Source organism: Mustela nigripes, chromosome 5 (genome assembly GCF_022355385.1).
Source record: "Mustela nigripes isolate SB6536 chromosome 5, MUSNIG.SB6536, whole genome shotgun sequence".
NCBI lineage: Eukaryota > Metazoa > Chordata > Mammalia > Carnivora > Mustelidae > Mustela > Mustela nigripes.
In genome coordinates, this window is record NC_081561.1 from 16,490,316 (window position 1) to 16,562,404 (window position 72,089).

The 72,089-nt window shown below is 42.1% G+C and overlaps 1 protein-coding gene and 1 non-coding gene across 3 annotated transcripts; one reads left to right on the plus strand and one right to left on the minus strand.

Moving 5' to 3' along the window:
- Positions 1–5,191: 5,191 nt before the first annotated feature.
- RBM24 (RNA binding motif protein 24) lies at positions 5,192–17,771 on the plus strand. Of its 2 annotated transcripts, none has more exons than XM_059399503.1 (4): positions 5,192–5,497; positions 6,652–6,775; positions 8,252–8,306; positions 15,546–17,771. In XM_059399503.1, the coding sequence occupies exons 1-4, from the start codon at positions 5,330–5,332 to the stop codon at positions 15,907–15,909; spliced, it is 711 nt and encodes a 236-aa protein (XP_059255486.1). In that variant the 5' UTR covers positions 5,192–5,329; the 3' UTR covers positions 15,910–17,771. The 2 variants fall into 2 exon arrangements, with proteins under 2 accessions (XP_059255486.1, XP_059255488.1); XM_059399505.1 differs by lacking the exon at positions 5,192–5,497 and adding an exon at positions 5,562–5,851.
- A 17,016-nt stretch (positions 17,772–34,787) lies between these two features.
- Positions 34,788–34,978, minus strand: LOC132018907 (U2 spliceosomal RNA). Its single transcript, XR_009404681.1, has one exon. It is a non-coding gene; the product is annotated as a U2 spliceosomal RNA (small nuclear RNA).
- Between the last annotated feature and the right edge of the window lie 37,111 nt (positions 34,979–72,089).

Consider the following 72,089-nt stretch of genomic DNA (forward strand, 5'->3'; position numbering starts at 1 on the left):
AGAATGCCTGGGCTAGCCTCTAGGTCTGGGGACTCAGGGCTATTTCCACCACATTGTGTCCTCTGCTCAGCACACAGGCAACATCATTAGAATGAATCTGTCATCAAGAGAGAGTCATTCAATACATTTGGAGAGTATCATCCACTCCGTAAAAATAACTTGGCAATTCAGAGGCTCACTGTTTAAAGACTTAAAGCCAAAGTACTCCCTGAATTTAAAATGGGAAGAAGCACCGAGCGGGTTTTAAATGTTTGCGTTCTCTGCCTTGCCTTTCAGACTTCTATAATAGGATTTTCAAGGGTGCATACACTTAATGCCACTTCTCCGGAGGGCAGGGGCCACTGTTGGTCGTGAGAAGTTGGCAGTGAGCTCCTTCTGTCCCTCTGACTTTGATGTTTGCCTTTCCCTTGTTCTCCGAGGAACCCTGTCCTGCTTCCTGTTTTCTGGATGTTGATGTGAAAGGAGCATGAGTGAATAAAAGTTACAAATTTCCATTTCACTTTACTTACCAGCTTAGATGTGGTTTAATGCAGCATGAATAGAATTTGCCCAGAGGTGGATGTGAGCTGAACTGACTGGGTTTCTGACTGCCAATTCTTCCACACACTAAAATAGCAGCATAACCTATTACCACATTTGTTATCTGTTACTAAGACAAAATTACCAACCCACCCAGAGAGAAACAGAAATACAGATGATCGTGGGACTTCTCAAAGGGGCAGGAAACCTGTTAGTTTTATATCAGAACGCACACACAGGCTCTCAAATGAAGAGAGATGTTTCCAAAGGACCAAAACACAAAAATCTCACTGAAGCCGTATTCTTGTTTTTCCAAAACAACAAAACAAAAATGAAATGAAACAACCAGTAATCTGACCTAACTACAAGGCACGTGGTCAGTTCTAATCCAGAATGTATTTCGGTGACAGATGCTGGCGAGGATGTGGAGAAAGGGGAATCCTCCTACACTATTGGTGGGAATGCAAGCTGGTGCAACCACTCTGGAAAACAGCTTGGAGGTTCCTCAAAATGTTGAAAATAGAACTACCCTACGACCCAGCAATTGTACTACTGGGTATTTACCCTAAAGATACAAACGTAGTGATCTGAGTGATCTGAGTCTAAGTGACTCTTAATCTCACAAAACAAACTGAGAGTTGCTGGGGGGAGGGGTTTTGGGGGGGGGTTATGGACATTGGGGAGGGTATGTGCTATGGTAAGTGCTGTGAAGTGTGTAAACCTGGCGATTCACAGACCTGTACCTCTGGGGATAAAAATACATGTTTATAAAAAAATTAAAAATTTAAAAATTAAAAAAAAAAAGAATGTATTTCAGGATGCCTGGGTAGTTCAGTTGGTGAAGCATCTGCAGTCAGTTTGGGTCATGATCTCGGGGTTCCGGGATGGGGCCCACTGGGGAGCCTGCTTTTCCCTCTGCCCCTTCACCCCTGTTCATGCTCACGCACGCACGTGCTCTCTCTTTCAAGTAAATAAAATCTTTTAAAGAAGTATTTTCCCCCATCAAGTTTGCTGGTAAATAGATTTAACATACCAATATGCAAGTAAATACTTCTTCAGTGTTTGTATGGGTAGAACTATGTGGAGGATCTCACTGACCTGCAGGAAATACAGTGACATCCGAGAGCCCAACCCTGCCTGCAGGTGACTTACTATCCAAAGCGTGCTATTCCTGGAGCAGACACCTCCATGCGTGGAAAGAGTGCTTCTCTACCTTCATAAAACAGTACTCTCTATTCTCAAAAGTCTTCATAAGTCTTGGCCCTGGAGATGATTTCCAGGATTAGTTTAAGGGGATGGGGAGCAGAAAGTGGATAAAAGAATGTAAAACTTGTCCATTTGGTTCTGTCCCTTAATAGCCAAATAAAGAGTCTGAACAGAGTGGATAATAATTTACTGTGAGTAATAAAATAATATCGATCTTGCCATGGAGTAGGAAAAGATTCAGGCCATCCATATGTACTAATTTGGATATGACAAGCTTGGAACCTATTTATAACTTTTAAAGTATTTTATGGTTCTTTCTTTCCAAAGAAGTACACATCAGATTGCACAAGGTCTGTGAATATACAAGTGTTCTTCTCTGCCAAGAGCAGCTGAGAAAGCAAAAGGATTACTCAAGTATTGTTTTTCAAACTTGACTTTGTAATGGGTAATTATACAGAAATATTTGGTACTTAATAACCTTGAACGTTTGAATTCAGGAAGATTTTTACAGCCCCAAGGCTACATGGTCTGATGGCTCAGGTTCACAAATCCACTAAGAATGGTCCTGGCCCTTGTAACTGAACCCACCTTTGTGGGGATGGAGAACAAACACCCAGTTTTCAACAATGCCTCGCTCTAGCCCAGTGCCTGCCTGTGGGGGGCGCTCCGTGGTTTGCCAGGCTGATGGGGGTAGGAATTATGGCTTCTATTTAAATATGGAAAATAAGGAATCTCTCTTCCTCCTCACCTTTGTTCTCCGTCAATCACATAACACCAAATGATTAGTAATGTTTTAATTATCTGTGGAATTCAAAATCGGGACTACTCAGGCATCATTTCATACGGAATGAACAAAGTTTCAAACCAAGCAATCAGATATTTACTGCTCAGTTGGAAGAATAAAAACACACCAGTCAGGGGCTGCAGGGGGTACAGGGAGGAGGTCTGAATTCTTTTCTCTGGGACTACAGCAGGGAAGCATCTTGTTTCCAGAAGCCGAGTTCTATGTCACGGTGATCCCGACCTGGGATCAGAATTTCCTTGTAGATCTCACCACTTTCCTTAGTGAATATCCAAGCTGCTGGCTACATTCCCAGACATCCTTCATCTCTGATATCATCACAGTTCCCTCCGGGGTGGGCTCCTCATCCAGGTGGGAAGAGAGGTGAAATTGCCAACGTCACTCTTCTCCCCCAGGCTTCTCTGTAATAGCTTCTCCCTCACAAAAGAGTTTTTGCCTGAGCCTCATCCTAACTACAGTAATTCTTCAGTGACCCAGCAAGATGGATGTTGAATATTAAAAAACATGCCTCCTTTGTTTCATAGGCTGCTTTGTTTCTCTAAGTTTTAAAAATTACCTTTCATCACACCAGTACACAGAGTCCCTTTGAAACGTACTCTGCTTAAGCAATAGGAGAGAGTGCTATTTAAAATTTCCCTTTCTGGCTCTCATATGCCTGTAAAGTACCTTGTTTTTCTTCAATTGGATTTTTAAAAAATTCTCCAAAAACCTTTAGATTTTTCATTTCTCCATATCAGCCACTGGGGGTTCAAACTTAAAGGAACTCACGACCCCAAAAGGCCAACTTCATGCAGAAGGCAACAAGGTGAAAAGCTCGAGGATATGTGCGTTCCCGTTCCCTTCGGCAAGTGCAATGTATCTCATCCTTCTGGGCTGACTGCAAAGGTGCCCTGGAAACAGAAACACAAATATGTGCTTCTCTAATAGGTTAACATACTGACCTGCTTTAAAGGGAATAAATGGTGCCGCCCAGGGGCAACTAATGTATGGACTTCAGCAGAGGCTCCTGATGGAAATGACTTAAAAGCAATTCATGCTCCAAAAGGAGGGGGTGGGGGGGGGGACATTCTGCTCACATTAAATACCTTCTTCCAAACCTCAGATAGGACAAGGATTTTATGCTTAATTGAATGTACTCTTGATAAAAAGAAGTTGCAAAAAGCTGATATTAAAAAAAATAAATATATAGGGGTTGCACTCAAGTCTGCATTTTCTACAAAGGCTTTAAAGGTCTGCTAGAAACCAGTGGTTATGTAACAAGTCGATTTCCAAAATCACCCTTTTTACAATTACAGTACATCCTAGTAAAACAGTTGAGGTCGAGTCACTAAACAGTCTTGCAATTCAAAAGAAAGGAAATGCTTCGGGAAAGAAAAAAAAAAAAAAAAAAAGATTTATAATGAGAAATAGGTACCAAATCTCCCCGAATAGTTAGGGAGGAGTGAGTAGGGAGGAAACACAAATTTGGTTAACTGCAGGGGCTAAAGTACTAATTTATGGTCCTCTGAAATAGAAGGCGGTGTCTACGGTTACTTGGCTTGGCTGGGGCCGTGAGCAATTCAAGCTAATGGTTTTCTCCAGCACACCCCAGCCCTAACCTGTATTTTTTACCCCCTTCTGGCTCTGCCTCGCCGGTTCTCTCCAGCACTGGCTCTGTGGGGGACAAGGAAGGTTGGGGACCCTCCTACTCACTCTCCACACCCCAGACTATCAGACCCGGGTTCCGCGGCTCGGCTCTCCCCGCCCGGCAAGGAACTGGCCTTTTCACGAACCGCCCCAGGCCTCCCGGCCCCCAGCTCGTCAGTCCAGGTCGCCGGCCCTGTCACCGTGGCCGCGCGCAAAGAGCTCGCGTCGCCGTTTTGGAAAAGCGACGCAGCTCCCTCCGGACGCAGTGTGTGCGCTCCGGGTCCCGGCTAGGACCGCGCCGAGTCCCCAGGACTTGGACGGGTTAGAAAGCAGGCGACGCCGAGAGCAAGGCCGCCTCGGGCCATCCCCAGCCCTGCCCCAGCGCCGGCTCCAGGGCCCGAGCCCCGCGGCCCAGCGCCGCGCCGGGAGAGAAGCAGCTGTTCCGAACAGCTGGGGGGCGGCGGCGCCGGGCACCCCAGGTGCGGCCGCGGCCAATCGCAGGCGTCCGGCCCGCCCCCTCCCCAGCCGGGCGCCGACCCCCGGCCCGCGGGGGAAGGGAGCAGGGAGGTGGAGAGCCGTCCTAGCCACTTGTCTTCCAGCTTCCGCGGCGGGAGGGACAGAACCGGAGCCCCAGCGGCGCGGAGTCCCCCACCCCCGGCCCCGCCGCCGCGCCCCCCGCCCGCCCACCTCCGCGCCCGGACGCGCTCACCGCCGACCCTACCCACGCCCCACCCAAGACACCTACCTAATTTCCAAGAAAGAAAAAAAAAAATCTACCTCTAAACGCGCCCGCTTCTCCGCTCGAGGACCACCCTCTCTTTTCGTTTTTGGCCTCCCAGCCGGGTGAGTGGAAACCGCTTGCACATTCTATAGAGCAGGATCCTAACCCAGACGATCCGGAGAATTTGTACCGTGACCGGCAGGGGGGGCGGGAGGAGAGAGAGAAGTCAAGTCTCCGGGGCTGCTGGCGACTTCGGAAGCCGCGCGCCCCGCGCCCTCGGCCGCCCCCGGCCGCTCGCCCCCGCCGCGCCGCCGCCCTCGCCCCCGCGCTCGCCCTTGGCCCCCGGCGGCCGCGAAAGGGTGCGGGAGACGCGGAGCCGGAGGAGGAGGCGCAGCCGCTGCCCGAGCCGCAGCCGCAGCCGCAGCCGGAGCCCGAGCCGCGGAGCGGGCGCGAAGATGCACACGACCCAGAAGGACACGACGTACACCAAGATCTTCGTCGGGGGGCTGCCCTACCACACCACCGACGCCAGCCTGCGCAAGTACTTCGAGGTCTTCGGCGAGATCGAGGAGGCGGTGGTCATCACCGACCGGCAGACGGGCAAGTCCCGGGGCTACGGATTTGTAAGTTGCGCGGCGGGGGGCTGGGGTGGGGTTGGGGAGGGGGAGGTGGGGGCGACAAAGGGCGGCGGGGAGACCGAGGACTGCGGGGGGCGGGGAGGCTCGGGGCGGCGCAGGGCCTCGGGGGTCAGGGTTTGCAGTGGGGGGCTCGGCGTGACAATGTGAGGAACCCCGCGGACGGGGGCGGCGCTGCCCCTTTGCTCCCGGCTGAACTGAAAGTTTGCGCGCGGCGGAGCTGGGGAAGGGAGGGCCGGCTGCTCCCTCGCGGGGTTTCGAGGGGTCCCAGCGCCCTGCGGTGTCGGGGGGACAGGCGGAGCGGGGGTGGAAGGAGAGCACTAACCGCTGCTGGATTTGCGGGTGCGCAGGGCTGGGAGGGAGGGGCCGCAGCCCCTCCGAATCGCACTCCGGGGTGGGAGGCCGGTGGTTAAGCGCGCTGTTGCTTTGTAAAAATGCGTGTTGTCTTCAGGCGTTCTGGCTGGGGCGGGGAGGGGACACCCCAGGAGGTCTAGGGCTCTACTCCTTATGCCATCTCCCCACTTTTTTTTTTTTTTTAATTGCAAAGATGGATTCTTTAAAAAAGATGATCTTTGCTGAACTGAAAGAGAGCATATTAAGCCTCCTGGGGATTTAAGCGTGCAAATTCAGCTGCCGGAGAGCCGGGAGCTCCAGAGTAGGACAATAGCTATTGTCGTTAGGGAGTGCTTGCTGGTGGTTGGGAGCACGGGGCGGATGTGAGGCTGGACTTTTCTTTAAAGCAAACGGTGCCTCTTAGGCTGGGTAGGGACCTGGGGGGTGGGAGGCGGTCGGGGGCGGGAGGATCTAGAGTTCCAAGACGGAATTCAGGCTTCCGACTCCCTGCTAGGCCCTACTAGCGCCCTGAAGACTTTTGAAGTATGGGGAGGGGGTTGTTTCTTTCTTCCTCTCTGGGTTTTTTCTTTTCTTTTCTTTTCTTTTTTTTTGGTGGGGGATCCAGGAGTAAGTTCCAGGAAAAAAAAAAAAAAAAAAAAACAAGGAAGAAAGAAAAGGAAAGAGGAAAAGTTTAAGAACCCCCTTAGTTTTCTCGTGAATGACTTCTCCAGGGTGATTCTTGGGTTTCCTTCGGGGGGGTTGACTTAGAGCTTTGTACGTATGTCTGTGTGTGTGTGTATGTTGCTAAGGTCACCATGGCTGACCGAGCTGCTGCTGAGAGAGCCTGCAAGGACCCGAACCCCATCATTGATGGCAGGAAAGCCAATGTGAATCTGGCATACTTGGGCGCAAAACCAAGGATCATGCAACCAGGTGAGAAATGTTCCTCCTACCCACCCACCCCCCAACTTGAGACCCCTCCCCCCACATCCCAGCTTCTGAATAGAAGGAATCCCTGATTCAGAAGACACTGTAGATGTTTAGTAAAGTTGAACCAGGCTGGTTATTCTAACCAACACATTAAATGAGCGTTGTCACCGGCTCTTGCAGGACTTGAAATGTACCTATGTGCAAAAGTAGATCTTGGGGGTCTGGACAGTTTGTACCCACCCAGACTTAGGCTTGACTCATCTGTTTCAGGTATGACATACAGTCACAGTCTACTCTTTTATTGTCCAGTTTTTAGCCACTTGTAGATCATTCACATGTGGATTATGTGGGCTCAATGTGTCACCTCCCACTGGTTATACTTCCCTACATACTGTTGTCTCTCTTTCTACCACCATGGCCCTGTCCTCAGAGCGGCAATCAAACTTGAGCTCTGACCAGGAGAAGCCTGGGGGTAGGGGGTAGGGGGTAGGGGATGGGGTCTGGATGGTAAAGCTTTAATACTAAACCACAGACTACTTAGTAGTTAAAGAAAATGGGGGAGATTTCAGGTATGCCTGGGTCCTCCTGTAACAGATAAAGAAACTGACATGTAGAGATGGGAAATGTTTTACTCCCAAGTAGTCAAAAGGGAAGCAGGCTTTTATCTATGTGAAAATTTGACCTTTTGGATTATTTACAACACTGCCCTTGCCATTAGCACAAATAAGAGTTGACTGTTGAGCAAATGGGAATCTTTTTCTTGGGTGAGCAACTTGGTTTTGTTAAGTTATTTCCCTCTTTACTCAAGGGTTGCCATCTGAAATTTTGGGATGGTTGACACTTCCATCCTAGTAAAATGCATTTACTGGGGAACTCGATTGTCAAGAAAGTGAGCACATATGCCCACATTCATGAACATTAAAACACTTCTGTTAAAAAAAGAAACAAACAGACCAACAACTTGTGTTTGTGTGTGTGCGATCCCAAAAAGGAGACTTTGTTTTTGTGAATTTTTTAATACCATAATCTGTAAAACCCATAATCTTCCAAAGCATTGTCCAGCATGTTCTAAATTACAAAAACTTTTTATAGATCGTGATTCAGAACTGCAGGAATACTTGTGACATGTAACTTCATTATCAAGTCCTGTTGTTCCTGGTTTCATTCCATAAGAATTTTTCCCTGGTCTGATTTTCTAAGGGTCTTCTTGTGGGACTGTCAAACTTTGCAGAATTTTTAGTATCCACCTGTAGCTTATTAAAATTTTTACTTGGGTCCATGATACCATTAGTAAAAAGAACTTTTAAATATATATACATTTGTAATATATATAATATTTTTATATATGATGTTTATAATTATAAGGCCTCAAAAGAATGGTGATCTTCTCTAAGTGAAAGTTGTGATTGCATTTTATATGTAGGAGTAATGCATGCCTAACCATGCACAAATAGAGAATGTGGTATGTTTTATTGCTAGGTTTTGCCTTCGGTGTTCAACAGCTTCATCCAGCCCTCATACAAAGACCTTTTGGGTAAGTCAACTCATCATGCCCTCCTAAGTTTCCATAGGCATCTGTTAACCTGCCTTGTTACATGCAGACAAGATCATCGTGTCACAGAATGTTCCTTGTGATACATATTTATAAACGTTTGTACCTTTTTGATGCTGATAATATAAATATTTTTAGATGAGTCAAGTTTCTGACCAAGTTTGCAGCCTCCAAACCAGACACATTTTGAGCTTATGATTAACAAAACAAAACAAAACAAAACTACCAGGTATGACTTGTGAACGAGACGATTGTGTCCCAGCACCGTGATTACTGTTCAACTTGACTCAATGTTATTTATCTCTTTCTAACCTGACAGGGCTCGTATTCAGTTAAGCTAACTGATCAGAAGGATACGATGTAAGAGGTGGAATAGTTCTGTTTGGAATTAAACTCTGTAACCAGTAGACTCAGACACACAAGCTCAGATGGTGATTAACGATGCATGGATGTGGGTGTTGTTGTTTTATTTTTCACAATAGTCAATAGACCTCCGTGTGCTTTATTTTTATTTATTACAGTAATGAAGTGGTGTTGATAGCTAAACTGTGTGCTTTTTACTTAATTGAAAAGAGCTGTAGTGAAAGTGTTTTCTTTTCCTCGGGGAAGGGGCTCTTTGTGTTTTTGATGTTGGTGGTGGTGTTGAGGAGTGTTGACTTTTGACTTTGCCATGGGAAGCAAAGGGCCTTTTTTTTTTTCCTTGCTTTTAAGCTGTAGCCTGTGACTTCCACTTAACCAAATTTTTGTAGTGAGTGCTAAATGGTGTGATTTCCCTCTGTGAGAATACAGATTTCATTGCTTGCATGTCCTAAGTTTCTGTTTTACTGGGGAGTTTTCTGGGAATGGGGCTCTTTCTTTGGCAATGTGTATCCACTTTTAGGCCTTCTCATTTAAAGATTCAACAAACACTCATCAGATTTCACTGACACTAGCCAGTTTTTGGAGTCGAGTGGTACTAACTTCCACCTTTCAGACCTAACTCAGATGAAAAGGCTGCTCATCTTTTTGTTGCCTTTGGGCTCTGTGATGCCAGCTTTCCTCCTCTGAGTGCCTTTTTTTCCCTTCTGTTTGGACACCGTAAGTGGGTGATCCCTACCACCTAAATTTACTCTGACCCCTTAGAGTCTGTTTGAGCTGCATTCTACCTGAATGACATTGCTAGAACTCCAGTTTTAGAGGTTTCAGCTCCCTTTTTAAATATTCTAATTGTTCAAGAAGTGTTTTTTTTTTAAAGATTTTATGTATTTATTAGATAGAGAGAAATCACAAGTAGATGGAGAGGCAGGCAGAGAGAGGGGGGAAGCAGGCTCCCTGCTGAGCAGAGAGCCCGATGCGGGACTCGATCCCAGGACCCTGAGATCATGACCTGAGCCGAAGGCAGCGGCTTAACCCACTGAGCCACCCAGGTGCCCCGAGAAGTGTTTTATCCTCAGGTATATTTTCTTCTCTAGCTTAGCACCTAAACATCTGTGTAACCTGAGAAGGTCAGATTCTAGATAGACAGACAGACAGACAGATATCCGCCTGATGTGTCTCCAAGGATAGAGTAATAATCATTTGACTTGGAAGGGTCAAGTTGTTTTCCATGAATACCTTCCTTTTTTTTTTTTTTTTAAGATTTTATATAGTTATTTGACACAGAAAGAGAGATCACAAGTAGGCAGAGAGGCAGACGGGGAGAGAGAGAGGGAAGCAGGCTCCCTGCCGAGTGGGGAGCTCGATGTGGGGCTCGATCCCAGGACCTTGAGATCATGACCTGAGCCGAAGGCAGAGGCTCAACCCACTGAGCCACCCAGGCGCCCCCATGGATACCTTCTTAAAACTCTCCCTTTAACATAGGGGTTCCTCACCTTACCACCAACTCTTACTTTTTTAAACCATGGAAGAGTATTCTGTCCAATATGATTAGAAAGGAGCTTCATATCTCCATAGCTATCTCAGCGCCCTATCCCAGCCACCCTGTGTACTCACAACAAATGGTGGGTTGATGGGTCCATTTACGTCTGTAGATCTCTCCTCGTTGGTCTAGACTATGTGGAAAGTGGGATTGGGGAGGAGAACATACATCCTAACAAGTGGTGATGAACTTAGTCATGATCTCACCATAATCTTGAAACAGTTACACAGCTAAATCGATCAACAGGTATTAGCATGTGTTAATGTTCTGCTGTGCTGAGTAGATGATACAAAATAAAGAGACTGCCAAACTAATACACACCAGTCAAGAACGATTAATTGCTAAGATACTTGGTATTTAGGACAAAAAAAAGAATTCAGAATAGCCAGAAAACAGGTGAATTAATTGGAGAGGTTGGACAAGGCTTCATGGAACTTGAACTAGTCTTGGACCAGTGCTATGTCCTGGATAGGTAAGGAGGGCTAAGGGGTGAGTTGAGCATAAGCGAAGACAGAGAAGAGGAAAGGTTTAGGGCATGGAGACACCAGACTGTTTATTGAGGATATGGAGAGCTCGACATAGAAATTTGGACTGGCTGTCGTAGTCTGCATAGATCGTTGAGAAAGAAAGTATCACGAGGAAAATAAGAATGACGAGAATAAAATGTCCTATGGAAATTTTAAATCAAGCATGCTTTGATAGTAACTTTATTGTTCATCCCTGCTAATCTTAAGCTGTCTTTATAAAGGATGGTGATTATTACTGTTTGCCTAAATTGTTTGAACTTGAAATTCTTATGAGAAATAGATAGCATTCCAGGTGGACCAAGTGAACCTTCTCTTTTCTTTTTTTAAGGGGTTTTTAACACTGCTCTAATTCCCAGAGTCTGTACCTAACAGATCACACCTGGTCATCCTCAATTCTGTTGGAATGCCACACATTCTTATTTTAGGCCTGGAAAGAAGCTTGAGAATTTTTAATCTTACTTGATTGGTTTGAAATTGTAGTAACTGAACTAATTTTTTTCTTTTATGTGGTGCTTCATTGGCCCCCAGATGATTCTGGGCTTTTCAAGAGAAATTCTTCGCTTGAAGGAATTTCTGATGTAACACAGTGGGCAGGTGTATAGATACTGGCGCATTTGCTAAGCAAGGTCTTAGAAATATTTTGTTTGCAAGAAGCATTTTCTCATTGAAACCTTAGAGAGGAAAGACTGTGCATCTGTGAGTAGAAAATTCGAGGCTGGTTTAGATCAGGTTGAAATACCCTTAAATGTTTATTCAGTATACCTTTAAGTGGTCAGGGTTTCTGTGGGGGGGAGGGGTTTGAAGATTTTATTTATTTATTTGAGACAGAGAGAGAGAGAGAGCGAGGGGTGGGGAGGGGCAGAACGGGAGGGGGAAGCAGACTCCTGGCCGAGTGTGGAACCCAATGCAGGGCTTGATCTCAGGACCTGTAGATCATGACCTGAGCTGAAGGCAGAAGCCTAACTGACTGAGCCACCCAGATGCCCCTTAAGTGCTCAGTTTTATGCTAGTTCTGTTAATATTGTACTAGATACTCTACTATTCGCTAAGGGGGCAGGAGGGGCAGTAACATTAAGTGAACCTCTCCTACACGCACGGTACTAGTAAGAGATTTACATAAATCATGTAATTCTCACAATACGTCTTTGACTCAGGCTGTTCTTGTCAGCCTGTGAATGTCCTTTCCAGGGGTGACAAAACAGATACAGAGAGGTTAATTAACTTGCCACAGGGCTAGTAAGGAATAGAGTTTAGTGCTAGGTTCAGAATCATGGTTTCCCTGACCTCAAAAGCCATGTTCTTTCCTCCGTCAAGTTATAGCCAGAAAGACACAATTCCGTTCCCCCCTGTTATCTAGTAAGGAAACTGAGGGCCCCCAGAAGGGTTGTGGCTTCAGACAGGGAGAAGAGACATCAGGTTCGTGGGACCCAAGAAGTCTTCCTGAAAGAGGTAGAAGCTGACCTAGATTTTTAAAGGATGGTGGAAGATAAGGTTCTTTTGCATTGAGTGCCTACTTGATTCATCATTGTGGGCTCCGTGCATAGATAATGTTATTTAATGCACAGCAATTCAGGATTGGAAATACTGGGTTCATGTCACATATGAGAAATGTGAAATCAGAATGTGATCCAAACTCCTGAAGCCTCTGTAGATAGTGAGTGCTAGAGCTAGGTGGATAGGATTTGGATTTTAACAAGTATACATGGAATGAGGATTGGCTTCCCTGGCAGAGGACAGCATGAGCAAAAACCTAAAGATCTGGAAACATGTGGCTTGTCCAGGGAGCGCAGAGGAGTCCAGCTGACCTGGGTTCGAGGAAAGGTGGAAAGGTGCTGGAAGGAATGTTTTGGAGCCAGAAGCATTAAAGGCCTAGTATGCCAGTGGGGCCACAGGTTACTAAACAGGCGAACAAAATGAAGACTTTGCCAGCAGTCTGGTGATGGACTGGAAGAGGAAACCAGTTAGGGTGTCAAAAGTCGCAAAGAGACGTCAGAAAAAAGAAAAGGAAAAAATGTAGTCAGTGTTCTTCGACAGTTGCCCAAGGTATCTGCCTTGTTCCTGTGCTTTTGTAACCTCAAGGTATGCCCAGTGTGTGATTGAGGGAGGGGACACTGCTAGGTATCTCATGGGGGGACAGATTCCCAGATTGACTTCAGGGGCTCCTTAAACTAGTCAGAGACCTCCTAATGCAAGAATGCCTTCTGAGGCAACACCCTAGCCTTTGGTCCTTTCCTGCTTTCCTTCCCAAACCGAGGTATTTTAGGTTGTCCGGGGTCTTCTGGACTCTTCCTTTCCCCGAGCCTCTAACGCTGCTGGGGTTTCCTGTGCCTTCCAATCATATTCCTAACCCTTGCCAGACTTCGTGTAGGGTTTTGATATGCCAGGGAACTCTGCACTCTCATTGGTTGGCATTATCAAATGAAAACTATTAATGTAAAATCAGTGCAGAGACAAGAGTCCTATAAGCAGGCCTCCCTATCTTCCAGTGCATTCCACACACACACACACACACACACACACACACACACACACAGACTTCATCCTGCCTTTTTATAGGCTACACTTTCAGTTACCAGCCTTCATTCAAAGATAACCTGGTAACCATCCCATGGTCCTTAGAACTTTGGGAGTACAGGGGTTAACGTTTCCGTATCAGGGAGATTCATTCTGGCTGGACTTCGCAACTGATAGATGTTTTACTTTGGCCTTATAAAGACATTTTGCCCGCTGGAAACCCTTGTCGCATGACAGGATCAAAAATAGCCCAGCTGCAGCCCCTGCTGTCCATCACCACGTGTAAACTGCCTTGAGTGGAGGCTCTCTTGCCGCGTCTGCACATTGCGGACCCGGTGGCCTCCGGGGACCGGGTTTCATAAAGCCACACCTGTCGCTGTGAGTGAGTCAGTCACCTGACCTAGAGAAAAAAGTCTGGAGTGTGTATATGACCGTGCGTCTGGTTTCTGACAAGTAGCTAAGAACATCTCTAAGTGTCCTCAGAAACACTTGATGACGTCTTTTCTCCTGGCACTGGGAAAGATCTACAAGTCTAGTAAAATTGAGTGTATTTTTATCATTGGGGTCAAAGTTCACCACCCTCTGTGATAAATTCATCTTTTCCATGGGTGTTGGTTAATAAGGACTTTCTGTGAAACTCTGAAAAGGCAAAGCAAAAATCTGTGTTTTCAGAAATCTGAATGTGAAGTTTTCGGTCTTGAGTTCTTTAAAATTCTTTAAAATAAGGATCGTTACTTGTTGCTTGTACTTCCTGTTAAGCTGGCTTTGCCAACAACCAGATGGCATTAGAGTGTCATATTTTTAGAAATATAGGGGGTTCTGATGGAGATTGCTTTAAAGAAAGATGAAAATAAATCAGATAGTCATGGTAGCGTTTAAAAGGGGCAGTAATGAATCGCAAGAGTGAGAATTGAAATGCATGGTTTTTATTTAAATACCTCTTGTGGTTTTTATTTTAACAAAATTAACTTTTAAGTAAGGTCCTTGGAATGTGTCTTGTATGTGATCTCTGAATGTGTAATTTATAAAGGTATTTGATGTTGCTTCTTGAACTTTTACAGGATAATACAAAATACAATTGATATGTATTAAAAATCTGTGAGTAGGGCAGATTTAAAACAAACATGCTGATCTGCTTGTTGATTAGGAGGATATAACAAGAGTTAGTATTTGTGCAAAAAAAAAAAATGTTTCCTTACTCATTTTGTTATGTAAACCTTTTAAGTTTATATGAATTTTAGAGCTATTCCTATTCCTACCTTTTCCCTCAACCTCATCATTTCCCCAAAACCCCTTCTGTCTGTCTTGCATAGAGATAAACAAGCTGGCTGACCTTCAGGTGCCTGATAGTCAAACAGGTTTGGTTGACCCTTGTGTCCTTACGAATTTTATGGAGAGAAAGAAAGAAAAGAAAGGCAAAAAGCGTGCTGCACATCTCTTTGGGAATCACTGCCATGAATGTTAATAGCATTTCTGTAGCTTCCCACAACAGCCTCTTGTGATAGAGTGAGCTGCACTACAGTTCGTTTGAGAAGTGTGATTCTGCTGTGTTTACCACACTTGTGAACTTTTAAACTCCTTTTTTTTTTTTTTTTTTGTCGCCTGCTTCTTTTATCATCATTATTTTTAATAAGGGTGACTGAGGTTGCAGAGAGATTAATGTGTGCTGAGTCTGCCAAGCAATTTCAAGTAGGGTTGCCATGATAATAAACATACGGATTTTGTGGGAAAATTTATTTCAGTTTTGGGAAATCGGCCAACCCCCTCCCCTCTGCCCCCACCCCTCCCCGAATTGAATGATCACAGATTACCTTTGGAGTCCTCTCCTATCCTATTCATCGCTGAGCATTTTTTTTTTCCTCTTTGCTGCACAGTTTTACGAACTCGCTGCAGAATTTTCCAAAAGTCTCAAAAATCAATTAAGCATGTATCTATCCACCACCTCTCCGGTGCGCAGCCCTCCCGAACCTGCAACCGGTTCGCCAAACTTCTGCTGAACGATCAGCGCCGGTGCTCTTGACCGATCCTAAATCCGACCTCCAGCAGGGAGGGGCACCCCCGTCCCCCCACCATCCCCCCAGTTTCTGTTCGCTCAGTTCCTTTCGGGGCGCCCCGCGAGGCCGGCTACCGCCGGAGCCCTCGGGCGGACCCCCGGGCCGGGAGATATTGTGGCAACCCTATGCTCGTAATAACCACTAAATTTGAGTCTGTCTGATCTCCGGACGCGCCGCGCTGCGGGCGGGAGGCCGGCGGCGCCTGACCCGCGGTCCCGTTCCTCCGCAGGATCCCCGCCCACTACGTGTACCCGCAGGCGTTCGTGCAGCCCGGCGTGGTCATCCCGCACGTGCAGCCCACGGCCGCCGCCGCCTCCACCACCCCGTACATCGACTACACGGGCGCCGCCTACGCCCAGTACTCGGCGGCCGCCGCCGCCGCCGCCGCCGCCGCCGCCTACGACCAGTACCCGTACGCCGCCTCCCCGGCCGCCGCCGGCTACGTCACCGCGGGGGGCTACGGCTACGCCGTGCAGCAGCCAATCACCGCCGCCGCCCCCGGGACGGCCGCCGCCGCCGCCGCGGCCGCCGCCGCCGCCGCCGCCTTCGGCCAGTACCAGCCGCAGCAGCTGCAGACCGACCGCATGCAGTAGGGCGGCCCCGCGAGCGCGAGCGGGGCCGGCTCGTGTCCCCTCCCCGCCCCCCGCCCCCCACCGTTGCCCGGTGTGTCGTAGGTGAGGCGAGGGAACGTCGACCTCACAGCTTTTCAGGAGGGACTAAAAAAAGCAAAAAAAAAAAAAAAGCAAAGCTATGCTCTCGTGAAGCAGAATTCTTCTTCTTCTTCTTCTTTTTTTTTATACTCCAGTAGTGTCGTAGATGAGAGAGAGAGGGGAGTGGGCGCCGTTTTGGAAATCGATCCCAAAGAGAGCCTGAGTCGAGGAAAGTGGGAGGAAACCGTGGAACTTCACTTTGAACACGGGGTTTTTATTTTTTGCTCTTTTTATAGTATCAGGGAAGCAAACTGCCTTTTACAAGTTAGGGGATGCTCTTTGAATCTAGTCGAACCAGGGAATACAGAGCGAGCAATATGTAGCTTGAATGACTTTAAAAGCAGATTTAAAACACACACATACATACACACACACACACAATGGTGAAAGCACTGATTGTCATTTTTTTAGCAGTCACTACGGCCTCTAGAACTTTTTCAGGTAAGAAGATCACGTTCTTACTCTCTCAAAAAAAAAAAAAAATGGGCATCGAACAATCAAGCTGGGAGCGTGGCAGTGGGTGAAGCGGTGGACAGGCACCAAAGCGATTTTCTCATCTCTCCTGCGGATGAGCGGGACTGTGGAGCAAGTGATGTGGAATTAATGGGTGCAGCAGCTGTACAGACAATCAATAACACACACAGTTCTGGAAAGAACACATCACTTGTGCTTGTTTGATGAGCTTGTCACATTCTAATCCCTCTCCCCATCCTGTTTCAATTTTGGGAAACTTGTATCTGCTGGTGTCAGCAGTTCTGATTCTGAACTAGGATCAGGCTTTTACTACAACAGCCTTCTCTTTCTATTGATTGTGTTGACTCGTGGCTTACGATTAAAGGCAGGCAAAGTTTGCAGACTCTAAACCCTTAAGAACTGTCTTAAGGACGTTTATCCCCCCCCTCCCTTTTTAAATAATTTTACACTTTTTAGTATCTATTTCAGAGTCATATTTAAAACTATTTATTAGTGAACACAGTACACGAGACAACAAGGTGACTGAGATTACAGTTCTTCAAAGGTTAACGATAATGTGGTTTATACTGTGCCTTAATAGTAATGCTATTTAAGATATTTATTTTTAAGTTTTACTATGCTGCACTCTAAAGAAAGGAACTTTAGATGTGACACTGTAAAATTATGTATTCATCTCATGGCATAAATTATTTAGTAGGTCTAGATGTAGCATATTAAATATTAACCTATCCAATGAAAGATGTTGACTTGGATTTATTTAAATTCATATGTGCACTGTATAAGAGAATACTCTTACATTAACACATTTTAATTTATTTTTGTTTTTAGGTTTTGTTTTTTTTTAAACGAGAGATACTGCTAGTTTCATGCTTCCTTCTCTAAGTTTTGCTCGTGTAGATCTCATTTATTGGTATTTCATTAGCGTGACACTATTCTTACGTAGTTTGTGCAGTTTTAAAATGCTGCTTTACTTTTTTCTTCCGAAACTGCAATATTTGCAATTTTTATTCTTAAACTAAATTGAATACTATTTTACACTGTATTGGATTTTTATACTTGAACAATTTCATACAAGGGAAGACAGGTTAGAATTTTTATGGACTTTCTCCATTATCACTGGATTTACTTTAAGTATTCCCGTACTAGACAGTGTTATGTAACGTAGACATGACTCTCCTGTGCAAATTATTTATTCATTGTGTATATTGCTTTATAACATTTCAGATCTTCTAATCTATTCACTTGTATTAAATATAATTTTTAAAAACTTCTGTTGCATTGATTGTTTCTAATTTTGTCGTAAGGGTAGGACGATTTCTCCTTTTAATGACCATGATTTACATGTAACATTTTGGGTGAGCAGAAAGCCTCCCAGATGCCCTGTTTTTATACCTTTTAAGTAAATTTTATTAACCCAGCATCTTTCTTACATTCAACAAATGATCTAGGTCCTCTTCCAACAGTGAACCCTAAAGGACTATTCATGTCACTGGAAATCGCTTAACTAACGGTCGCTCAGAAGAGTGGGCTGCAGAGGGGGCCAGTCCATCCGAAGCTGGAGTTGGGTAAACTGAGGTTTGGTGTTAGAGTCCACCACTTGCCGGCAATACGAATGGAGTAGGTTGATTTTTGTTATCCAGCTTTGGGGTGAGGTTTTCACTGATTTCTATAATATTGGGACAGTAATCCTGGTCTCACATGGTTATTTAGATATTAAAATACATCAACGACTTGGCCCAAAGCCAAATACGGAGTCAGCTCTTGAAATGATCACTGGTGGTACTCATCATACCCTACAGTAAAAGCTAATCAAAAAGGAAGTCACCTTTTGGAATGTGTTCATTTTTAAATTTTTGTGCACATCGATGTGGCAATCTCTGATAACATGGATTAGAACATCAAGTTCATTTTGATGACAAAATTCATTTGACTGATTGTCAAATTCATATTGATTGTCTTAAAGTGTATATGTTACATTAATTACAGAATGGATTGTTAGTCGGTCCCTTAGTCTTAGCATTTACCAAACCTGTGATACAATGTCTTTTATTGAACTCCATCCCTTTGCGAAAATTAGGAGCAGCAGAAAGTTGTGATAACAGACTCTATCATGCTTTCTTCTTTATGATGACCAGTAGTACCCTATTTAGAGCCATCTTAATCTCAAATGCTAATTGTCTCTAATTTTCCAAAGAAAAATAAAGACCAACTTATTCCCAGGCAGGAGTATTACACAACTTCAAGGTACTGTCTTGGGATGTGCAAAATAATTTCTAAGCTACTTAATTCAGTCAGTGCATCACGGGTTATTTTACTCCAAAAGATACATTCTACCTTTAATTTTTCAGATTTGTGAAAGGTCACTTTTGACCTCAATAAGCCATATATTGATTGCTGAATTCTAGAATGAAACTTTAATATATCAGTGAAGAATAGGTCAGAGGGTTCTGGGAAAAGTTTGTCAAAAATAGCCACACTCAGGGAAATGGAAAACCCACCTACCCTTGGCTGTACCTTTCCTGGGGATATTTCTGATCTATGCTAACATCAATATTAGCAATAGGAAAGAGGGCAAGATTTTTACTTTCTAATACTAGGCTATATATCTATAAATAAGTAAAAGTTCTTAATATCTAATTAAAAGGGGAGTGTAACCACGGCCTAATGTCCACAGTGGTCAGGCAGGCCGGTTGTATTTGAGGAGGTACAGAAACCAATGGATCTGAAAAGCAAAGAGCCAATTGAGTCCCGGTTCCTCTGCCTACCAGCAGGGTGATCTTGAAGCAGTTCATGCTGGTAAGATGTGAGTCGATAGTGTCCGACACAGTGGCTCTGTCTACCTCTCACCTTGTTGATTAAATGAATGAATTATATGAGAACATTCTAAAAATTCTGAACTATTAGGCAAATGGAAATTCTAGCGAGGGAATATATACCATATTAATTTGGAAGCTGGTCCTTTGTCATTTTCTCATATGGAGTGACCCTTCCAAAGGAGGACAAAACCGTATCTCAGGATGTTATCTTCATTTGGTCCCAACCAAGTAACAGCTAAAATTGCTGTGCAATAGGAACGGCACAAAAATAACACTGGAAGATGGCAAGATTGCCCAGAGAGGGGAAGGAAGGGGAAAAGAGAAGATTCTGGAATACATTTCTCTCACAGGGGAGTTATATTTAGCTCCTTCCTCACTCCTGTCAAATATTGTTCTTCTTAATTCCCTCTGAGGCTTGAGAACGTTCATTAAGATGACAGCCTGAGGTTTGGAGGGGCAGAGGTGAAGAGGAACCAAAAAATAAATAAATGCATTTTCATGCTTGCTTTTGTCCTCTCTTCTTCAAGAATTCTAGGCTGTTTCCATGGAAATTCTAACTTGTTTTGCTTAAGCACTTTGTACAGAAGAGGTTTCATTTGGGGTACTTGTTCCGAGTTGAGTATCACAAGTTCAATAACGGTTTAAGCCAAGTCTTTTAAATTCCAGGCTTTGAAGCCCCAGTCGTAAATCAAAATGAGAAAAACGTCAGGCAAGACGTGTATAAGCACTTTAGAAATTTTAGATAAGTAATATACATTTATAGCTTTGATAACATAAATTAGTTATGTCTTACTGCACAGTATTTGGTCATTCTTGACTCATGACCAATTTCCAAGGAGAGAAAGTCTATAAAGTCCCCTTTTTTCTAGTTACTCCTTTCCTGAAAGATGGAAGCCATTGCTTTATGTCCACAAGGATCGCACTGAGCTATTAATACCCTGTGAGTTGGAGGGTGTGCTTTCTTTTTCCATTTTGCCACTGTTGGAGATAATTCTGATTGCAGTCCCTACTGCAATCAGAATTTTTCTTTTTTCTCATTTTTCTTTCTTTTTTCTCATTTAATAGCTTAGATAATGTGTTCTTCTCAAAAGGGCAAATACCTGAATCTGACGTCCCAAATGAGTTTGAAATACAAAAATAGTTTTGCCAAGTAGAAAGTGTGTTTTTGCTGTATCTTAAAACCGTGTTGCTCTGACAGCCCCAATCAGGTAAGAACTCGTTTGCAAGTCCTCTGACCCCTGCCCCAGATGAGGTGCGAGAAGTACCGTGGGTGACTTTGGAGAGCCTTGGGGTATGCATTTCCATCCTGCACTCACTTGTGTACATCTGATCGCTGGGGAAAAGAGGGATGTGAAGATGTAGAAGAAAAAAATTGAAGAAAAAAGGCACAAAGGTTGAAAGCATCTCTTAACAGCATCCCTGAAAGAGGATGAGATGGTGGAGTGCGAGTCACGTGGGATGGACACGTGAGGCGAGGGCTGACCACGAAAGGGGCCACGTGCGGGGCCACGTGCGGGAGAGAGGGAGAGCTGGCTTGCTGGGCGTCGGGACACTTCATCTGGGGATGGGGACTGGGGGAATCACTTAAAAGACAGTAATTGGGGGCACCTGGGTGGCTCAGTTGGCTACACACCTGACTCTTGATTTAGACTCTTGTCATGATCTCAGGGTCCTGGGATCAAGCCCCAGGTCGGGCTCCACTCTGGGCACGGAGCCTGCTTAAGATTCTCTCTCTCACTCTTCCTCTGCCCCTTCCCACCCCACTTAAACAAAAATAGACAGTGATTGGATATATGGTTTTCTGTTTTCTAGTTAAATCAAAGACATTTAGGACAACAGCTGAGTTTTTTAATTTGGAAAGGTTTCGATATTTTTTAAAAAATAAGAGTATATTCTTTGTAGTAGAAATATTTTAGAAACAGGCAAAAGTGGTGCCCCTGGGAAGATTCGATGGGGCTTCGCCATGGACCTTGCATGTCCAGAGACATGGAACACTGGTGTTCTTTATCTGTTGTGACTTCCAGTCTTAGGCCGAGAAGCGAGTCAGAAGAGAAAGCAGGAAGATTAGAGAAAGTGTACTTACCTTGCTCTCCAGTATCCTTTCCTCCAACAAATTAAAACGTCATTTGTGGGGCACCAGGGTGACTCCGTCGATAGAGCGTGTGACCCTTGATCTCAGGGTCCTGAGTTCAAGCCCTGCGTTGAGTATAGAGATGACCTAAACATAAAATTAGAAAAATACAAAACATCATCTGCGGCTGAGAGGCTTGCATCATCAGTATTCACTTGTGCTGCGCTGCTTCTGTCCTGCTGCGGGTCCGTGCCTGGTGGTGGTGGACCTTTATAGAAATAATGGCAAGTTTGCAAGGGGAAGCGTGGGAACAGGCTTGCAGCACTAACCACGTGCCACATACCACGTACTTGTATTTAATCCTCGCAGCAATGTGAGGTAGGGGATAGTAAACCCATTTTTCAGAGGAAGAGAAGAGTGCAAAGGCAAGAAGGAGCAGCCTGCCCAAGGTCACGATGTCCACATGGTGCACAACCAGGGTTTCAAGGGGGGATTGGGGGTGCCGAAACTGCGTCCTGTGTGCACGCCACCTCACCCTGCTGCTTCCTGACTTGTCCCTTCCCAGCGAACCCTTTGCCTTAACCCTGGGGCTCCTGAGACAGAGCCGCCCACCACTTCCCTGTCCTCCATCCCCTGTTACCTACGTGCCAGCAACCACTGAATTAGTGGAGAGGAAAATACCTGCACACCAGTAGGAATTATTGGAAACAACAGGGATAGCAGGTTCCAGAGGAGCTGAAAAAGCCATCAGGATTGCCCTGAACCCGTCTTGATTCATTCCCAGTCACAGCTGAATCCACCCTTTGGACCTTTAGCCTGACATCTCACTGTACTTACTGTACCTGCTTATCATCGGGGCACCATATTAAAGAAAAGTGCCATTTTCCACCCTATGCTGACTTCATCAATAATATTTCAAAGTGCTCCCTATGCTCTGTCATTGACCATGAGTGGCCATGGGGGGGGGTGCATAAACCACCACCCAATGGAAACAGAATGTGTTGGGAGTGTGGCTGGCAAATGGAAAGCTAACCTAAGAGTCAGAAGTCCCACAAGGACATAGAGGGGAATTCTCAGTACAAAGCCTTGACCTCATAGATCTTTTGTTTGATCCTTTCCCTGTAGCCCTTGCTTTCTTTTGTAAAGAGGCATTCCATCTCGAAGTTCCATATCTGAGAAGGAAGACTGGTAATAGTCGACGTCAGATGGAACAGTCTTCCCTTTATTCCCGTCATTCGCTCCTTTGCTGTAAATGTCTGCATTTTGGCTGGGCATCCCCTGACCAGACACTGCATTGTCTTAATTCCTCACAACCTCACGGTAGCTTGGCATTACCATTTTCATTTGACAAAGAGGCTAATACAATTTGCCCAAAGTCATAACTGAAGGTGATAGCACTGGGAAAGGAGCCCTGAGTCTGGATGACGCCACAGAAATCACCACCATTGGACTATTTTTGCAACCTCCTGTGTCTGAAGGAATTGTCTCAGAAATTCTCAGGGAGGCTTTATAAATATGCCTTGGGTTCAGTAAACTGTGGGGCTAAAACCAAATTTAAGGACCTCTGAGGCAAATTATACGCATGATTAAAATCCTTCATACAAGTCATAGAACATAAATGTCTCCATGCTTCTATTTTAAGTTTAACTTCTGTGGTCAACATTTGTTTAGTCATAGTGCTAAGGATTGTACTGATTATTTATCATCTTGACCTCCACCCACTTGGGCTTTTATGGGAAGGATATTATACGGTGATTTATCATTATGAGCTACTATAAAACTGAACGAGTCTATGTCAAGGGATGTCAATTAATTATAAACTTTGAACACTGCCAATTTTAACAACCACCACATTGTATTTAAATGCAGAATGTCATTATTAAATGGGTATAGTTCAAGACATGTGCCATTAAAAGCCTGGCTGTCTCCATGAAAACCGAGAAGAGATGAAGGAGAAAAAGAGAACTTGAAGAAGAAATAGTGCCAGAAACAGGAGCCAGGGCATCTTGAAAATGGCTGAGTGAGAGGAACACACGCATCCTCACTTGAAGAGAGTTTGAGAGGGGAAGCTGGCTGGCCAAAGGAGTCATTGGGTTTGTCCCCGAAAGCGCACATGGGGACCTATCTTTACCATCCAGGGCGAACCAAGAATCTGGACAATTCACGCTTTTGTAACAGCTGCATTCCTTATCATCTTTGGCATATTTCTTCGGCTTGCACAAAGCCTCTTATCTCGCAAACAGTCTCTCTCTGGACTGCTGTCTCCTTCAGCTGCTTCGAGGCCACGATCCCTTAAACCTCCCAGGTGTCTTTCTTACCTCTCAGCCCATGCTTCCTTTATCTGTCTCTATTTTTTTAAATCTTTCCCAGCTGCCACTTTGGGCACAGGGGTTGTCCCCTGGTTCTCTGAGAACGAGACATTCCAGCATGCTGATGTGGGGAAGAGATAGAACGGTCAAAACAATGTATTTTTCAAAATTAGCCCCACCATCTATCAGAAAAAAAAACATTTAATCGCAGCTTTCATACAACCTGTGCTCCGTGAATCAACCTGCACATTTCTGAAAGGATGCCAGACACCCCAGAGTCTTGCACAAAGAAAAGCAAGAGAGAACCACTGGGAACCTTAATTGTCCCAAACAGGATATTTCTCCCCCTTAGAAATGCAGATTCTCTGTGGCTGCAGGCTCACCACGTTTATGTAACACCCTCTCAGTTGGATAAAATGTTAACTGGCATCCCCACTGTGTACAGAAATGTAAATGCTACAAGCTGGAGAGAAATTTCATTTCATATTGGAAACTATTTTGTTTCACTTGCCAACTCCCAACACCTCTAGTTGATTCCAAGCTTGTATAATCAATGTAATTGTCTCTGTTCTGGGTAAGTCTTTTTTTTTTTTTTTTTTTTTTTTTTTTAAAACATATAATGTATTATTTGCTTCAGAAGTACAGGTCTGTGAATCATCAGTCTTATGCAATTCATAGCACTCACCATAGCACATACCCTCCTCAATGTCCAATACCCAGCCACCCCATTCCTCCCACCCCACTCCAGCCCCCCAGCAACCCTCAGTTTGTCTCCTGAGATTACAAGTCTCTTGCGGTTTGTCCCCCTCCTGATCCCATCTTGTTTCATTTTTTCCCTCCCTACCCTCCCTGATCCCCCGCCCTGCCTCTCAGATTCCTCATATTGGAGAGAAATCATGTGATAACTGTCTTTCTCTGACTGACTTATTTCACTTAGCATAATACCCTCTAGTTCCGTCCATGTTATTGCAAATGGCAAGATTTCAGGGGGTTTTGATGACTGCATAGTATTCTGTGTGTGTGTGTGTGTGTGTGTGTGTGTGTGTGTGTGTGTGACATATCTTCTTTATCCATTCATCTGTTGATGGACATCTAGGTTCTTTCCATAATTTGGCTATTGTGGACATTGCTGATATAAATATCTGGGTGCATGTGCCCCATTGGGATCATTACATTTGTATCTTTAGGGTAAATACTCAGTAGTGCCATTGCTGGGTCGTAGGGTAGCTCTTCTTTAAACTTTTTGAGGAACCTCCATACTGTTTTCCAGAGTGGCTGCACCAGCTTGCATTCCCACCAACAGCGTAGGAGGGTTTCCCCTTTCTCTGCATCCTTGCCAATATCTGTCATTCCCTGACTTGTTAATTTTAGCCATTCTGACTGGTGTGAGGTGGTAACTCACTGTAGTTTTGATTTTGTATTTCCTTGACGGCAAGTAACGTTGAGCACTTTTTCATGTGTCTCTTGGCCATTTGGATGTCTTCATTGCAGAAATGTCTGTTCATGTCTTCTGCCCATTTCTTGATTGAATTTTTTTTTCTTTGGGTTTTGAGTTTGATAAGTTCCCTATAGATTTTGGATACTAGCCCTTTATCTGATATGTCATTTGCAAATATCTTCTCCCATTTTGTCAGTTGTCTTTTGGTTTTGTTGACTGTTTCCTCTACTGTGCAAAAGCTTTTTATTTTGATGAAGTCCCAATAGTTCATTTTCACCCTTGTTTCCCTTGTCTTTGGCGATGTTTCTAGAAAGAAGTTGCTGTGGCTGAGGTCGAAGAGGTTGCTGCCTGTGTTCTCCTCAAGGATTTTGGTGGATTCCTATCTCACATTTAGGCCTTTCATCCATTTTGAGTCTATTTTGGGGTGTGGTGTGAGGAAATGATCCAGTTTCATTCTTCTGCATATGGCTGTCCAATTTTCCCAGCACCATTTGTTGACGAGACTGTCTTTATTCCATTGGACATTCTTTCCTGCTTTGTGAAAGATTAGTTCACCAAAGAAGTGAGGGTACATTTCTGGGCTCTATTCCATTCCATTGATCTATGTGTCTGTTTTTGTGCCAGTACCATACTGTCTTGATGATGACAGCTTTGTAATAGAGCTTAAAATCTGGAATTGTGATGCTTTCAATTTTCGTGTTCTTTTTCAACATTCCTCTGGCTGTTTGGGGTCTTTTCTGGTTCCATATAAATTTTAGGATTATTTGTTCCATTTCCTTGAAAAATATTGATGGTATTTTGATAGGGATTGCATTAAATGTGTAGAATGCTCTAGGTAGCATAGATATTTTCACAATATTTGTTCTTCCAGTCCATGAGCATGGAACATCCATTTCTTTGTGTTCCTACATTTCTTTCATGAGTACTTTATAAGTTTTCTGAGTACAGATTTTTTGCCTCTTTGGTTAGGTTTATCCCTAAGTATCTTACGGTTTTGGGTGCAATTATAAATGGGATCGACTCCTTAATTTCTCTTTCTTCTATCTTTCTGTTTGTGTATAGAAATACAACTGATTTCTGTGCATTGATTTTATATCCTGACACTTTACTGAATTCCTGTATGGAGTCTTTTGGGTTTTCCACATAAAGTATCATATCTGCAAAGAGCGAGAGTTTGATTTCTTCTTTGCCATTTTGGATGCCTTTTATTTCTTTTTGTTGTCTGATTGTTGAAGCTATACTTTCAGTACTATGTTGAATAGGGGTGATAGTGGACATCCCTGCCATGTTCCTGACCTTAGGGGAAAAGCTCTCAGTTTTTCTCCATTGAGAATGATATTCACTGTGGGTTTTTCATAGACAGCTTTGATGATCTTGAGGTATGTGCCCTCTATCCCTACACTGTGAAGAGTTTTGATCAAGAAAGGTTGCTGTACTTTGTTAAATGCTTTTCAGCCTCTATTGAGAGAATCATATGGTTCTTGTTCTTTCTTTTATTACTGTATTGTATCACACTAATTTGATTTGCAGATGTTGAACCAACCTTGCTGCCCTGGGATAAATCCCACTTGGTCGTGGTGAATAATCCTTTTAATTTACTGTTGGATCCTATTGGCTAGTATTTTGGTGAGAATTTTTGCATTCGTGTTCATCAAGGACATTGGTCTGTAATTCTCCTTTTTGATGGGGTCTCTGTCTGGTTTGGGGATCAAGGTAATCCCTTGATGGGATGGCCTCATTAGATGAGTTTGGAGGTTTTTCTTCCACTTCTATTTTTTGGAACAGTTTCAGGAGAATAGGTAATAATTCTTCTTTAAAGAATTAATTTAAATGTTTTTAAATTATATAAATGGAATATATGTTTGGTAGAATTTTTGGTAGAATTCTTTAATTCTTTAATGTTTGGTAGAATTCCCCTGGGAAGCTGTCTGGCCCTGGGTTGTGTTTGTTGGGATATTTCTGATGACTGCTGCAATCTCCTTACTGGTTATGGGTCTGTTCAGGTTTTCTATTTCTTCCTGGTTCTGTTTTGGTAGTTTATACATCTCTAGGAATGCATCCATTTCTTCCAGATTGTCAGATTCGCTGGTGTATAGTTGCTCATAATATGTTCTTATAATTGTTTGTGTTTCTTTGCTGTTGGTTGTGATCTCTCCTCTTTCAACCATGATTTTATTAATTTGGGTCCTTTCTCTTTTCTTTTGGGTAAGTCTGGCCAGGGGTTCATCTATATATATGTATATATATATATATATTAAAATATATATATATTTTAATATTTAAACGTTATTTTATTTTTTCAGTGTTCCAAGATTCATTGTTAATGCTTCACACCCAGTGCTCCATGCAATATGTGCCCTCCTTAATACCCACCACCAGGCTCACCCAACCCCCCCACCTTCTCCCCACCAAAACCCTCGGTTTGTTTCTCAGAGTTCATAGTCTCTCATGGTTCGTCTCCCCCTTTGATTTTCCCCAACTCCCTTCTCTCCTCCCACTGTCTTCTGTGTTATTCCTTATGCTCCACAAGTAAGTGAAACCATATGATAATTGACTCTCTCTGCCTGACTTATTTCACTTAGCATAATCTCCACCAGTCCCATCCATGTTGATACAGAATTTGAGTATTCATCCTTTCTGATGGAGGCATAATATTCCATTGTATATAAGGACCATATCTTTTTTATCCATTCATCTGTTGAAGGGCATCTTGGTTCTTTCCACAGTTGGGCGACTGTGGCCATTGCTGCTATGAATATTGGGGTACAGATGGCTCTTCTTTTCACTCCATCTGTATCTTTGGGATAAATACCCAGTAGTGCAATTGCAGGGGCATAGGGTAGCTCTATTTTTAATTTCTAAAGAAACCTCCACACCATTTTCCAAAGTTGGCTGCACCAACTTGCATTCCCACCAACAATGTGAGAGGGTTCCCCTTTCTCCACAACCTCTCCAACACTTGTTGTTTACTGTCTTGTTCATTTTGGACATTCTGTGTGGTTTAAGGTGGTATCTCAATGTGGTTTTGATTTGAATTTCCCTGATTGCTAATGAGGTTTATCAATCGTATTAATTCTTTCAAAGAACCAGCTCCTAGTTTCGTTGATCTATTCTACTGTTCTTTTGATTTCTATTTCATTGATTTCTGCTCTGATCTTTATTATTTCTCTTCCCCAGCTGGGTTTAGGCTTTCTTTCCTGTTCTTTCTCCAGCTCCTTTAGGTATAGGGTTAGGTTGGGTACTTGAGAACTTTCTTGTTTCTTGAGAAAGGTTTGCATTGCTATATACTTTCCTCTCAGGACTGCCTTTGCTGTGTCCCAAAGATTTTGAACAGTTGTGTTTTCATTTTCATTTGTTTCCATGAATTTTTAAAATTCTTCTTTAATTTCCTGGTTGACCCATTTATTCTTTAGTAGGATGCTCTTTAGCCTCCATGTATTTGAGTTCTTCCCAACTTTCTTCTTGTGGTTGGGTTCTAGTTTCAAAGCATTGTGGTCTGAAAATCTGCAGGGAATGATTTCATTCTTTTGGTACCAGTTGAGACCTGATTTATGACCCAGGATGTGATCCATTCTGGAGAATGTACCATGTGCACTAGAGAAGAAAGTGTGTTCTGTTGCCTTGGGATGGAATGTTCTAAATATATCTGTGATGTCCATCTGGTCCAGTGTGTCATTTAAAGCCTTTATTTATTTGTTAATTTTTTGCTTGAATGTTCTGTCCATTTCAATGAGGAGGTTGCTAAAGTCCTCTATTATTATTGTATTATTGTCTATGTATTTCTTTGATTTTATTATTAATTGGTTTATATAATTGACTACTACCATGTTAGGGGCATAGACATTTAAAATTGTTAGATTTTCCTGTTGGACTAACCCTTTAAGTATGAGATAGTACCCGTCCTCATCTCTTATTATAGTCTTTGGCTTAAAATCTAATTTATCTGATATAAGGATTGCCACCACAGCTTTCTTTTGCTGTCCATTAGCATGGTAAATTGTTTTCCACCCCCTCATTTTAAATCTGGAGATGACTTTGGGTCTAAAATGAGTTTCTTGTAGACAGCACATAGGTGGGTCTTGTTTTTGTTTTTTTAATCCATTCTGATACCCTTTGTCTTTTGATTGGGCCATTTAGCCCATTTACATTAAGGGTAACTATTGAAAGATATGAATTTAGTGCCATTTTATTGCCTAGAAGGTGACCGTTACTGTATATTGTCTCTGTTCCTTTCTGGTCTGTCACTTTTAGGCTCTTTCTTTGCTTAGAAGACCGCTTTCAATATTTCCTATAGGGCTGGTTTGGTGTTTGCAAATTCTTTTAGTTTTTGTTTGACGTGGAAGCTCTTTATCTCTCCTTCTATTTTCAATGACAGCCTAGCTGGATATAGTATTCTTGGCTGTATATTTTTCTTATTTGGTGCTCTGAATATATCATGCCAGTTCTTTCTGACCTTCCAGTATCTGTGGATAGGTCTGCTGCCAATCTAATATTTCTGCCATTGTATGTTACAGATTCTTACCCTAAGCTGCTTTCAGGATTTTCTCTTTGTCCCTGAGACTTGTAAGCTTTACTATTAGATGATGGGGTGTGGACCTATTTTTATTGATTTAAAGGGGGATTTCTGTGCCTCCTGGACTTTGACGCTGTTTCCTTCACCAGATTAGGGAAATTCTCGCTATAATTTGCTCCAGTATACCTTCTGCCCCTCTCTTTCTCTTTCTGTTTCTTCTGTGATCCCAATAACTCTACTATTGTTTCATCTTATGGTATCACTTATCTCTCAAATTCTCCCCTCATGGTCCAGTAGTTTTTTGTCTCTCTTTTGCTCAGCTTCTTTATTCTCCATCATTTGGTCTTTTATATCACCAAGTCCCTCTTCTGTCTCATTTATCCTAGCAGTAAGAGCCTCCATTTTTAATTGCACCTCATTAATATCTTTTTTATTTCAACTTGGTTAGATTTTAGTTCTTTTATTTCTCCAGAATGGGATTCTACTTCTTCACAAAGGGATTCTCTATTATCTTCCAGGGTTTTTGGAGCCCAGCTAACACCTTGATAATCCTCATTCCAATGTCATATTGATTAGGTCTCTAGCCATTGGTGCTGCCTCTTGTTCTTTTTTTTTTTGAAGTGAGTTTTTCCACCTTGTCATTTTATTCAGATAAGAATAGATGAATGAGAGAACAAAATACTAAAAGGGTAGCAATGTCCCCAGAAAAATATACACTAATCAAATCAGAAGAGACCTGAAACTGGGGGGGAGGAGAAGGGATGGTGGGGAAAAAAAATATATATATATATAATATAATATAATATTATATATATATATTCATATATATATAATATATATATATGGATAAAACAGAGCCACACACTTGATTTTAGGTGTATTTTGGTCAGTTAGAAGAAACTGCCTCCCAAAATTTTAAAGGAAAAAAATATATATATTTAAACACAATGAAGAAATGAAATATGAGTGTAAAGATGAAAATTTTAAAAGATTCTAAAAAGGAATTGAAAAGTTGATTGAAAAAAGAAGGGAAAAAAGAGGAAAGAATATGATCAGGCTGGAGACTAGAACAAAGCCATGTGCTAGATTTAGGGTATATTTTGATCTGTTAAAAGAAACTGTATCCCAAAATTTCAAAGAAAGAAAAATCTATACATATACAAAAAATAAGGTTAAATACAATGAAGGGAGAGAGTATGACTATAACAATGAAAATTTAAAAAGATTTTTTAAAAACTACTGATAAGAAAAAATAGTTTAAAACATTAAAATAGGAAAAATGAAAATTTTTAAAAAATAGAATAAGAAAAAAATAAAATTAAAAAAAATTAACTTTGAGGGCGCCTGGGTGGCTCAGTGGGTTAAGCCGCTGCCTTCGGCTCAGGTCATGATCTCAGAGTCCTGGGATCGAGTCCCGCATCGGGCTCTCTGCTCAGCGGAGAGCCTGCTTCCCTCTCTCTCTCTGCCTGCCTCTCCATCTACTTGTGATTTCTCTCTGTCAAATAAATAAATAAAATCTTTAAAAAAAAAAAAAAATTAACTTTGAAAAACTAAAGAACCATGAGGAAAAAGCCTTAAAATTTATGGGTTGCATTGCCCTACCTCTTGAGTTCTGCAGTTCTCATGATCAGTGAACTTGGGCTTGGCTGGGTGTTCTTGCTGATCTTCTTGGGAGGGACCTGTTGCCCCTGTGATTCTCAAATATCTTTGCCAGAGGCAAAATTGCACCGCCCTTGCCAGCGGGCTAAGCAATCTGCTCAGGTTCGCATTCTGGAGCTTTTGTTCCCTGAACGCTTTCCGTAGAGCTCTGGAGGAGGGGAATGAAGATGGCGGCGCCCAGTCTCTGGCTGGAGGAGCCGAGAGCTTGGGGCCCCACTCCTCAGTGAACCCTCCCCTCTCCCTGGTCTCCGGCAGCTCTCCGAGCTCACCCAGCCTGTGAGCAAGTGTTTCTGTCTCCGGCGCTCGGTGCCCTTTGGAGTCTCCAAACCCAGCTGATTCCTGGCATGCGCTCCTCCCGGAGGAAGGTGAGTCTCCCTGGACGTGCCACGTGGGTCCCTGCTCCAAGAGCAGTGGCCCAACTGTGTCTTGGATCATGATTTAAGGAAACCCCAAGCTGAGAGCCCCCTTCTCAGCTCTGTCTCTGCTACAGCCTCCCCCACTCTGATGCCCTCAGGCACTCCTGGTTTTTCTGTGACCCCGCTGGTCCTGAGACCCCACTGTCCTGGCAAGGGCTCCACCCCCTGCTTAGCCTCTGGAGCCACGTCTCCCAGTAGAGCAGACTTCTAACAGTTCGGATTTTGTGCTCTGCTGCTTGCCAGGAGCCGACCCTCCCCCCACGGTCTATTTTCCTGTATGTCCCCTTGGACTCACTTCTCTGCTCGTCCTACCTTCCAGAAAATGGTTCCTTTTCTGTTCCCAGAATTGATGCCCTTCTTCTCTCCGATCTCCTGTTGAGTTTGTAGGTGTTCAGAAGGGTTTGATAACTATCTAGCTGAACTCCTGGGACCCCACGATATTTAGGTCTCTCCTACTCCCCTGCCTTCTTGCTTGAGTCTCCTCAGGGTAACTCCTGTAAGAGAGTTTTAGTGGTTCTGTAGGTCTACCAGGTTTTTCTTAACATGATGGGTTCTGGGTGATTAAGAAAGTTAGTATAATCTTAGTTTGGGGGATTTTTAAAAAAGATGTATTTATTTATTTTGGAAGAGAGAGAGAGAGAGAGAGAGTGTGAGCGCGCCTGGGATGGAAGGGGGAGGAGGAGCAGAGAGATAGAAACTCAAGCAGAGCATGGAGCCTGAGGAGGGACTTGATCCCACCACCCTGAGATCATGACCTGAGCCGAAATCAAGAGCAGGACACATAACTGACAGTGCCACCCAGGCACCCCTTTGGCAGATTTTTTTAAAAAAACTGTATGATAAGGGCTTCAGGACCTTGGCAAAGCAGAGAGGGACAACTTCTGGGCCCACGCTGCTAGGCACAGCTAGGAGAGTCTGGCTTGGCACTTGACACTCCTTTATTTCTCCTCAAAAACAAGCTCAAAAGGTACAAATGTCTTGGGTAGTCCCCTAATTCCCTTTGAGGTTAACCAGTATGGCTCTCTTCTCCATTAACCCAGGAAATTTGGACAAATTTGTTAAATATCTTTGTGTTGCTAGTTTGCTGTGAAGATTATGGTTCCAAGAATGATATCAACCAATGTGAAAAGCAAATCTCTTAATCATACAAAAACACATGCCCACCATGCTCTGAAGTAAATGGTTTATATACTTAACTAAGTTCTTTATATACTTTAATATATATATATATATATATATATATATATATATATATATATACTTTATATACTTAATTAAGTCCAGGTTCTTGGGCGAGGGGAAAATCAAGAGGCAGGGTCTATCCAAGTTGGGTTTACTCATTTTGACCACTTTCTCATTCAGAATAAATTGCTGTGTCTGAGTGGATTCTGTAGAAGTCTGCATCTATGAGAGTCCACTAGAAAGAACAGTTGAACTGATACCCACGTGTGCACACACATCTCCGGGTTACAAGGAACGAGCTCTTTCTAGAGAGTACTAATTAGATAAGAGTTTGTGTTCTGATAGAAATAGTTTGTGTTAGAATAGAACTCTATAACTCTGAAAGATGAATTGGGATCTTGCAGTTCCAGAAATGTATAATTTAACTGAATCAGTTCGGTGCTTCCTAGCCCTTGGGCAGACAAATCAAGCAGCCAGTGGATGCTACAAATTACAATTTAAAAGTGAAAAGTGAAAAGTTGTAATTATTTTTCATTTTCAGAGTCATTCTTACTCTTTTTTTTGGTTGTAATTGAATTCCATTATCTCGTTCTACTCCAATGATGTCAACACTAAAATCAACACTTAATTGGGCATTGTTGGGCATTTATTATGGTTAAGACATGTGAAATATACTATGTTTCTTCAGTTTTGCTTGTAGGTAATAGCCAGTATGTAGCAGCTAACATCCCCTTGACATTATTTTTAGTGAATCTCTGAATACATTTTAAAATCCTTCATAGAATAAAGTAGGAGTAACTAAAATGGTGGGAACAGCTTTCTTAAAATTAAACTTTTCACTGTTTTATAGATCAATTATCTTTCTCATAAATATTCCAGCGGAATGATTTGCAGTGGTACTCGCAACAGTTTAATCATCTTCATGATTTCATTTATGTCGAGTTACGTATACCTCGGACCTGTTTATAGAGAGGAGATGTCAGTTAATACCGACACGAATCCCAGCATGAACGCTATAAAAAGACTGTAGGAACATGCAAGCGCAGTGAAGAATGAGCCAAAGTATTCTCTAAGGGTGGCAGAATAAAAATAATGTGCACCACGGTGTGAAGAATTATGAATTTGCACAAAGAGAAGCATTGAGCTATTGAAATGCCTCAGTGGCCTTTGCAGTATGCTAGGATCCCTCCCTGCCCCAAAAACCTTAGTGGCGTAAAATTAAAAAATAGCAAAAAACAAAAAAGAAATCTGTTTATACTCACTGCCTGTGGGTCAGTAATTCAGAAAGGGCACAGTGATGACAGCACTTCTGTGCCCTGCGGTCAGCAGCCATGATTAGAATGGCCAAGCCAACTGGGAGGCCTGGTGGCCTCAACCACTGTAGCCTGGTGGGTTCCTTGCAGGATGGCCTCCAGCATGGTGGTCTCAAGGCTGGTGAGCTTCTTACACAAGAGCCCAGCACGGCAGTGAACAAGGTAGGGACCACAGGACTTTTCTTGGGCTAGGCTTGAAGCTTCTACCACATCCTGTGGATTCCCCGTGAGTCAGGAAGTCCCACCCAGACTCAGTGGCAGGGAACTTGGGGGAGGAATCAAAACTAGTTGGTTCCATCTTTTTTTTTTTTTTTTAAAGATTTTATTTATTTATTTGACAGAGAGAAATCACAAGTAGATGGAGAGGCAGGCAGAGACAGAGAGAGGGAAGCAGGCTCCTGACTGAGTAGAGAGCCCAATGTGGGACTCGATCCCAGGACCCTGAGATCATGACCTGAGCCGAAGGCAGCGACTTAACCCACTGAGCCACCCAGACGCCCCAGTTGGTTCCATATTTAAAACTGCCCCATTAACAAATTTTATTTTCGGTGTGAATTCGTTTTTGTTTTGTTTTGGTGCACCGTTCCTGGAAGTACTGCAATACCACGTCGATGCATGGAGTGGACGGAGCAAGCTCCTATTCCATCTCCCTGCTCCAAAAATCCATTTAATATATTGTCCTCGGATAGAGGACGTATCAGATATTAAACTGATAAGAACAGATACTACACTTGATCTTAGCCAAAAGGCCGAGAAGTGATGTGAATTCATTTATTTTTAATGCTTTTTTCATCCCAGTATCCAGTGTGTAAAATTCATCATCGTCGCACTAAGTTCTCTTCCTATAGCTATATTTGCTTATTTTTTGAAATGGAGGCATTGGTGTGTTGTAAGTGGTACCTTATACCCCCAGGGATATGAGAAAGGTGTAAGAGTTTTCTTCTGACATATCACTGATTTAGTTTTGGTAATAAAATAAAAATGTTGTTGTTGGGTATCTGGGTGGCTCAGTTGGTTAAGTGACTCAATTTGGCTCAAGTCACAATGCTGGGGTCCTGGGATCGAGTCCCACATTGGGCTCCTTCTGCTCTGCAGAGAGCCTGCTTCTCCCTCTCCCTCTACCTTGCCACTTCCTCTGCTTGTGTGCTCTCTCTCTCTCTATCAAACAAATAAATAAAATCTTTTAAAAACTGTAGATGTCAATAGAACATGTTAAATAATTATCACGTGTAATTTATCACCCAGCTTTTGAGGAGACCACTTTTCCTGAACTTGGTAATCAGTCTGCCTCATGTTAGGATATAGGGATATAGGACAGAGGAAAAAGAGCTAGATCTAAAGAGCAGAATGGTAGAGGGCAGGAACCCACGTCCAGAGGAAGCCAGCAGGCTGTCCAGTGAAAAGGACCCAGGACTGGGAGGCTAGAAGCTGCAACTGTTCAGTCCGTGCTCTCTGAGCCACCAGGATGGGCTTGGGCAAGCTGCTCGACTTCATGGTCTTGTTTCCTCATCTGTAAAGAGTTTGGCCAGGATGCCGTCCTTCCCGTTATAATAACACTGTGACTGTAGTTCAAGACCCTCCTTACTGTGCTCTTCACAGAGCAGCTCTGAAAATACCTATGAAAAGAAGATAGGAAAATAATTGAATGAACAAATCCTTTGGTAACCAACTTTATTTTGCATGCACTTTGCATGTTTCGGTGCATTTTTACATGTAACAAAAATGCCAAAACTAAGAAAAGAAAGATCTAAGAGCTCGAAGGGAAGGTATTTCAGTGCAGATGGGTTACAATTAAGATTTTGAGTCCGGAGAGAGCTTCCGGGTCAACTTAAGAGACATTTGGTAATGATGTGTGTTTAGGGCAATGACAATTGCCTGTGTCCCTCCCCTCTCCTTTCTCTTTTTCATTTAGTCAAAGAAAAGACTCTTTTATTTTGACATGTAGCTTGAACTACAGCCGTCCTCACATTGCCTTGGATAAGCATGCACATGGGTTGCTGCAAGGGGACATCTGTGCCGGCCGAACTGAGATGAGGAACGGTGTCATGTTTGTCTAGGGTGACAGGGGTCTTGCCTAACCATGAGCTCTATCAATAATTCATGGCCCTGTGGAGAAAGAACCCTATGAATAAGAAATGTTGCTGTTGGTAGAAGACAGAGCCAGTGATGCCCTCGTTCCAGGGAAACAGAATATGCTCAGACTGACACAGCACTCTCCGAACTTTCCAGTTACATCACCAGGTAGCTTAGATCAGAAGCAATTTTAGAAGATGCATTCAATATTCAGCTCTCCTTTCTGCCAGCCTAATTTGTTAGGGTCAAAGTCTGGTCAGAAACACCCTTGACCAATTTGTCAATTATACCTCCTTAAGAAGGGAGGGAGGGAGGAAGATATCAGACCAGAGTTTTGCTTGTTTGTTGTTAAGACCGGGCAAGGACCCTGAGTTATTTTGGAGCTTTAGGCTTTATGTTAGGTTATTAAGTATGAAAACATTATCTGGGTGGGTTTACATACAAAATGGAAGACTGAGAATCAATAGAATTCCGAAATCTATTTTTTATTCCATTTAAAGCTCATAATCTTCTAGGTCTGTCTAGTTCTTTTTTTTTTTTTTTTTTTTTGGTGAGATTTAATTATTAATCCTTCCTTACTTTTGGGTTCTAATTTAAGAGTGCATTAACAGATTGCTCACTAGGGGATTTGCCAAAATCACACCAGGACAAGATCATTAGCCTCTGATGGTTAGGATCATGGACTTGGAGGCAGACTGATGAGGGGCTGAGACCAGTCTCTCCACATTCTGCCAACTGAATGACCTTAAGCAAGTTATAGCCTGCTAAGTGTCTATCTTCTCCTCTGTAAGTGGAGATGATGCTTCATCAAGTACAATAATGTAAAGCATAAAGCAAGGCAAGGAGTAAGCACTCAATAAAGGTTAGATATTTTAGTTGTTTTTCTTAATTATCCATCTGACAAATACTTGTTGAGTGTTTAATAGGTGTTAGGCATTGTTTTAGGCATTGGGGACATAGGACTCAGATTTGGTGCTCATGAAGCTTACATTCTGGGAGCAAGGGGGACCACAAGTAAAGAGTTTAATGACTATACTTTTCTAGGAGATAAAAAAGTAATAACAAAGTATAAAGGGAAAAGGGAGATTGAGAATGATATAGGTGGAAAGCAGGTAGTAGCATTTTATCAGTTTCTCTGATAAGATTATATTTAAACAGGGAATAAGAGAATATAAGGGAGCAAGCCATGTAGACATTTGAGGGAAGGTCATTTGTGCACAGAAAAGTACATGTGCAAAGGCGCTGAGGCAAGTGTGTGCTTGGTGTGTTCAAGGAAGAACAGCTAGAGTGGGGACAGGAGATGAGGTCAAGGAGGTGGCAGGAAGCAGAATGTATCGACCATAATGACTTCAGATATTACTGCAATGAGCTAGGGAGCCACTGACAGGTTCTGAGCACAAGAGAGTCAAGATAAAACAGTTTCAAAAGGATTGCTCTTCTACAGAAAGAAGGATACAGGATATACATAGGGAGGCAACAAGGGAATCCCATTCATACAAGAGATGATGGTAATTCATGCTAGAATGGCTATAATAATGGGCAGGAAGAAGTCCTATTCTGTATATATTTTAATTAAAGTGCCAACACTTTAATTCTGTAGAAGAGCAATCCTTTTGAAACTGTCTTATCTTGACTCTCTTGTGCCAACAGAATTTACAGATAAAGTGTGGATCTGGAAAACAGAAAGTAGTCAGAGAGGACTCCAAGGTTTTGGCCTGAGTAGCAGGTAGAATGGGGTTGTTACTATCAAGACGTCAGTCAGAGGCAGTGACAAATTTGGCAGTATGAGGTGAGGGCAAGCGAAAAGCCAGGGATTTTGGTTTAGATATATGAAGTCTGAATTATCTCCTATACATCCAAAAGATGTCAAGTAAGCACTTTGATCCACCAGTCTGGAGTTTAGCAGAGATGTTGAGAGCAAACTGTCACAGGTGCAACCATGAGAGCCGTTCACCAATATCCCGAGGCCCATTGCGGGACTGTACTTTCTGTCTCCTTACCCTTTGGCAGAGCCACGTGACTCGAAATGGCCAATGACTCGGGAACAGTAATGATTACGTCACTTCAGGCAGAAGCGTTAAGCCTTATGAGTGTGAGTCACAATGGCCTCTTTCCCCGCCTAGGGGGTTGTGCACACGTGTGTCAGCCTGGGTCCCTGAGTGACAGACGCCTCTGCTGACTCAGGATGGAAATTGACAATGAAAGAGAAATCTTTGTTGTTTTAGCCCACTGAGACTTGAGGGTAGTTTGCAGAAAGACCTAACTTCTTCTGAGAATTGTGCACGAAGCTAAAAATGTTTTTAAACCATGGAACTGGAGAAGATCACCCACGGCATGAGTGTTGATGGTAATGAGAGAAGGGCTGAGGCCTGAGCCCTGCAGAGTCCTGACACTGAGAGGTGAGGAAGGAAAGGGTGTTCCAGGGAAGGAGACTGAGGAGGAGAAGCTGCCAGGGGGAAGTAAGAGATCCCAGGAAGAAAATGCCTCAAGAGGGAGGACCTGTCAGGTGCTACTGATCCGTTAAGAGCGTTGAGATTTAGGAAATTAACAATGGGTTCGGCAGCATGGTGGCTACCAGGAAGGACCCCAACAGGAGAAATTCTGTGAAGCCATGAGAGCACGTGACAGCTTGTCCTGGGTTCAGGAATGGATGTGACAAAAGGAACAAAGATGGATAGACAAGACAGGCCAGGGAAATGTTTCCGTGAAGAGAAGCAAAGAATGGAGGAGTTCAAAGAGGGTGTTTAAAAACAGAAGATTGTAGCAAGAAAGAATTGCCTGGTAGACAGGAAAACACGAGCAGCGCAGGACAGTGAACAGCAGTGGGAGTGATGTCGTAGAGATCAGGCCCTCCGCTAGAGACAGGAATATGGGCAGTTGTCCGAGGCAGGAAGAGAGAAGTGAAACTCTAAGGACACAGATGCAGATAGGCTGTAGATGTGGTGGTGAATGAGGTAAAAGTTCTGTTTTGATTGGTTCCTTTTTTTTTTCTTCAGTGAAATAAGAAGTGAGGTCATTAGCTAAGAGTGAGGATGATGAAGGTGAGGATGGTCTCCAAAATTCTAAGTGTGCTGGCTGCTCCTTGCCCCTCTGACCTCATCTCCTACCACTCTCCCCTTACTTTTTCCACTTTTTCTTTTTTAAAGATTTTATTTATTTATTTGACAGACAGAGATCACAAGTAGGCAGAGAGGCAGGCAGAGAGAGAGGAAGAAGCAGGTTTCCTGCTAAGCAGAGAGCCCAATGTAGGGCTCGATCCCAGGACCCTGGGATCATGACCTGAGCTGAAGGCAGAGGCTTTAACCCACTGAGCCACCCAGGTGCCCCTTCACTGCTTTTTTTTTAAAGCTGCACTTTCTTCCTTTCTCTTCCTTGATTAGAACCATCACACTGCAGTCTCAGGACCTTTGCACGTGTAATTCCTTATGCCTAGAAGGATCTTCCTTTGCATGTCCACATGGGTAATTCCTTTATATCCTCTTGTTCTTTGTTTAAATGTCATTTTATCAGAGAAACTTCCAGACTAGCTAGTCAAAAACAGCCCCTCCTCCTGCCCACCTCTGTCATTCATTTTCTGTCCCTTTTCCTACTTCATTCTTTGTCATTATCTCTTATCACCTATCTGAAAAATATATTTGCTTCTTTATTCATTTTTGGCCTTCCATGTCCCCAGAATTTAAGCTCCATGAGTACCCAAACTTTATGTATTAAGAAGGGAGGAGAAGGTCTACAATAAAAAGTTAGGAGAGTGGGATTGTTGAAAAAAACAGAATAGAACTACTAGGCAGGACGTCAAGACCTGTGTCATGAATTTAAAGCACTGTATCTCTTCTTAAGTATGCTAATATTTACAATTATCTTTTCTACCTGGAAAAAAAATTCAGTTTCATGAGCAAAGAAGAGAGGTAAGAAGAAAAAAATGTCATGAGAGCTCTAATGAATCGCTTTGATTGTCATCCCAATAGAGTTGCTGAAGGTGTTCTGAGAACCCCAAAGCCTGGTATCTTAGCTAACTTCTTTGCTCCCAGATACATTTCCACATCATCCACTTCCTATTAGATGGTAGTGGGTTTTTTTTAGGAAATTCAAAGGAGCAGTCTGAACCGAGGAACAGCCTTTTCCTGTCTCACTTCTAAAGGCTGGATAGCAAGAGAGGCTCCTTCATTTACAGCTCTTTGGGTCTCTCTGTATGAAGTTGAGTGTTGGATTTACCCCTTTTAGGAATGAGCCACCCTGAAGACAGGGACAGGTCTTGTTTATAGTATGGCTAATTTATGTATACGGTTAGTTTTGCCATCGTGGCAACTGACTTCATGCACATCATGGCAACTAAAAGCCCCTTTTTAAAAAAAGAGGACTATGGCAGGAATTGTTTCCTTATCGCTTGCTGAAGGAGAAATGCATTGTCCCCTGCGACAGAAGTGAGCTCTCATAGAATGTGCTCTCCTTCCTGGTATCTATCTTGAGACTTCTCACCCATGAAGGATACGGTTTTGGTGCTCCTGGCCCCTAATACATTAGTAAGTTATGGCCTGGCATTTCTTGGTTTGGAAGACTCAGCCCCCTGTCATTGATCAGCCACAACTGTGAGTGACTCAGGGACTGAATCTCACAAAGTTTGAATCCCACTCAAACTACAAGGCCATCGTGGTTGCCTAACGCCAGAATAACCTGGCCAAAACCATCTGGGATATTCAGTGACGAGGGAAGACATGTAGCAACGCCCACACTATTCTGAAACTTGCATGAATGTGACACACATCGCTTCTCCTACTCCAGTGGCAAAGGTGTCTCATGACCAAGTGTGCCTTCAGTGAGTTGGGAACATGGAATTTTCTCCCAGGAAGAGTAGGCAGATATTATTGGTAAACTGTGATGGGGGCTACCAGAGAACCAGCCCCCCCACCCCCCGCCCCAGGGCTTCCCAGACAAGCTCATCATTGCTTCACCTGTTTGACCTCTAGGACCTCTGTCTTATTACTGAGGGTATCATAACTGCTTGTGTGACTACATCTCCAACTACAAGGAGTCCTTGTGAGATTTAGGACCATTTTTTATTGTCTTGTCCCTTCCACGGTACCTGGGACGCAGGTAGACACGCTGTTGATTAAATGATCTTGGATGAATTGAACAGAACTGGACGGATTGGATCAGAATGATATAAATCAAGAGTATTTGAGTCCATGTGTTGAGATGTGGTATAAATAAATAAGCCTGGATAGAACATGGCATCAGGTAAAATTCGTCTAGGTACGAATTTGAATACAGAGGTCCATTTGCTCAGGGATGATGCTTTGTGGATGAGAAGACGAAAGCCAAAGCAGGAGAGAGGGCTGTGGTCCCACATCACACAAACAGCCAGTGAGGAATTCAGGGCTCCATTCTCCTGGTTTAGCTCTGTTCCTGTCATCACCAGAAGCACCCTTTGAAAACACACAGCCACCACCACAATCACCACCATGGTATTTACTTACAAATTACAATAATTACAAATTACAAATTATTCAAAGCTAAATTTAAAATAATAAAAAAAGATACGCAAAATCCATTCTCCCCATATCTTACCTCTACCCCACTTCTGGACAAATAACTGTGTTGACACATGTTCATGTATCTTCTAGAAATTTGCCACCCATGCATAAGCATATAATGTGATTCTTTTTCACTCAAATCATACAACACATGCGCCATTTGCTTTTTTAGCTTAATGCTATATCCTGGACACCTTTAGTATCAGTCTGTGTGAAGCTGTGCTGTTGTTCAGTGGCTACTTGGGGTTCCATTATGGATACTATAATTTATATCAGTAGCCAGCTTTGATAAACATTTAAACATTTCCTATCTTTTAATATGACAGATGATGAAATATCACTATTTGCTCAGGACTCCCTAAGGTACATCTCAAGCCGTGACCTCTCCCCCAGATTGTTCTACTCTCGGTCTACTTGGCGTCTTCATTTTTAATATCTAGTACGTTATCAAAACCATGGTAGTCAGAGAGTTCTTGCCTGCGCTCATCAAACTTTTCCTTTCCCAATCTACCTCTTCTCAATGACATCTCCATCTACCCAGTCTTATAGACTGAAATAGTAGCAGCCCTTCCCATGTCCTATCTTCTCCTCAGATTTCAAATTCGATTTCTCATTGGCTCCAGCTCCAGAATGAATCATGAATTCAGCCACTTTCTCAGATCTCCATTACTGTCGCTGCAGGCTCAGCTCTTCTCCTGCTTCATTTGTTTTATTGAAAGAGCCTCCCCATTACTTTCCCTGCTTCCACCCTGCAAAGTAGCTGGAGTGATCTGGTGGTGTTTTTATTTTCAAATAACTATATATGTGTCAAATAAATATATATATTTATTATCAAATAACTATACACATACACACATACACACACACATAAATACATACACAAATACACAAATACCCGTATATGTATATACACACACTAATGGTCAAACTATACTTGTTTTATAGATTATATATTTATTCATATATTGTTAAATTTATATTATTTCAATATATATTTTTGTTGGATATTTATGTATGTACTATATCTCATTATATATAGATTTATCATTCCAGGGGGCCTGGAAGACTTAGTTGGTAAAGCATCTGACTTTTGATCTCAGCTTGGGTCTTGATCTCAGTGAGTTCACGGGGAGTTCAAGTCCTGTGCTGAGGAAAATATGTGTGTGTGTATTTATTTCTATATATTATAAATATTTATATTTTATAAATTATTCTTAACACCAAATTTATACGTTGTAAAGGTAATAAAACAAACACCAGATGCACCCATCACCCAGCTTAGGACAGAGAATATTACCAATAAATACTTTTGAAGAATACAGAGGTATGCCTTTCCTCAGTCATATATCCTTCTCTCCTCCAAAGGCAGCATTCTCTTGAATTTTGTGTTCCTAATTTGTCTTGCTTTTTACTGTTTTTGCCACCTCTGTAATTTGTTGTACATAGTCAAGTAGCTAATGGTCATCAAGATTTCTGATTCCCCTCTCCTGCTAGACACCCGAAAGTTTGATATGACGCATAATCATCCCAACTGATTTGGCCGGTGAAATGTGAGCAGAATGACACAGCTGGAAATGTATTTATTTTACACCCATCCTGAAATATAGTTTCGCAATGCATATTAATCTGGGTTTTGCAACTGTGCTCTAAAAACACTTAAGATATGTTTCTATTGTCTTCTGGCTCCTAATCTCTCTGTGATGGAGTCACTGGTAAATCTCACTTGTCATTCTTATGTGGTAATCCACCTCTTCTCTTTGGCTTTCTGCAATTTTACTCTGATATAGTGAAGAATGCATTTCTTTTTAATTTATCCTACTTGGAATACTTGGGGTATCCTGAGTCCAAGGGTTGATATCTTTTAATAATTCTGTTGTCAGTTCTCAGCATTTGTTTCAAATCATTTCCTCCTCTGCCTTTTGCCTCTGCCTTTTTACAAAATGCTAATTTGGTGTGTGTTGGACCTTCCCTCTCTATATTCCTCGACTTTGAACGTATTTATATATTATCTGTCTAGCTGAGGTGTAGCTATCTTCTTTTTAGCTCATACTCTCTTCAGGTCCTCCCAGTCTGTGTATCACTCCATCCACTGACTTTTAACCTTCTGTTATTTTTCCTTTTGTGTCTAGATATCCTTTGATCTAACCTACTTGATAAAATCTTATAGTTTCTTGCTCTTGGCTCATAAGCGTAAGCCTCTAAGCATCTCATATTTCTTTAAACATAGTAAACATTAAACATATTCTATGTCCTCATTCAAATGCTCTGTTTCTGAGATGTGTTTTCTTCTGCTGCTTCTCATTCATGGCCTCTTGTTTCCTTGTGTTCTGAGATACTTGGGTTTATGAGCTCATCATCTTTAAAACTTTATCTAAGAGAATCCTTTGAGTCCTGGATAGAACTAGGATTCTTCTTGCCTTTGTTTCTCCCAGTTGTATTATGGGCACTGACAACCGAGGACCATTTAAATTAAACTCTTCCTTTGGGATACTGTGAATTATTTTTTATTTTCCACCTACCATCAAAGTCAAGATGGGCACATTTTCACACTTTCTTTTCTTCTTCAATCATTTTATTATGAACTCTTTTATTACACTCTATTTGTTTTATTTACAAATCTTCCCACGCATCCACTCCCTTATCTGTCCACCACCCCAGAGTGTTTTTGATGTGTTTGAAAGTACATACCACACTTTGTCATACATGTATATTATTAATTGAGTCAATATTTGTTTATTGGAGAATAACATTTAAATTACATGACATGCACAGATTTAAAATTTTCTGTTCTATGGCTTTCAGTTTTATGAAGATACAGAACATTAATGTAACACCAGAAAGTCTTCTCCTATTCTTCCCAATGAGTCCATGTTCCCTATCTCTAACCCTAGAAGCATGAATTGTTCTTATTTTTGCCTTCTGAGATTAGTTTAGTACATTCTAGAATTTCATATAAATAGAATCCTACATTTTGTGCTCTTTTGCGTGAGGCTTCTTTCACTTAGCATAATGTTTCTGAAATGTATTCATGATGTTAAGTGTATCAGTAGTTGGTTCTTTCTTTATTGCTAGCTAGTATTCTATTGTATACATACACCACAACTTGTTTATGCATTCTTGTGTTGGTGAACACTTGAGTTGTTTCCAATTTGGGGCTATTATAAATAAAGTTTCTATAAATATTCCCATACAAGTCAATTTTGGGGCATATGTTTTCATTCTTTTGGGTAAAGACCTCAGGAATAGAATTTCTGGGTCGTAGCATAGGATTATGTTTCATTTTATAGGAAACTTCCAGACCATCTTACAAAGTGTTGATACTGTTTTATATTCCCATTGACATTTCTGTGGGAGTGTCTGCTTTCTCCTTCTGCACCATGGTTTCTTTTCTTCTTCACTCTTTAAGATCTGTTCTTTTGGGAACTGAGCTTTATACTGGGGTGGAGGGTAGTTTTATTACCCTCCCAGCTTGAGTGGGCCCTAGACTTCATCTCTTTCTGCATGCCTTGAACATCAAATAAAACAAAAATTAAAGTTCACTAAAGTTGAGCAAACACCCTTAGGACGAAAGCCATTTCTAAGGATGTACCCTCTAGGATTCTTGTTTTTCTTTCATTTGGTCATCTGGAAATTCCTGGCCTGTTTGCAAGATTTTTAAATATTAGAAACATAAAATTATCCAGAATTTTTAGTTGTTTTTAGGGCAGGGATTCATTTCCCATTTTGATGAGATTAGATTTCATTTAGGAAATCTGCCATGCTATCACTAACTGGAAGTCTCCAGAACATCCTTTTTTTAAGATTTTATGTATTTATTTGACAGAGAGAAATCACAAGTAGACGGAGAGGCAGGCAGAGAGAGAGAGAGGGAAGCAGGCTCCCTGCTGAGCAGAGAGCCCGATGCGGGACTCGATCCCAGGACCCTGAGATCATGACCTGAGCTGAAGGCAGCAGCTCAACCCACTGAGCCACCCAGGCTCCCCCAGAACATCCTTTTTAAAATTCGAATCAGATCACACTACACCAGTGATTAAAAATTTTCAGGGGCACCTGGGTGGCTCAGTGGGTTAAGCCTCTGCCTTCAGCTCAGGTCATGATCTCAGGGTTCTGGGATTGAGCCCTTTCTGCTCAGCGGGGAGCCTGCTTCCTCCTCTCTCTCTGCCTGCCTCTCTACCTACTTGTGATCTCTGTCTGTCAAATAAATAAATAAAATCTTAAAAAAAAATTTTTTTTTAAAGATTTTATTTATTTATTTGTCAGAGAGAGAGCGAGCGAGAGCGAGCACAGGCAGACAGAGTGGAAGGCAGAGTCAGAGAGAGAAGCAGGCTCCCTGCGGAGCAAGGAGTCCGATGTGGGACTCCATCCCAGGACGCTGGGATCATGACCTGAGCCGAAGGCAGCTGCTTAACCAACTGAGCCACCCAGGCGTCCCCCCCCAAAATTTTTTTTTTCAGTGGTTTCCTATGGCACTTAGACCAAAACTTCAACTTCCTATTTTGACCTTCAGGGCCCTACATGATATAATATGTACTTCTTACTCCTTTTTCACCTTAACACATGACATTCCTGCCTGACCACAGGACCTTCAGGCCTGACAACTGGCCTTCTCTGTGGTTCTCAGACACACCCAGCTTCACTCCATCGTAGGTCCCTGCTGAGACCTTCAGCTGGCCGCCTCTTTCTCCTCTTCAGGGTTCCAGAGAGACTCTCCCTGACTTTGCGTCTGGAGTAGTTCCTCTCCCCCACCAATCACCCTTCCTCCCAGGAGTCTGTCATTTCCTCAGAACTCTCATCACCGCAAGCAATCATGTTACTGTTAGGGCACCTGGGTAGCTCACTCGGTTAAGCACCTGACTCGTGATTTCAGCTCAGATCATGATCTCAGAGTCCTGGACTGAGCCCTGTGTTGGGCTCCAGGCTGGGCATGGAGGCTGCTTAAGATCCATTCTGTCCCTCTGCCCCTCCCAGCTTTCATGCTTTCTCTCTTGTCTCTCTCTCTTGTCTCTCTCTCTGTCTCTGTCTCTCTCTCTCTGTTTCTATTTCTCTTTCATAAAAAACATACTATTATTCACTTACATGTTTGCTTGTCTGTCCTGCCCTGGGAGAGATTGTAAATTCCATGAGAACAGAGTCTGGGGTCTTTTCATTCCACGGCTGTTTTCCCAGTGCCTAAAACTGTACTTGAGAACTTGAAGACACTCAGTCAACAGCTGTTAAATGAATGAACAAATGAATGTGTTCTGTAGGAACTAATCTTATCTACATATTTTATATATACTTTCACTGTAAGGGTAGTCATGCCTGATTCTATAAATACTAAATTTTCACTTCAGAAAATAAACTGATTTCCTTTTATTGCTCCTTTACCTGGTGTTATTTGGATTCTTTTTTTTTTTTTTTTTAAGATTTATTTATATATTTTAGAGTGAGAGAGAGAGCCTTTGCAAGTGGGGGGAGGGCCAGAGGGAGAGAGAGGAGGGAGAGAGAGAGAGAAGCTGACTCCCCACTGAACACAGAGCCCGTCATGGGGCTCAAGTCCACGAAACTGAGATCATGACACGAGCCCAAAACTAGGAGTCAGAAGCTCAACCAACTGAGCCATCCTGGCGCCCTTATTATTTGGATTCCATATATATATATATATAAATATATATATATATATATATATATATATATATATATATATAATTTATTGCAGGGGAATTACTATTTATCACATAAAGGAGATGCCGGTTTTCAAAGGGTTGAGAACCACTGTCCTAAGTACTCGTGACTCTCTGTACTCTAAGCACCAGACCTACACTTGTCCATGTTCTACTGAACATCTCGCCTCAGATATGGCTTGGCATTCTAAATCAAACGTGTCCAAAGCAAATCTCATCATCTGGCTCAACAGAACTTCCTCCCCGGGCTGAGTTCCCCAGTATCATGCTCTCACTCATCATCCTTCCTGCCTCTTCCCCTAACTGCTTGTCACGTATTATCTCCTGTCGCCTTGGCATCACTTACCATCATCCCTTGCATCCCCATCCCCGTGTCTTAGTTCATCATTTTACCCCTGGAACCTTCAACATTCTCCATTCAGGTCTGTTGCTACCTTTCTGTCACTCTTAGTTATAGACTATATACACATGAATCATTTTATGGACATCAAATTACAGGGAGGCTAGTGTGCCTTAGCCATTTTCCAAAATTCATATTACAAAGTGAACTTTCTAAAGTTTCGCATCTGATCCTGTCCCTGGTGCCACTTTGCCTACCAAAGAAGTTCATTCCCCTCAGCCTGGCACCCTCATTAACTAGGCACCATCATTAACTAGGCACCATCTTCATGCTCCAAACTGTTCCCCAGAGACCCCCCGCACCCCCCACACCCCATGCTTCAGCATCCTGCAGTTCCCAAACTTGCATTATGTGCCTGAGTGACCCTGGACACGTTTCCTCAGCCAGAGTCATCCCTGCCCTGTCTCCTCTTGGTTCGCTGTTGAAATCCGTAATCAAAATCTCTCAAAACTTAGCTCTCATTTCCACTGAGGAGCTGCCTGGGTCTTTTCTCTTTCTCTCTGTGTCCTTGTATCATCACACTCACTGTGCTGCCCTGTAAGTTTTTATGCACATCCCCCAACTGGAATGCCACCTTTTATAAAATCCCAACCAGCCGCCTGCTCATAAGAGACCAGACTCACGAGAGATACCCAACAAACATCCCTTGAGAAGATGAAGGCATCTCACACTTGTAGGCTATCTTTCTTCCTAAGGAGTGTTTCCAGTCTCCAGTTGATGAGCTTGAATTAAGATTTCCTCATAACATTTCCCCATTGTTCTTTAGGCCATCCTTTTTATGCTTCTATTATAGGTCTTTAGAGAGAAAGTTAATTAAACATCCATACTCAATAAAATGACTGCCTCTCTGTTATGGGCAGAGCAACATGGGCTTGAAAACAGAGACACCAGCCCTGGTGTTGTGAAGCTCACAGTCTTATGAGGACATGACAGCATCACTGGACTTTAGGACTGAAAGAGACTTTCATTTTACAGAAGAGGATATGGAGTGGAGGAGAGTCCTTGAGGGCAGGCTATAGTAGGACTAGGCTAGAATCTAACTTTGCTGGTAGGAATAATACAACAGAGAGAGAGAGAGATAGAGAGATACAGAGAGAGAAGAACCCTACAAGTGCATGAAAGCATTCATGTTTTGTCAGCAAATGAAACCTATGTGAAAAGTTGGAAACACTAGCAAAGTGATGAGACCATTGTGTAGTCTCAGACAAGCAATTTAAATGGTTCATGCCCCAGTTTCCTCATTTATAAAGTAGGCTTCCTTGCAGGGTGTTGTAGGAATTACAAAAGACACATGTGAAACACTCAATCAGCTCAGGATGCGGTGGTTGCAAACAACATAAAGCTCCATTTGTCGTATCTTAAAAATTTTTTCTTCATATTGAAGTTCTGGAACTAGATGACTGCTGGCATTCATCCAGTGGCATGTGTTGTTGAAAGTTTCTTGGTCTTTTCTTATGACTGTGGCCCCAGACATCATGCCTGCATTCAAGACAGCAATGAAGGGGAAGGACGAAAGGTCTTGCTAGGACATCTAGTCTTTAAAAGACAAGATAGCAAGTTTGACCTAGAAATGCTGGCAGAATTCTGCTCGTCACATGGGCCCTGTGCTATCATACCCTCCCTAGCTAGACAAAAAGCTCAAAAAGCAAACATTGAGCTTTTAAGCCTCTGTGGTGGGAGATGTCCAGGAAAAGTGAGTTGGGAATAACTTTTCAATAACCAATGAACAGAACCTTCCATAAGAACCTCCCATATAGAGGTGCCTAGGTGGCTCAGTGGGTTAAGTGTCTGACTTCATCATGATCCCAGGGTCCCGGGTTGGAGCCCCACATCAGGCTCCCTGCTCAGTGGGGAATCTGCTTCCCCCCCATCCCGTCACTCCTCTGTCTCATGCTCACTCTTCTCAAATAAGCACATAATCTTTAAAAAAAAAAAAAAAAGAGCCCACTGTATAAGAAAGGGCTTAATTAAGGTTAATTAAGGGTGGGTTTTGGAATGCTGAATAAGCCTTTGAGGTTTGCTCTGAACCTGTGTAGTCGTCTTGACCTTTGTGCTCTCGATAATGACGTTCTCATTACAAAGAACGAACAAGAAAGTATTTGGTGGTTTTGGTGCGTGGTTTGTGTCTCCCATCACATCATTGGTGCTTCCCATCTTACATATTGTTTGAGATTATCCTGAGATTATGGGAATTTGGTGACTTGGGTCAAGAACTCCATTATGGTGGCATTAGCCTTCAGGGTATGGATCCAATAGCAAGCTGGTCTTTGTATCTATTTTTAACATCTTGGATTTGGAAGTAGAAGGAGATAAGGTGAAACCCCCAAACACATTGAAGATTGTGAAGGAATGGGAATGTTAAGTTGGAAGCATGAGGAATCAATGTGTTCTTTATCATCTTCAACGGCTTAAATAAAATGACTGACTATTCTCAGAGTCAAAAATAATTCAGGATTTAATTGGCAAAGGTATTTTAAGGTTCTGTCTTCTTCTATTTTTCTCCTGCCTTGGTGAAGCTATGAATTATGTTGCAAGCCCTGAGCATCTTGAAATAGGAGTTACTAAGACAACGTCTTGAATTAAGAATTAATTGAATTTTAAAATCCTCCCGTATCTGCACACAAACAAACCCTACTGGTATTGTGCCTCTCCTTTTGCCTTGGCCCATCTTCCTAAAAGAAACCTACATAGTCTTCAAATTCTGAAAGGCAACATTCTCCCACCTCCGTATGTAAGCAGAATCCTTTAAACATGATAAAGGATCTTCTTCCTAAGAGAAAGCTACTTATTACATATTACGGAGTCCCATTATATCCTTGTTAGCAGGCCTCCAAGCTGGCTTCTACCAAATTATAGTAAATAGCTACTTTCACTTAAAAGTTGATTCCAGAGTTCCCAGGATTATCTGTCAGTGGTGCTGCCTTGTTTTCTGCGTGCTTTCCTGAATTTCTCATCGTGAGTCCGTGAGGTTCTTCTAACACGGGAAATTAGGAATCTTGGTTTTGAGCCTTGAACGTGCTGACGGGTGCTCCTGATACTGTGAACTGAATATTCCTGTAGGATGTTACTCTTCTCTCTGGAAACAGAAGCCAGATTCCTGTGGACACCAAAGGTTAAGGGCTAAGGCACTGCCAAGAACACACAATTCAGCCTACTTATGTGTCTCACAGAGAATCACAGCACAGATCCACTCGTTTTTCCAAGACCATAAACTCGTGGCAGAAGTAAAATTACATCTCAGATCCTCATAAGCTTGAAAATCTCTCACACCCTTTTACGGCAATAGTGCGGCCATGGTCCTCTCCCCATGGCCACATTCCCCGACCCCCTCAGCTGGGTTCAGGCTCTGTGCTGGCATGCTAAGGACACAAAAGGGACTGAGATGTGATCTTGCTCTTAAAGAACCCACCTGGTCTTTCTCCCTCAAACCATTTGTCCTGCAGGGCTACAAGAAAACTTGCCTCCATTCCCTTCCTCTTGTGTCTCTGGGATCTGGGGACTGCCAAAGCCGTTGACAATGCAAAACCCTTAGAAATCACCAAGAGTGCAGTGTGGGGAGGGGCGAGAGTGGGGATGGCTCAGCAGGTTGTGTAGCATGGAGACGGGAGAGGAAAGTTGTAGCTGCCACCACCGTGCCCGCTGCAGAATCCTGGGGCCAGGACTGAGGGCGGGCTGTCAGCCCTTAAACCCAGGCCACCTCTAGAGCAGTCCAGGAACAGGGAGGGGCTTTCCACCCCAGTGTTCAGGATTTTCACTCCATCCTCCCTCTGGTCTCACTCCCTGCCCTGTGGGTAACCAACAGTGCCTGGGTTAGCATGATTGGGACAGATGTCGTTCTCTCTGATAGGACTAGCTGCGATCTTCCTTGGTTTTCTCAAATTATAAAATAATACATGTCATTTTCTTTTAAGATTTCATTATTTATTTGAGAGAAAGAGAGAGAGAGCACAAGCAGGGTGAAGGACAGAGGGAGAAGTAGACCCCCTGCAAAGCGGGGAGCCAGACGCAGGGCTGGATTCTGTGACTCCAGGATCGTGACCTGAGCGGAAGGCAGGAGCTCAACCCACTGAGCCACCCAGGCGCCCCAATACTTGTCATTTTTAACAGAAAAAGAAAAAATATGGAGTTATAAACACTGAGTATTTTGAAACGCCACCGTCTTTTAAACGCCAAGCATGGTAGTGAGTTGTTTAAAAAAGATTTGATAAATGAATACCAATATTTTACCACCGTTTAATGAGAAGTGCTTGTCTCGGCTTAAGCTTTAAACTATCATAAATATATCATAAATATATTCAGAGGATTCACTTGAGTCATTTCAGGTATCTTGATTGGTTCGTGTTTTATTATATCTATTTAGTATTACATGTATATTTTGTGCCCATAAATTTGGAAAACGTAAGTATACCTTATGGCAAGGACATCTTTAATCTGTAATCGTAATAAATTAAGGTCTAGTGCTCTGTGCTTTCTGGACATTGTGCAAGACAAAAATAAATGCCTTCAAAGAGCTCACAGTCTAGTTGGGGAAGCAACCATTCCATTGCTGCCAGAAACTGACCTCATTGTCTTGCTAGCAGCTACTGACTGTGGTCCAAGATTCTAAAAAAAGACATTCCAACTCACAAGTCAGCTCCAAATTATAGAATAAATACAGTTGCCCACTTAGCCACTGATTCTGTTGTCTTCTTTCTGTATTTCTTTTGCTACACACTATATCGCACCCTCATCAGCAAACACAGAGCTGCCGAGATGTTCTACTGCTCACACATTAGGGTGTAAGATGGAAGAAATTATTCCCGTGGGTCAAAAAATTTAGGTTTCAAATTATTAGATTATTTATTCATAGACATTTTTGCCCTGAGTTACCTAAAGATCCGCCTTGGTCCTCTCATTCATTTTATAGCTACACCCATTGGAGAAGATTGAGTCATTTCAAAAGAATGTTTGTTTATCCACTTATCTGGTATACTAGAAAAAGGAGGCATATTTCTCCAAATCTGCGTTGCTTGGCAACTACATCAGCTTTCCATTCTAGTTAACCAGCAGTGGATAAAGCCTGTTAGAATCCAAGGATTGAGCTAACACTCACATATTCACAGGTGGCCTAGAGCCAAGGTCAGTCACAGAGCTACAGTCGCAAGAGAATTGATGCTTCTTGCACTTGTAAGATAATAAGATATAAGGCTCTCGGGTTGCAAAAGAACCCAAAATGTTCTTTAACCTAAGTGCCATCCTGTCTGTAACTTCGATGTGGACTTCTGGACCAACCGCTGTATGAACATCTGCCAAGTTTAGTGAACTATTAAACTCAAAACGTTTTTCAACAGTGTACTAGCACGCTTGAGTTTAAACAGATGGTGAGGTTTAAAAATATTAACAATGTTTATATTCCAACATTTTTTGTTTTCTGATTTTTTAAAAGGACCTGCATTCTTTTTTTCTTTATTTTATTTTATTTCAATTGATTTATTTATTTGACAGAGAGAGACACAGCGAGAGAGGGAGCACAAGCAGAGGGAATAGGAGAGGGAGAAGCAGGCTCCCCACTGAGCAGGGAGCCTGATGCGGGGCTCCATCCCAGGACCCTTGGATCATGACTGGAGCCAAAAGCAGACACTTAACGACTGAGCCACCCAGGTGCCCCCATGCATTGGTTTTACAGTGAAAAAAAAACAAAACAAAACACTATTATTTACCCCATCAGCTTTTCCCCATCAAAATTCCTCCTTAGACTGAGACAAAATCTCTCTGTTAAATCTCCCCATTAAAGATAGTTTACTTGGGGTTACCTAGGTGGCTCAGTTGGTTAAGCATCCTACTCCTGATTTCAACTCAGAGCATGATCTCAGTGTTGGGATCCAGCCCCAGTCTGTGTTAGGCTCTGTGCTCAGTGGGCAGTCTGCTTCTCTCCCTCCTCCTCTGCCCCTCCCCCAGCTCCTGCACACACACACACACACACACACACTCCTCTTTCTTTTTCTCTCTCTCAAATAAATCTTAAAAAAAAAAAAAAGATAGTTTACCTGTTTGTACCTTGTTGATCAAATCTAATTTCTTTCTCATATGACAGCCCAGCGATATCTTAACCTCCTTTAAGATTTTCCTTCAGGCTAAATTTTCCATTTCTTCAATCAAACCTCACACACCTAGTGCCAAGTCTCTTCATGGTCCTGATCAGTCATCTCTAATCTCAAATTAATTTTTTTTTTTTAAGATTTTATTTATTTATTTGTCAGAGAGAGTGAGGAGAGCTAGCATAGGCAGACAGAGTGGAAGGCAGAGTCAGAGGGAGAAGCAGGCTCCCTGCGGAGGGAAAGGAGCCGGATGTGGGACTCGATCCCAGGACGCTGGGATCATGACCTGAGCTGAAGGCAGCTGCTTAACCAACTGAGCCACCCAGGCATCCCTCAAATTAATTTTTATATCTTGTTTTTGAACTGGGATTCTGAGAGTAGGATATAGCCTTCAAGGAATCACAAGGGAAATTGTGACCATGCCCTAACTTGAGTCGACACCATGCTTCCATCAATGCAACTCAACATCACATGACTCGTTTGATGCAAACAATATTTGAAGTTGGTATGTGTCCAGTTTATTGAAGACAAAAATTTCTGTGACTTATCCCCATACATAGCTATTAAACGCTGTCTCCCACATCCTGTACGTGAGTTTTAGGGTTTCGGGGGCCAAACACAAGACTTTTTAATAATATCCAGTCAAATCTCATTTAATTCTGTCCCTCAAGTTAATCAATCAAAGTTTCCTGATTCTTTTCTCCAGTATATCCTTTCTTACAGCTTAGAGTCATATAAATATGTGATGAACCATGCCATTTATACTCTTACTCAAGTAAATGACAAAAATGTTTAATGGGGTAGAAAGGACAGAGTCCCATGGGAAGTCTTGAAACCTGTCACCAGACTGGCAGTTTCCCATTCATCTACCCTTGATCAGAGCCAGTGAAGAGGATACTCATCCTTGCCTCAAACCCATAATCCTCTATCTTCATGGGGAACGGATCAAGAAGAACCTTATCAATTGCTCTGCAGGACCAAAAAAGAAAAGTAATATACACTTGTCACCTCCTACATTTGAGTTGCCTTATATCACCACATTTCGTATATTCAACAGCGATGTATTGAATACCTAGAGGCCCAGTGCTCTTCTGGCTCTGGGAAAATATAGCAAATCCAGGTATTTTGTTTTATCACCCATCCAAGTATTATCACCCTCATCTTACTGAGTAGAAAAATGAGGCTTGAAAATGTGAGCTTACGCCCCAGGTGAACATGTAAGCGTCAGAGCCAAGATCCAAACCTAATGTTGACCACAAAAATTCTTGATGTTATTGCTGACATCCACGCTCACCGTCGCTACCCAAACCTCTTTCACTTCAATTTCTTCACCTTTTGCCTTCCACGCATAATGGTTTCCTCTTCATTAAAATCCTTGTCTAGAGGGTCTATGCCTTAACCCTAAGTGGTGACTGTTGGTGAGAATTATAGGCATCACAGGAAACTGATTGGGAAAATGTCTGAGACAACCAGGCTATCAATTTATAAGGAATCACTGGCTTTACATGTTTTCCCTGTAGCAACTCACTTTCTGGTTCTGTTGTTCTCCTCTTAACAAGGATCCACATCTCGCAAAAATGAACAAAACTCCTGAAGGAAGATTGAAGCACGTTCCATTCCATACCTAGAAGTCATCAAATGCACCTCAGGTCTAGTGAGTTACTCACTCTGCCATAGCCCCACATCGTGCCTGGGAGAAGAAGACAAGGGTTGAGGATTTCCAGGGCCAACTTTCAGTTCCCAAAGAAAATACTAACGTTGTGTTTAAGGCAAACAAAACCAGCAAAGTAGTCTAGAATCTCCTGTTTGTCTTTATCCTTTTAGGTAAAAAAATTTAAGTTCACATTAAGTTCTTTCATGATTACTCTCTTTTTCCTGAATAAAATCATAATGAACTACATTTTTATTGAGAAAGTAATAACCAAAACTGGATTAAATTGGTTTAGTAGAAGGATGGGTATATAAAGAAATAGAAGCCTTCTGGATTTCCACATCTCTCTTTGCCACTCAGGAAAAATTGTTGATTCTGGTTACCTGTGTGTTCTTCCAGACCTCATTTTCTATGTGCATATTTTATGTATGTGGGTTTTTTTTTTTTTTTCTTGGAGATCTTCCCATATTGAACAAGGGAACTTGCCATGCTCTTTTTGATATGTTCATTGTATGCTTCTGTACAAATGTAGCATATCTTATTTAATCAGCATCCTACTGAGGGGCATTTAGCTTGTTTCTAGACTTCACAATTGAAAGCAATTAGTTTAACTTTACTAACTAATTCAAAATATATAACATGTACCAAGCGCCAAGTTGTGATCTAAGCCCTTTCCAAAAGTCAGCTCACTGAATTTCTAAAATAACCCATGAAAAAATAATGAGAAAATAACGCTTTGAGGTAGGCACTCATGTCATGACCCCTGTTTCACAGATGAGGAAGCAGAACAGCATGAAGTAACTCATCCCAGGTCACAGGGCTGTTAAGAGACAGAGCTGGATTCAAACCCAGCCTCTTCCGACTCAAGAATCCGCGTAACCTCCCATGAGAATCAAAATTCCTCTCCTTTGCCACAACACAATTGCCTGTTCCTGAAGCAAATCAGTTGCTAGGCATAAGGAATGAAAGATGCTTTTAGTAGCCCGCATTAGCATCTGAAAAAAAAATGAGAAAGAAGAGAAAAAATAGATGACAAAATGCCTCTAGAGCCTCTTCCATTCCTCTCTACAAGCACCTTCTCTGGCTTCTGCAAAGCTTTCTGAAAGGCAGACAGACCCAAGCGTCCTAAGTGATCAATTCCTCTGCAGGGTTAAGTCACTTCAACCAGGAGTGGAAGCGACAGCCCAAAGAGCATCAGCTTTTAGATCTTGCAGAAAAATAGCACAGAGGCTAGTGCACTTTTGCACAAAGCTTCGCTGGCATGCACGATTTTCAGTGAAAGGCAAACAATCCAATCAAGACTGTTAAAAAGAAGAATTTGTCTCAAGAAATCTTTCTATCAGAGCTACAATTACAGCTTCTCAGTCAGAAGAGAAGCAATTTCGTTGCTCTAAAAAGCTCAACAGCCGAAACACGCTCAATTCTTTCTCCCAGATGCAGAGCAACTGGTTCTTTGGTGCCAATTTTCGTATTTCTTAAAGATGATGTTGCATGCTGCCACTAGTGATTCTATTTGAATCTCGAGATTTGAGGGGAACCTTGTCAATGCTTTAGGTTTTAAACGTGACAAACCCCCTTCCCTTCTCAAGTGGTAAATAGGAAAACTAACTGCCAGTTTCTCTTAGTACACACAATGCTAATGAGTTCACTGCTCTAATTTTATTTCTAGTCTTGGATCCAGCTGAAGCTTTGCTGATATATTAACAATGACATAAATGTTTGCACCGGTTTTAGAGAATCTGAGACTGTGAATCACCTTGAGAGAACTAGCTTTGATCAGAATATGAGAGCTCCATCGGAAGTTGCTTTACTGTTATTATTGGTGGTAGGCAGGCCATTTGAACTTCAGGATGAAAAAATTACAGAGAATCAACGGAGGGAGAGAGTGTATGCCACATATATGCAACTCTTGGATCAGGCAGTCAAAAGAGAAAAATTCAGAAAATTCATGGCTTCTCAGGGAAACACAAATTAATTCGATCTGATAAAAGAAAATGAGATAATACATTTTGCAGGGTTTAGAAGAATTTACAGATGGGTTTCTGGAAATACTGAAAATCTTTGAACTGCTTCTTGGTATTTCATTTGATGACTCCAGGGGGTAGACCCACCAAGGATCCCCCCATTTCTCTCTCTCAGTTCTGACCCTTCTTCTTCCCTGATACCTCCCCTTCTCTCTAGCATGATCTCATTATAATACCACATGATAGGCACACTTCCACAGGGAATTAGAGGCCTCAACAGCCATCTTAATCTTCTGCTTCCGCAAATAAAAGATGACTCTTCCCCATTTGAAAATAAATGTACACCACTGCTCTTTTGGGTAGGACAAGGAATCTGACCAGGCTACGTCTACATCAGAAATACTAAAAACTTTAGACAAGAATTAGGCATACTTGGGCACCAGGGTGGCTCATTGGGTTGGGCCGCTGCCTTTGGCTCGGGTCCTGGTCCTGGGGTCCTGGGGTCCTGGGATCAAGTCCCTCATCGGGCTCTCTGCTCAGTGGGGAGCCTGCTTCCCCCTCTCTCTCTGTCTGCCTCTCTGCCTACTTGTGAACTCTTGTCTGTCAAATAAATAAATAAAATCTTAAAAAAAAAAAAGAAGAATTAGGCATACTTACATTCGGTTTTACATCATCTATGTGGGAAAAGTTGTAAAAGACTTTGAACTGTACCATGAGTTCACTGGGTGTTTTCCATGCAAAACTGTGTTCTGCTTGGAGAACATTCTTTTGGGTTATCTGTAGGGGGTCTCTGGGGCTTGTGTCTTTTATTGTCTTTGAGCTATTTTATCATCCAGTAAGTTGGAGGTAACAAATACAATGCAGTATTTTTTGGTCAATAGACCTGCAACTAAATTCTGTCAAGGGAGAGACAGTTGCTCTCTCTCCTCTACCAGCAGAAAGAGCCAGTTTGGTCCACCTAAGCCTCCACTTTTTAAATTCTCCTTGAAACTGGTTGTAGCATCTTATTGGTCCCCTTATTCATCAGTGACTTAAACTCTTTGATACTTATTCATTTTATCTGTACAAAAAAGTCAAGATTTTACATTTTATGAAAGTCATTTTGAAAAATTTAACAAACTGCTATATATTCCATTGTAACTGATTTTTAAAATTACCCAAGCCATCATTTGACTTTGCAAGAGACTCTCTAGGTTCTCTTTCCCAAGAACAGAATATGGAAATAAATTATTTCCCCCAGCTCTGCTCATCATCCTTACCTCGCAAGTGAATTTTTTTTTGCATAATTTAGTAAGGTCTTTTGTTTCTCTTATAAATGTTTCACTCACAGACGTCCTTGGGGTCTTAAGTCAGGAAAACACATCAAAGAGGGAATGTTATGGCATTCCATTAGTGAAATAGCTTTCCTTTTTTAAATTTTTTTCTTTCCTTTTTGGGGGATAATTTTTATTTATTTAAGATATTTATTGATTTATTTATTTGAGAGAGAGCAAGCGAGTGGACAGGGGCAAGGAGCAGAGGGGGAGGGACAAGCAGACTCCATGCTGAGCACATAGCCCGAGATGGGGCTCCATTTCAGGACCCTGAGGTCCCCACCTGAGCTTAAATCAAGAGTGGGACACTCAACTGACTGAGCCGCCCACGTGCTGGGATAATTTTTAATATATACTTTATCTATCATTGCTATCCTTTCTTTTCTCTCTTTTTTAAAAAGATTATATTTATTTCACAGACAGAGATCACAAGCAGGCAGAGAGGCAGGCAGAGAGACAGAAAGAGGGAAGCAGGCTCTCCACTGAGCAGAGAGCCCGAAGCAGGGCTCGATCTCAGGACCCGGAGATCATGACCTGAGCCAAAGGCAGAGGCTTAACCCACTGAGCCACCCAGGAGCCCCTCTTTTTATTTTATAATATGTAAGCCAATCGAACTAACAGAGTGAGCCTACCTAATATTTATGTAGAAAATATGTTTATGATGGGGCCCAAATTCAAGAAATGCCTCCAAGGAGGCCTTCAAGTTATAAAGGCCTTGCACAATTTGTTCAGATTCTCTTGGTGCCTAAATTAATGCTGGGAGTCTATTGGCTATTTAGAAGAATGGAATCTCTAGCTTTTGGGACATCTTTCAATAAATGAATATCACAGATCTCTCAGCAATAATCACGAAGGTCTTATGCATTATGATAACCACACATACCTATGCCTTCATACCAAAAGTACCAAGAAGGAAATATGAAAGTTTTATTGAAAGTGATTTCAGCCCAAGACTTCCTTTGAAGTTGAAATCAGCACATCCCTGAAATGAGTGGCAAATTTGGGGCATGGCTGTAATATCTGAGTCGCAGAAGCAGACAGAAGCCCAGCTGTTTGTAGTGATGAAACTGTATTCTATGTTCAATTTAAAACTGGGCTTATGGGACCTACAACTAAAGGGACATAGAAGGGGGGGACTCACGGGAAACCGTGGAGGTTAGTGACCTCGAATGGTGAACCTGGCCCCTTGCAGCAGCAGCAATCTCTACAAGGATTGACAGTCATGAGTTTTATTTTTTACCTTTAACTTACTCTTTCAGGAAATGTAGAAATAGGAAACTGTAGTCAACTCTGATCCTTAAGCTCCCCCAGGAAAGAGTATTTATAGGAACAAATAGACCCTGCTGAGTCGCTTTCTGACCCGGAGTTCCATAGGTCACCCATAGGAGGTTTGGGTGTTATTTAGAAGCAGGTTCAGTTCTGCCATTCACTGTTGTTGGATCAGTCCCCAAATTCCCATTCTGGAAAAGGACTAATAATGGTATCTGTCTTCAAGGGCTGCTTTGAGGATTGAGAAAATTGATGTGTGTAAACCGGGTATCTAGAAGGCAGTAGGCACTCAAGAAACATTTATTAGCAGCATGAAAGTCAAAGACTGACTCCTCAGGTCGGTGATATTTTATTTTAGTGAGGAAAAGACTATATAGGGCAATGCTTTTCAGACCAATGACCATGTGAATCACCTGGTTAAATGGTGGATTCTGATTCAGTGTGCCTGGCTGGGGCCTGAGAGTCTACGTTTCCAAAAAGCTCCCAGGCCAGCCAATTCCACTTGCTGGAGGACCAGACTTTGTATAGCTGGGCTGTAGGTTTACCAGGCTTACTCTTGAAAGAAATAGAAATGTGTTGAAAAATGTGTAGTATTCGTCAGGATTTTAAAGTGTGCATGCTTTTTAAGAGCACAATTCCATGTCTGGGAGTCGACACTATCGAATTTCTTTCTCATATACCTAAAGATAAAAGGATGTTTGTAGCAGCATGGGTTATTATTTTTTTTTTTTAATTTTTTATTTTTTATAAACATATATTTTTATCCCCAGGGGTACAGGTCTGTGAATCACCAGGTTTACACACTTCACAGCACTCACCAAATCACATACCCTCCCCAATGTCCATAATCCCACCCCCTTCTCCCAAACCCCCTCCCCCCAGCAACCCTCAGTTTGTTTTGTGAGATTAAGAGTCACTTATGGTTTGTCTCCCTCCCAATCCCATCTTGTTTCATTTATTCTTCTACCCACTTAAGCCTCCATGTTGCATCACCACTTCCTCATATCAGGGAGATCATATGATAGTTGTCTTTCTCTGCTTGACTTATTTCGCTAAGCATGATACGCTCTAGTTCCATCCATGTTGTTGCAAATGGCAAGATTTCATTTCTTTTGATGGCTGCATAGTATTCCATTGTGTATATATACCACATCTTCTTGATCCATTCATCTGTTGATGGACATCTAGGTTCTTTCCATAGTTTGGCTATTGTGGACATTGCTGTAGCAGCATGGGTTATTAAAGCAAAAAATTGGCAACAACTAAATGTTCCATAGTTGGGGAGTAGTAAATTGTGGTAAATTGAGGATTATTTTGAAGCTATTAAAGAGAATGTGTACCATCATGGGAGATCCTCATGAATTTTATTAAGTGAAGATATATAGAGCACCACCCAATGTATATTTAAGGAAGTATGTATATTAATGCATATATATGGAAATGTGTAAGAAAGTAACCAGAAGGACACACATCGATTTTGCAGTGGTTTCCTCTGAGAAAATGATGTGGGAAACAAAGGCAGAAGAAAAATTAAATTTCCTTACTGTCTATAGCCTCTCGACAAGTCCCTGAAACAGACACAGTGACCTCTGCCTTGATGTTAATACTTAGTTAAGGGCAAAAGGCAATCATAGTCCAACCCCCTAGGATCCTCTAAGTCTACTTTAACATGTAAAAATTCCTTTGGAGGGCACTTGGGTGGCTCAATAAGTTAAGAGTCCGTCTTCCACTCTGGTTTTCATCTCAAGGTCCTGGAATGGAGCCCCACATCGGGCTCTCTGCTCGGCAAGGAGCCTGCTTCTCTTTCTCTCCCTCTGATGCTCCCCCTCCTAGTGCGCTCTCTCTCTCTTTCTCTTTCTCTGTCTCTTCCTGTCAAATAAATAAATAAAATCTTAAAAGAAAATTCCTTTGGAAACTTCCTTTATCTCCACCCTCCAACTTGTATGTTGGTAATCCTCCCCCAAACAGATGACCCCCTGATACACATCCGAAGGGTCTCATGATTAAGGTTTTATTAGACAGTAATAAATGACCTTTTCCCAACGACAGCTGGCCCCCTCACGATCCTGGAAACCTTGCTTCCAAAATTCCTTAGAAACTTATACTCTCCCTAACCTCCTCCCAACTTGAAAATAGATAATCAGCCTCTCCACATGACCCCAGTGCAGCTCTTTCTGCCCACAGGTCCTGTCCCCATGCTTGAATAAAACCACATCTCAAGAATTATTTTTTGGCCATCAGCCCCAAATCCTAACATCTTTCCTCCATTATAAAGCCATGAAACCAGAGCAGGGAAATAAAAGGAAAGCTTCACTTTTTAGACATTTTCCTTCTATATTTTATACACTTCAACACAGACACAAACAGCCATATAATTGCTTTTAATAGAAAAGCAAGAGGTGGGCAAGGGAAGTTGCCATGGGTTCATTAGAAGTATACTCATGAATGGAGTCTAAAAGAAGACTTCTGGCTTTCTCTACTGCTCCTATGGCTCACGCCACTTTTTCTTTTTCTTTTTTTTAAGAATTATTTATTCAAGAAGGGGGGAAGAGGGAGAGAGAGAGAGGCAGACACCAGCTGCATGCAGAGCCCAATGGGGGGATCCATCTCATGACCCTAGGTCATGACCTAATCAAAAATCAGGAGTCAGACACTCAACTCACTGAGCCACCCAGGTGCCCTTCATGCCACTTCTGACACCAAAGGCGTGGGTTATCCTGACACTGACTGCCTGGAGTTGGCATCAGACCCCACAGGTGAAGGGCTCAGTCCCATTCAGACTTGCCCCACTGCAGTGCTGAATCTCAAGTACAGGTCCCCAGTCTGAGTCCTGAATACAAATCAGAGGTTCCCAAGACCCCCTCCTAAGGTTTGATAATTTGCCAGAACAACTCACAGAACTCGGGAAAACAGTGTTCTTACTATTACTGCTTTATTTTCAAGGCTGCAAGTCAGAAACAGACAGATGGGTAAGGGGTACAGAGTGCAAGGGATGTGGAAGAGGTTTGAAGCTTCCATGCTTTCTCTGGGAGCATCACCCTCCCACCCCCTCAATGTGTTCACCAACCCAGAAGCTCCCCCAAGCCCCTTGGTTAGGGCTTTATATGGAGGCTTCATCGAGTAAGTGGGATTGATTAAATCATTGGCTATTAATGATTAATAGGGGGTTTCCAACCCCTCACCTCTCCCTAAAGGTCAGGAGGTGGGGCTGAAAATCCCCAGTCCTCTGATCTCCTGGTTGGTTCCTCTGGCAACCATCCCACATCCTCACAAGCTTTCCAGATGTCACCTCATTAGCATAAACTCAGGTGTGGCTTGTTACAAATAACAAAAGACACTCCTTTCTCTTTTCTTGCTTTGGAGCTATTTCAGGAACCAGGGATAAAAACCAAATATTTTAACAAAAGATGCTCTTATCACTCTATGCTTAGAAAATGACAATGGTTTGAGAAGCTCTGTACCAGGATCTGGGGGCAAAAACCAAATATATAATCTCCTTATATCACAACATCACAATGTCCTTATGGATGGATTGGATTCAAGGACAACAAAGTGGATTTGTAATTGTTAGAAAAAACCAAATCCACAACCTATTCACCAACAAGAAGGGACTGGAGGCGTGCTCTGGGACTCTGCTCTGGTCCATTGAAAAATGTTAACTGATCGCTTGCATAGGGGGAAACAGGGTGCTCAATCAAATATTCAAATGATATAAGGCTGGGGGAGAATAATTCTTTGAATGATAAAACTAGGAATTCAAAAATATCTTGACTGGGTGGAAACATTGATCAAATCTGAAAGAATAAAATTGATTTGAGATCATTGTAAAGTCCTACTGCTAAGTTTAAAAATCCAACAACACAAGTACAAAATGAGAGAAATGTGGTTTAATCAAATCTCACCTGATAAACTGGAGAGTTTAGCTGCCTGTCACTCTGAACAAGCTAGAATATAATGTGGCTGTCACAGATACCGAAGGTTAGATAGCTGGAAAAAAAAAAAAAAAAATGTTTCTTAAGATCCACATCAGGACCAAAGAGGGGAACTTTCATGAAGACAAATTTCAGGTCAATATAAGGTAGACCTTTAGCCCGTCTAACAGTAGAGTACAGCATCCTGAGATCTTGCATTCCTGATTTGTGGAAATGTTCAAGCAGAGACCAGGCTACCTCTTGCTGGACAAAGTGGGAAAAGATGAGGCAGACCACCTGAAAGTCCAATTCTGGGATTCCAGAAATGTACATTTGTATGACATGAAGTCATAATCGACTTGTGATTTTTAATGTTCAAAGACAAGATATGATACCATATCTTAAACAAAAGAATTTTGTTCATTTGATCAGTTCTGCCAAGAGTGAGTCTTTTGACAGGCACAGGAAGTATAATGGGGGGTCCAAGGGTTTTCTGCCTTGCTGGATGTGGTGCATACTCTCTTTATTAAAGGTACCTCCTTAAATCGCAAACCTGAAAGAAATTAGGAGCATCTAGTCTAGAATCATCTCACTGAAAATGAAATAGAATTGTGTGCCTGATGTACATAGAATCCTTTGTGCTCAGCCTCATCCTCACACTCACATTTCTTCAAGCTTCTACCCTGGCCCCAATCATTCAAGGGCATCTAGGGTCAAAGAGAGCTGCTACCATCTGGGATACCAGGAGTAGTAGGAGCAGTTCCTCTACCATATTTCTATGCTCTGATAGTAGCTTTTAATGATATTCAGGGAACAAAATCCCTCATTCCTGGACACTGGGGACCAGCGCTGTAGACTAATTTTCTGCCCTGGTCCCAGCCCCCTGTGGAAGACTTTACTTTGTCCTAAGTCTGCTGACGTGATAATGCTAACCAGAGCTTTCCCGCCAAAAGATTTCCATATTGCCCTTGCACAAATCCACTGTGCCATGAATTTATTTTTTTTAAGTATATCCTGTACACACACATGCAAAATTACCTCTCCCAATATTTTCATGGCTTAATTTTTTAAAAGATTTATTTATTTGAGAGAGAGAGACAGAGAATGAAAGCAGGGGGACAGGGAGAGGGAGAGAGAATCTTAAAGCAAATCCCCATTGAGTGGTAGGCGAGCCAGACAGGGCTGGATCCCATGACCCTGAAATCATGGCCTGAGCCGAAATCAAGAGTCTGATGCTCAACAGACTGAACCACCCAGACACCCCTCCTGGCTTAATTTTTTTTTTTTTTTTAAGGCCCTGACCACCTTAATGCTGGTGTTGATGTCAGTGTTGCCAGTTAGGAAAAAAAATAATCCCTCAAAGAAAAAGCAAATAGATCATTTGGGGATTCATATTGTGTTACAGGAGGGGAAGAGTTTGTATGTGCGTGTCCTCCTGTCGCCCCAGAATTGCTATAGGTGGACAGAAGTATGCTAGTCGTTGTTTAACTGCTCTTCAGGAAGAAAAAAACACGGATATATACATTGGCCAGTTTCTATGGTATAAATAGAATGCTTGGTTTTGAGCTACCAGTACAGACACCCCTGGACGTGGGGGCAGAAGGAGATACACTGATAGACTCTGATAAGTCAAGTAAACCTCTTCTACTGGAAATTTAGTTGGGTATTTAGAGTGAAACAACAAATGCTTCCGTCTGATACCTCATGTGACTCTTTCTTCATAAAAGATTTTGCAGACGTATTTAAGACTGGTTTGAGCCTGTTGCATTAAAATAAAGCAGTATTTGTTTCTTTTTTCTGTCCTTACACCAACTGTTTTGATCATCTGTCTAAATTTCTTTCTTAATAAAGAATATTTTAAGCATGAGAATTGCAGCTATTCTAATATTTATCTTAAGGTCCTTCCCATCATTATGACGCTTAATCTGTATTTTTATACCAAAGAGGAAACTGCAGTAATGATTAAAGCTGTGTGGTTGTAAGGAGAAACATAATTATATATCTTTAGGATAATTCACTTATTCTAAAGTGATATCCCCTCTCCTCCACAAAATAGCTACATAAATGATTCAGTCCCATTCAATGTAACGAAATCTGTTTAAGTTGACATTCTTTCTTTCTTTTTTTTTTTTTTAAGATTTTATTTATTTATTTGAAAGAGAGAGAGAGCTCACAAGTAGGCAGAGAGGCAGGCAGAGAAAGGGGGAAGCAGGCTCCCTGCTGAGCAGAGAGCTCAACACGGGGCTTGATCCCAGGACCCTGAGATCATGACCTGAGCTGAAGGCAGAGGCTTAACCCACTGAGCCACCCAGGTGCCCCTATGTTGATATTCTTTGATGGAAAAGAAGACCCAGAAATTGTTGGCTGAATATCCTAATACCCATTCCCAAACCCTCTTCCTTGTCTTCCTACAGAGAGAGGAGACACGTAAATGAACACTTTCTCAGATTCCCTTGAGAATCCCTGGGAAACTGCATGCTCAATGGAGGTCTGTCCAATAACATGCAAATGAAACCTACTTACAGCATATGGGAGAAAAGTGAATGGACACAACTGCCAGAATCCTGTTTCCTCCCACTCCCTTCTTTCCGAGTTGAGTGTGAAAATAATGCCTAGATCAATGGCCGCCGATGTCATAGGGTAGCTCACAGGAGGGTGAAGGCCAGCATGGGAAAGATGGAAGATTGGAAGGTGAGATTAGATGAATCCTGACAACGCGGTCAAACCACTGATGGGACCTTGATGTCTTAAAATGAGAAAATGGCCCTATTATTTTCTTTACAGCGTCACTGAAGTGTAATTTACATAGCATAGAATTCACTTGTCATAAGTAAAAAATTCAGTGAATGTTAGTAAAAACTAACAGAGTGGTGTCCCATCACGATCCATTTTTCCCCTCAACCCATTTTCTGTCAGTCCCCATTCCTAGGACTGGCCCTGGGCAAACTCTGGTGAGTTGTCCAAGTCTAAACTTACCTCCCTGGACATTTCCTATAAATAGAATCATGCAACCAGCCACCTTTTGTGTCTGGCTTCTTTCACTTACAATGTTTTTGAAGTGTCCATGCTGTAGCCTCTACCAGTATGCTATTCTTTTTTTTTTTTTTTTTTTTTTTAAGATTTTATTTATTTACTTGACAGAGACAGAGAGGTCACAAGTAGGCAGAGAGGCAGGCAGAGAGAGAGGAGGAAGCAGGCTCCCCGCTGGACCCTGAGATCATGACCTGAGCCTAAGGCAGAGGCTTAACCCACGGAGCCAGCCAGGTGCCCCCAGTATGCTGTTCTTTGTCAATGCTGAATCCATTCTACTTGTATAGATAAATCTCAGTTTGTTTATCCATTAACTTATTGATTGATAATTGGGTTGTTTTCAGTTTGGGGCCATTATGAATAATGCCAACCAGTACATTTACCTATACGCCTTTTTTGCAGATCTATGTTTCCATTTTTCCTAGGAATGAAATCTGGAAGTCACACAGGAAGTTGATGTCTCCCTTTTAAAGAAATTGCCGAACTCTTTCCCCAAGTGGCTGTACCATTTTATGTTTCCACCAGCAGCGTATGAGAGTTCCCATCTCTCTACATTCTTGCCAAAATACTTGGTGTTGTGTGCCTTTTTGATTATAAGCATTCTTAGTGTATAGTGACATCCGATTGTGGCTTTAACTTTTATTTCCCTAATAACTAATAATGTTGGGCACTTTCTCATGCAAATAAGCCATTCATGTCTTCTGTGGTAAAAATGTCTATTCAAGTCTCTTGTCTACCAGTAACTGGGTTATTTATCATCTTCTCAGTTATAAGAGTTTTTTTAAATAAATTCTCAGTTCTTGTTCTTTATCAGACATATGGTTTGCAAATATTTCTTTCAGTCTCTGGCCTATTTTTTCATTTTCTTAATCTTTTCTTCTGAAGCACAAGTTTTTAATTTTAAAGAAATCCTTTTTTTAAAGAAATCCTTAATTTTAAAGAAATCCAGGGACACCTGGGTGGCTCAGTCAGTTAAGTGTCCTCCTTTGGCTTGGGTCATGGTCCGGGGTTCCTGAGATCGAGTCCCATATTGAGCTCCCTGCTCAGCTAGGAGCCTACTTCTCCCCCTGCCTGCTGCTCCCCCTGCTTGTGGGCTCTCTCTCTCTCTTTCTCCGATAAATAAATAAATAAATAAATAAATAATCTTTTTTTTTTTTAAGTCAAATTTATTCATTTTTCCTTTTATAGCTTGTGCTGTTAGTGTCATATGTGATTCTTTGCTAACCCAAGGGCATGAAGATAAACTCCTGTGTGTTTCTAGAGATTTAACCTTTTTATTTCTTTTAGGGCTAAAAAAAAAAAAGTACTCTGGAGTTAAGTTTTCAGCATAGTGTGGTGAAGTTCTGTTTTCTGGTTTATATTATTTACTTATTCCATTTTTTTCTTTTCCACCTATGGATATCCTATAGCCTCTTCGTTATTTATTGAAAAGACTATCCTTTATTTAATTTCTTGGCATCTTTGTTGAAAATTAATTTACCATAAATGTAAAGGTTTATTTTTGAACTTTTTTTTTTAAAGATTTTATTTACTTATTTGACAGACAGAGATCACAAGTAGGCAGAGAGTCAGGCAGAGAGAGGAGGAAGCAGGCTCCCTGCCGAGCAGAGAGCCTGATGCGGGGCTCCATCCCAGGACCTGAGATCATGACCTGAGCCGAAGACAGAGGCTTTAACCCACTGAGCCACCCAGGCACCCCTGAACTTTTAATTCTATTCCACCGATTTATAATAGGGGTCACAAAGTTTGGTCTGTGAGCCAAATCAGCCCACCACATTTTTTTGTTAATGAAGTTTTATTGAACACAGCCATTCCCATGTGTTTACATTTTGTTTGAGCTGCTTTTGCACTATGACAGCTGTGTTGAGTCATTGCAACAGGGACCCTAAAGTCTCAAGTATTTACTATATGGCGCTTTATAAAAATAATTTGTCAAACTCTGATCTCCATGCTGTCCTCCTGTCGTAACCGCATTCTTGACCACTGCATCTTTACAATAAGTCGTGTTATCAGACAGTGGAAGTCTTGCAACTTAGTTCTTATTAATCAAAATTGTTGAAAAAGAATTGTTTTGGCTCTCCTAGATACTTTGCATTTCCATATAAATTTTAGGATCAGTTTGTCAATTTCTGAAAAATCATGGTAAGACTTTGATAAGGGTTGTGTTGAATCTATAGATCAATTTGTTGACTCTATTGATCAATTATAGATCCATCAACCATCTGACAATATTGGGTCTTCCAATCCATAGGCTTGCAGTATATAAGTCTTTGATTTCATCAAATATGTTTCTCTGTATTTTATTATTTGGGATGCTATAATAAATGAAATTATTTTCTTTTATTTTCAGGTTTTTCATTGCTACTATATAGATATACAATTCATTTTTGCACACCAATTTTGTATTCTAGGAACTAGCTAAATATTGTATTGCCTCTTTTATGTTCCCTGGATATTGAAAACTTTTCCACATGCAGGCTCATGATATATGCAAATAAACACAATTTTATTTCTTCCTTCCCAAACTGGACTAGATTCTTTTGTTTTTTTTTTTTCTCAAACTTTTACACTGACTAGAACCTCTAATATGATGTTGAACAAAAGTGTTGATAGTGGACATCTTGCCTTTTTTTCCCCTGATCTTATATGTGGAAAAGTTTTCAGTCTCTCACCATTAAGTGTGATTTCAGTTGTAAATTTTTCATAGATGATCTTCATAAGGTTGAGTAATTTTCCTTCTATTCATAGTTTGTTGAGATTTTTTAAAGTAAGAATGGGTGTTGGTGCTTTTTTCACATGCTTTCCTTGAAACAATTGCGGTAATCATGTAACTTTTGTTTCTTACTCTTCTATTCAGATGGTAGTCTATATTACGTGACTTAGAGTTGTTAAATCATCCTTGAATTCTTGAAACAATCACACTTGTTGATGGTGTAAAACTCTTTCTTTAATTAATTTATTTGAGAGAGAGTGGGAAGGGGCAGAGGGAGAAGGAGAGAGAGAGAGAGAGAGAGAGCTTTAAGCAGACTCCCTGCTCAGTGGGGGCTCGATCTTAATGACCCTGAGATCATGACCTGAGCCAAAATCAAGAGTCGGTCATTTAACTAAGCCATCCAGGTGTGCCTTCCACAGACGGTTTTTGACTCTACATTTCACATTCTTTTTCAAAGATTTTATTTATGTATGTATTTGAGAGAGAGCAGGCAAACAGGGAGGGGCCCAGGGAGAGGTACAAAGAACCTGCAGCAGACCCCGACTGAGAGCAGAGCCTGACTGGGGGCTGGATCCCCGACGGTGAGATCATGACCTGAGTTGAAACTTAGAGTCAGATGCTTAATTGACTGAGACACACAGGCACCCCTACATTTCAGATATTGTTTTTCCTCCACTATACATGTTGTATAAACTGTGACGTGTCCATGACACAGTCTCTGGCCGTGCGCCTGTGTGTCATAAAGTAGAGTGATTCAGTATGAAACAGTAGAAATATTCCTAAAGTTGTATCACAACAGCTATCAATAACTCTACACGAAAGTGTTATAAACCACATAAATATAGCCTTCTAAACCTAAATTAAATGTATCCCTGACTCAGCTTCTCTCTGGCTGCATTCCAGAACTGGCTGCAACCATTGTATCCCCACCCAAATGAGGGAAGACGTAATGGAGGAAAAGTTGGAGTGGAAAGAGACAGCGATCTTGCCATAGCTGAAAATATCTTATGTTTGCAACATTTACAGAAATAGGTTTCTTTTGTGAACACATTGTGAGGACCCTACCCAGAGCCTTAGGAAGGACTCAAAAAACAGTCCTAAACCTTACGCTTCATAATATAGGATAAATGAGACACAATGAACATGCACTAGAGATTTGGGGACTAGGATGGTAGGGAACAAGGGTAAGAGAGACTTTCCACGGCATGCCTTTTTATTATTTGAGCATCTGTGTACCTATTAAAAATTAGAATGTCTAGACAAACCATAAGAGACCCTTAATCTCACAAAATAAACTGAGGTTTGCTAGGGGGATTTGGGGGTAGGGAGAGGGTGGTTGGGTTATGGACATTGGGGAGGGTATGTGCTATGGTGAGTGCTGTGAAGTGCGTAAACCTGGCGATTCACAGACCTGTACCTCTGGGGCTAATAATACATTATATGTTAATAAAATTTTTTTTAAAAATTAGAGTGTCTAATTGGGGCCAAATATTATAAACTGGAAATGAGTAGCAACTACACTGAACACTAAGTGATCCTAACTTTCTGATAAAAAAGGAAAAAATCAGAAAAAACTGTGATCGTAAGTAAACAGTTTATACCGAGGACTATGAGGGCTGGCAATAGACCCCCAGTACTAAGTAAATAGTGATAAAAGCATTTCTCATTGACCCTCAGTCCTGCCCTTCCTAGAGGGTCTTCACAATTATTATGTTAAGATATAGCCAAGCATCCCATAATGTAATTTCATGGCTGCAAAAATTCTGTTATAAATTCAGTTAAGAGTAGACCTTTGAAGTTGTACCACAACCCAAGTTCCATGTTTTTATTGAGCACTCAAGCTGTGGCTAACACATCTTGAGATATGTTGGCCACATCTTGAGTAAAAGTATGTAAAGTGCATACTGTGTTTTAAAGATTTCATACAAAAAAAAAAAAAACTCAGAAATAAATTTCACAGAAAATTAAATGATTACAAGTTGAAGTAATATTTAGAATATGCTGAGCTAAACAAAACATTAAAATTAATTTCACCCTTTTTTTACTGTTAAAAATATGACTACTGGTAAAGTTTAAATTAGATGTGTCTTAGGTTATATTTGTTTTGAAAAATGCTGCTCCAAAGGCACACTGCGCAGCTCCTACCATTTGTAGGACTGTTGAGGACATCACTTGACACAACTATGCCAGCTTTATTACTTTTAAAGAGAAAGTTAAATTTCAAAATATCAAGAGCTTAAAAACTTCCAGAATGAGAAAATTACATATCTATCACCA

Bases quoted from the DNA above. Each gene is read 5' to 3' on its own strand.
- RBM24 (XM_059399503.1), top strand. From the start codon at position 5,330: ATGCACACGACCCAGAAGGACACGACGTACACCAAGATCTTCGTCGGG. The intron at 6,776-8,251 runs GTGAGAAATGTT...TTTTATTGCTAG, and splicing joins ACCAAGGATCATGCAACCAG to GTTTTGCCTTCGGTGTTCAA. The intron at 8,307-15,545 runs GTAAGTCAACTC...GTTCCTCCGCAG, and splicing joins CTCATACAAAGACCTTTTGG to GATCCCCGCCCACTACGTGT.